The sequence below is a fragment of the Trichosurus vulpecula genome, chromosome 8, assembly GCF_011100635.1.
Source record: "Trichosurus vulpecula isolate mTriVul1 chromosome 8, mTriVul1.pri, whole genome shotgun sequence".
Classification (NCBI taxonomy): Eukaryota; Metazoa; Chordata; class Mammalia; order Diprotodontia; family Phalangeridae; genus Trichosurus; species Trichosurus vulpecula.
In genome coordinates this window covers 257,509,569-257,581,657 of record NC_050580.1, presented here as the reverse complement: position 1 = coordinate 257,581,657, position 72,089 = coordinate 257,509,569, and the positions used below count along the sequence as shown (strand labels likewise).

General features: G+C 39.8%; 2 protein-coding genes and 2 pseudogenes across 2 annotated transcripts; 3 read left to right on the top strand and 1 right to left on the bottom strand.

Moving 5' to 3' along the window:
- The first annotated feature begins 10,709 nt into the window (after window positions 1–10,709).
- On the top strand, window positions 10,710–11,161 carry LOC118829918 (annotated as a pseudogene).
- Window positions 11,162–20,945: 9,784 nt separating this feature from the next.
- Window positions 20,946–24,788, top strand: LOC118829430 (granzyme B-like). The gene is made up of 5 exons (XM_036736455.1): window positions 20,946–21,003; window positions 21,560–21,710; window positions 23,226–23,361; window positions 23,624–23,887; window positions 24,560–24,788. The coding sequence occupies exons 1-5, from the start codon at window positions 20,946–20,948 to the stop codon at window positions 24,707–24,709; spliced, it is 759 nt and encodes a 252-aa protein (XP_036592350.1). The 3' UTR covers window positions 24,710–24,788.
- Window positions 24,789–43,196: 18,408 nt separating this feature from the next.
- Window positions 43,197–47,014, top strand: LOC118829321 (granzyme B-like). Its single transcript, XM_036736335.1, has 4 exons — window positions 43,197–43,261; window positions 43,817–43,967; window positions 45,452–45,587; window positions 46,786–47,014. The coding sequence occupies exons 1-4, from the start codon at window positions 43,204–43,206 to the stop codon at window positions 46,933–46,935; spliced, it is 495 nt and encodes a 164-aa protein (XP_036592230.1). The 5' UTR covers window positions 43,197–43,203; the 3' UTR covers window positions 46,936–47,014.
- Window positions 47,015–64,203: 17,189 nt separating this feature from the next.
- LOC118827831 lies at window positions 64,204–64,668 on the bottom strand (annotated as a pseudogene).
- Window positions 64,669–72,089: the final 7,421 nt, after the last annotated feature.

The window sequence follows — 72,089 nt, the reverse complement described above, 5'->3', positions numbered from 1 at the left end:
ATTCCCTGAATCAATTAAGTTTGGAGGATGATTTTGAATTATTTCAGGAAAAATTACCCTAGTCTATATGGTAGGGACTTTAGTTTAAAAAGAATAATTTATGTGAAGTAGATGTTGCTCTTACCACAAGGAGGGTCATAAACTTTCAATACAGAAAGGTACTAATAGAGGAAAAGGAACTAATTTATGAATATACTAATATACACACATATATGCATGTCAGTCAATAAACATTTATTAAGTGCCTACTATGTGCCAAGCCTTGTGCTAAATGCTGGAACCATATACACACCATATATTTATTGTTGTTGTGGAGTCATTTCAGTCCTGTATAACTCGTTGTGACCCCATTTGGAGTTTTCTTGGCAAAGATACTAGAGTGGATTGCTGTTTTCTTCTTCAGCTCATTTTACAGATGAGAAACTTGAGGTAAACAGGATTAAGTGACTTGCCCACCTCATGAGAAGTCTTCCTGATTCCAAGCCCTCTATCCACTGTACCATTTAGCTGCCCTACATACTATATCTACTATACATATAATATAGACATATATATTGAATGCATTTATATTTCTAAAGTTACATATGCACAAAGATAGATTTTATTTTTTTCCTTATTAATGAAGAATAAGCTTCATGTGTTCGCCCAGAAACATCACTCCTTTTCCCAAGTCAAACTTGGCACTTGGTTTCCTCTCTGAGTAAATAAATGAAGCTAGAATTCTTGCAGTTATGTCTCAGGTAGGCTTGTTTAGACTAAGTGATAAAATGAAAGGTTAACTCAATTCTCTTACCCATGTTTTAACTGTGTCACAGGGACTATTTGAATATTATAGTTACATGGTGGCTGGTCTCATGATAGTGTACCATCAAAGCAAGCAGCCAGTATAGAGTGCCTTGAGTAGTTAAGAGCATGGTAAACACATGGTTGGACAGATAAAGGGTAAGAGTAAAGAGATCTAGTCCTTAATCTTAGGTATAAGATCATGTGCAAGGGACTCCACAGGATAGTGTCAGGTTCTCATGACATAGAGCAGAAATTTTTGGAGCCTATGGCTTTATCAACTATTTCTGACTGTGATACAAATTGCCCATGTAACCTTGGTTTCTTAACCTGTTTGAGACTCAGTTTCTTCTTTAATAAAGTGAACCATATGATTGATGAGGTCCCTTATGGTTTTAATATTCTGTGATCCTAAGTCAATGGCAGATACCAGCAGCTGATTTGAGCAAGGATCTTATCAGCTCATTCCTGCATTGCTTGGGTTAGCCATTCTGACTATAAAAGGACATTACTGACCACAGTGCCTTACTATGAGAATTCCCTTACGGGGTCAGGGCTAATGGAGACACTCCAGATCCTCCAGAACAGGGCACTTAGCCTTCAGTTGGCCATTGGTATCATATAAGGGCTGGGTAAAGGTTGGCATCACAGCAACTGTGACACCCCTAGTCAGAGGCAAAACACTGGAGTTTTCCATAGAAGCAAGAAAATCTCCCTCCATTCCTTTGTAGGATTAATGTCAAAAGGATTTGAGATTACCATTCTTTTCTTCTCCCATCATGCTCATCTCCCTCCCACTGCAATCCTCACCTGTAGGTTCCCCAGCTCTGACAGGTGAACTTTTGTATTCTCTAGATGGGGCTCATGGCTCCACATCATTTTCTTGCATCTCCTCACTGTTCTACTTTGTATGTGTCCTCCCCTTTCACTAAGCATTCCTTTATGTATTGTCTTCCCCTCTGACAGCATAAGCTCTTTGGGGGCGGGAATTATCTTGCTTATTTGTAATTGTATCCCCAGTACTCAGTATAGTATTTGATACATAATAAGAGTTTAATAAATGTTTGCTCTGTCTATCTATTATCTATCATCTATTTCTTTATCATCTGTCATCTATCCGTCCATCCATCCATCCATCTATCCATCCACCTATCCATCCATCCATCTATCCATCCACCCATCCATCCATCCATCTATCCATCTATCCATCTATCCACCTATCTATCCATCTATCTATCTATCTATCTATCTATCTATCTATCTATCTATCTATCCATCTATCTATCTATCATCTAGGCCTCATAGTCTCTAATAATCATGAATGGCTCTTAGATTCAGTTGTATGCTCTATGCAATACGTTTTCCACTAAAATTCTTAGTATCAACTTTCCTATTCATGTAAAGTTGTATTAGCTTGTATTAAATATAAGTAGTTGTATTAAGGTGAGTATTCCTACTCATTTAAGATGGTGTTAGCTTTTGTGGTTACCACATTAGTGTGCTGAATCATTTTGAGCTTATAGTTCAGGAAAACCACTGTGTTTTTTATGTGATATCCTCTCTAGCCACATATGCCTCATCCTGTACTTGTGAATTTATTTTTTTTTCAGTTCCACGCTGGGTTTCTTTATCATTTTTTCTTTGTTAATTGAAAAGGTAGCAGTTATCTTATTCTTGGCCTTCTCAGCTCCCTCTCACCAAACACTTGTTACACAAAAAAACAATCATTTAAAATAAGCAACCATATTTCTCCAAAGAGTAAAACAGAAATTTGGGGAGTTTTACAGATGACAGAAAACCCAAGGATAAAGGAGAAGGCTCTTTGACACAAGAACAAGATAAAACATCAGTTCACAGAAGGAAGGAACAATCTCACTGGAGAAATCTGACCTAAGCAGTCTCTAGGAGTCCAGGTGCTGAGGATAAAGGGGTTTGTTGGGGGAGCCAGCTTCTCTTGCATGTCCATGGCTCCAGGGACTCCTATTGGCCATTCTAAAGTTCATGTTTTCCTTCTTGACAGTGCCCCTCTCTCCAGCATTCTCTCCCCTTCACTAATACTACATGTAGCACCATAGGCTCCAAGGTCTCTCCATCAGTCAGAAGCCACATCTCCCTGCATGTACAGAGCATCACAGGTCTTTTCTTCAGGAAATCTCCTAGCCTTCCATGGGTGGGGGCATGACAGTCAGTGTTTTAGAGAGGATTCCCATGAGGTGTGGGTTGGATTAGATAGCATCTGAGGTCCCTTTCAGTGCTGAGATCTTATGAATGATAAAACTGTCCAACAAGACAGGAGTGAGGAGAATGCCCTAGGACGCTCAATTAAAGATCTCCCCCAGATTGAAATCAATCCATTAAATGGCAAGTACGCTTTGACTGTGAATGTTCAACTAACTAATTCCTGGTACACGGTACACATGAGTTTTTGTGGCTGGAACCTATAACAAGAGCTGGAAGAGACCTGGGTCATCACTAAGTCCAATTTGTATTGAATAAGAATCCTGTGTAGCATTAATGACTTGGATCAAGACATAAGCGGCAGAGTTGTTAAACCTGTTGGTGACCTCATCTCCATCCCTTGGAATCCTTACTTTCCTTCATGGCTCAGCTCCAATTCCCCTTTCTGCATTAAGCCTTTCCTGATACCCTTTTAATCTATTTCACACAGGCCTCTTTGTCTACCTGGTTGTCTCCCTCAGTTTGACTGTAAGCTCCTTGAGGGCAGGGACTTTTTCACTTCTATCTTTGTACCCCAGCATCTATCTCATAATAGGATATATTAATTGATTGCTCACCATTCCAACTTCCCAATCAATACAGTTCAGTAATTATCTTCTTAAAGTATGGACAGGACTTTGCCATTTCAGTTTAGCCCTGGCAGTTTCTGCCTTCTCTACCCCCATCCTCACTGCCCCCATGGGCTCTACTTTATAAAAGGAAATGCTAATACCCCCAGTGGTGTTCTGGTCCTCCCCAATCCCATTGCCTTGGGATCTCTAGGACTAAGCTAGTGGCACCCAAGAAATTCCCCTAGGGGACCTGCTTCCCACAAATCTTTCTGTTCTGTGTTTCCCCTGTCAGTCAGTCTCCAAGTCCCCCTCCTTTTAATTTCTTTCTTGGGGACTCCTTTCCCCACACTATGTGTCAGTATGTCCCTAGGGTTCCCTGGTACCTCCACAAAGCAGGGTTGATCGTATATGACCTCAAGATAACCTCCCTTCACTAGAGCCCACAGAAGCAGGTAGCCACAGGCCCTGCCACCCTCCACACGCAAACCCTGCCAATAGCTATTACCAGTTCTGGTCCCGCTTTCTATCTTAGTGTCTGTGATCCTGGAGGTGATCAGGAGGTCAGGGGCTGCTTACTAGCCCCAAGCAAGGAATATTGTGAGTCTTCCCTTCTATCCCTCATGATACGCACTACCTTCTATGCCCCTCTACCCTGATTGTGCAATATTCTGTCTTCCCCTCTACACTCCCCACCCCCTTGGGCCCCACTGCTCCTCATCATCATCATCACTTGCCTAGGTGAGCAAGCTGTCCCTGGCAGAAATATCTAAACAATGAGGAGGCTGACTGGGTGTAAGGCTGTGGTTGCCCACTTCCCCTTTACCCCCGCCTCCCTATGTACAAAATGAAATGAATCATTTTCATTGTCTAATAAATCAATATGATTTTTAAAAAATGAAATGGGAAATCATTGTGTAAGGGTTATTAAAAAGATAAGCAAAGCATAAAGTGGGTGCTCAATAAATACTTGCAAATGGATTGATTAAAGCACTGATCAAGAATACACAGGCCTAAGAAAGACACTATCTGCATCCAGAGAAAGAACTGATAAATAGAAGCATGTATAGAATAATTTCACACACACACACACACACATACATACACCCATTTGTGTATAATAGTAGCCATCTCTAGGGCAGGGGGTGGGGGGCAGGGAGGGAAGAAAAAAAGAAAAAAATGTACATGATAATTTGTTGTATATTTGAAAGGAATAGCAAATTGTACATAGTAGATTAGCAGTTTCATGTACAATCGTCTTTTTTATTGTACCATGTTATGGAAATGCTTGTTTCTTTCCATAAAATGTTTTTAAAAATTAATTTTAAAAATAAATAAATAAACTGGCAAAATAAAAAGAATACATAGTCCTCTTACCAAACAGGACACATTGGATGATTTTCTGAACCCAGTGACATTTTCTTCCTATGGATCTGAGAATCATTCTCAATCTGAGTGTAAATGGGCCTGCACTCAAAATAAATATTTAAAAATCGACTGACTTAGACAGTCAGTCACCATCATCCTCAAGCCAGAAAGGTTACTTTGTCTAAATAGAAACCAAAGAAAACAACTAAATACGTGAAACAAACAGGTATATGAGGGAGGCACAGCGTCTAGGGAGAAAAACGAATTGGTTTTTGCAGGTCGGAGAGATGAAAGAAATTCTCCAGCCTCCATAAAGGCTTGGGGGACCCAGTAACATTTTCTGAGAATCATACCCAAAAGACTAGAAATGAAACTATACTCAGACAAGCCATTTTATTATTTTAATGGAATTAAAGATTACTAACAGATTACTGGACATCTATTATCTGTTTGGTTGACTAAATTGGTTAGATGTTTGCTGGAGATGATGAATTTCCTGGCTATTTCTGGCTATGTGGTGACCCACTGTGGAAAGGACTGGGGGTTTGGTGTGAAGTTGTAAATCTTGAGTGTGGTGTCTTTGTCATCTTATTCTATGATAGCGGAAAGGGGTGGGAGTAAAGATGAGACAACTTCTGACTGGTGCTCTCTTGACTGGGATTCTCCAGGTGACATCATATGATTCCAGTGAGGGGTGGGGAAGCATAGATTCTTCTCTATGCTAGTATCATAGCAACCTCACCCATAACACTGGGGTCACATCTAGGTAAACTTGAACCACAGGCCTCTGAATGCCTTTGTTTCTTTGGTGTTTGTTCTTTATTGATCCTGGGTGAACATATATCTTTAGAGGGCCTTGTCCAGGATTGGAAGTGACCACTGCATTGCATTGTATTGTAAATCTAAAGGTAAAAGAAGTTACTTATTTGTGGAATTATTACAATCCAATCTCAGAAGATATTATTGAGTACCTTACTATGTATAAAAGAGAGAACTTAGAATGGTGGCTAGAGGGCTGGTCTTGGAATCAGAATTCGTTGTTGTCCTTTGTTCTCGAAGAGGACCAAAGTAACACCACTATGCTAGGATCAAGTTACAGTGTGTCTGACTGTGGCTGATCAGGCCAATATGAGCTTCGAGTGCTCTACCTCAGGTCGGGCACAAATAGTCCATGTGAGCATTTGGGGTGGATGCTCTAAATTTGCTAATCTCACATTTCTTTTGAGCCATTTCAATTCTGCTTTGCTCATAGAGCACAGCGCCTTCTCTGATGTGGGCACACCACACTGAGCAGTTCTCTGCCAGTGTCTCCCATGTCACACAATCAATTCCAAAGTTCTTAAGAGAGACCTTGAGAGTGTCCTTGTATTGCTTCTTCTGACCACCATGTGAACACCTGCCCTGTGTGAGTTCTCCATAAGACAGTCTTTTTGGCAAGCTTAGGTCTTGCATTCAAACAACGTGGCCAGCCCATCAGAGTTGCACTCTCTGAAGCAGAGTTTGAATGCTTGGCAGTTTAGTTTGAGAGACGACCTTGGTGTCTGGTGCCTTATCCTGCCAGGTGATCTTCAGAATCTTTCTAAGACAATTCAAATGGAAGCGATTCAGTCTCCTGGCATGACGCTGGTATACTATTAAGGTTTCACAGGCATGCAACAATGATGTCAGCACAATGGCTCTGCAGATCTTCAGTTTGGTAGTCAGTCTAATACCTCTTGTCTCCCATACTTTCTTTTGGAGCCTCCCAAACACTGACCTAGATCTGGCATTGTGTGTGTAAACCTCATTATCAATGTGTATATTACTGGAAAGTATACTACCAAGGTAAATGAACTTATCCACAGCATTCAAAACTTCTCCATTTACTGTAGCCAATGTTTGAAAGTATGGATAGATCTGGATTCAAATCCTGCCTCTGACACATACTGTATGTATGTGTCATTGGCAACCTTTTGGTTCAGTGTCACCTACATCTAAGACTTTAATTAAAAAAAATTAGCCCATTTTTATTGATAGTATAGGGAAAGGGACTAGACTTGTGATTTAATTGATATAAAGAATTCTTGAGTGAGGAAAGTCTTTTTACAAGTTGTACCTTCTCTGCAACTTAAAATCTTATCAAGTTTCCTGAGAACTGAGAAGCTAAGTGACTTATCCTGGGTCACACAACCAATGTGTATCAAACATAGATCTTGACCTTGGGTCTCACTGGATTAAAGGCCAGTTATGTTAGCTTTCCTCTCCATTTTTAGTGACACCTTTTGTATTTAAGTCACGTTTATTTCCAAATATATTCTCCTACTTTCCCTTAAGTAATCCATTCCTTGTACCAAAAATTAAAAAGGAGAGAAAGAGGGAAAAACAGAGCAGTAAAATTAACCAACATGTCACCCACGTGTGAAATGAGATGCTCATATGCTTTAGTAGAAAGGACTTCAATTCATTCGATTCAATTCATCAGGTATTGATTATAACCTAGATGTGCCTGGTACAAAGACAAAAAAGATAATCTTTGACTTCAAGTCTTTACATTCTACTGGGGTTGAGGACAAGGAATCTCCATAGCAACATATCAAATTCATAAAAGTGATCAAATCTCTGCTTTCCCCTTCATTCTCCTCCCTTCAAAAGGGTATAGTTTGACATGATAGAAATTTCCAGAAACAAATGCTAAATGTCAAACAAGGTCATCAAGTTTTAGGATGACTAAGTTGGAAACAGTGCTGACGGAATGCTTTCAAAAACTACTTCCCAACCCTCCATGTTCCTTGAGCACATGAGTCTGGAGGGTTTAATTAAAGAAGGCAGCAATGATGATAAACACCACAGTTTAGAAAATGTTAAACCAAGCTTATCGGTGTTCTCAGAGGGAAGGCACACATTAAGCAAAGTGAGGTAATTTGCACTAATGAAGTTTGATTCTAAACATCCAGATCAATTAAGCTTCAAGTGCCTAGTTGGGTTCCTGCTCTGCGGTTTTTGAAAGGAGCTATGGCTTGTAAACAGGGAGGGGCTAATTGAGAAGGTGTGGAAACCAGAGGGGAATAGAACCAATTGTCACTATTATGTAGAACTTAATTTTGCTTTGATGCCCACTTGTCTTTTCAAGACCTTTAGTACAGGCTTCCAGTACCCATAAACATGGTAATCCTCCTAACCCAGCTGTCCCACATCCCGGTAGTGTTGACCATGTTCTAAGGGTATCATGGGCACTGCCCAACACTCGCAACTGGGCCGGAACCAAATTAAAATGTAATTGGGAAATATTAAGCAAAATAAATAAAAAAATACAATAGAACACAGATAATGTTGATATATGGTTTTCTAAGCCAATATGTGCCTATAGCAATCCTTATGCACAATTTAGTGGGCCTCTTTTCTGTTTGCTTTTGCTGCTTCTTCTCTACACCATTTCCCTTCATCTTCTTGAATTCACCTTTTTATGTGCCTGTGTTAAATAAAGCTGTATCTTATTCTGGTCTCCCTGACACCCTCCACTCCCTTCATAGTCAGTATAGTAAGTAAATTTATAAGTAGCCAGCATAAAGGAGAAATAGCAGGGGAAAAAATATTGAAAATGGGACAAATTGTCCCAAAGACCAAAGGAACATAATTTACAAATTCTATCATACAGTAAACAAAATTCACATCCTGGTAATATGTGCTGAATCAGCAGAAGCCATCTGGGTGCTGTGCTGTTTAGGATCTTTGGGTCCTATGATATATAAATCTCAGGCAAGTTCTAGACATCTGCAATAAGAGCAATAGAAACCCAGAAGGTGCTGATAATTTTAAGATGATGTGGACATGTTAACTTTAAAGTTCTACTGACAACTCTGAAAAGATTTGGATATGTTAATGAACTAACCTCAACGTGGTGCAGATAAGAGTCCATTTTCCAAAAAAGAACAGCTTAGGTGGCTAAGTAGATAGAGTGCTGGGCCTAAAGTTAGGAAGACTCATCTTCCTGAGTTCAAATCTGGCCTCAGACACTCATTAGCTGTGTGACCCTGGGCAAGTTACTTGACTCTGTTTGTCTCAGTTTCCTCATCTATAAAATAAGATGGAGAAGGAAATGGTAAACAACTCTAGTATCTTTGCCAAGAAAACCCCAAATGGGGGTCACAAAGAGTCAGACACAATTGAAAAAATGACTGAACTGAACTTTCCCAAAAACTTTATAAAAATGGACCTCAAACCCCTACCCTCTCTTTCCCTCCCCCTCCTCCAGCACTCTTCCATTTCCATCAGGTCCCACACTGCCTAGTGCTCCCAACTTTAATCCACAGAGATGCGAGTGATACTCTCTGACTCTCCTCCTCCCCATTCTACCTGCCTCCCTTCACCATTTCATCCCTGTCTCTTTCGATGCTTGTCTCCATTCCCTCTATGCCTTATTAAAGTGTGATTGCAGCCCCATTTTCTACTGCCATTGTGGGCTTTCCCAGTGAGTACACAAAGAACATGTCTGTCCCAATCTCATGATTTCATAAATTAATTATCGATACAATATCATTCCCAGGTTTCCACTAAACAGCTGAGGGACTCCATTTTTTCACCTATAAAATAGGAAAGAAGTATAGACTAGATAATTTCTTTAGTTCTTTATAACTCTAAAGATTGATGGCTTACATTTGATAAACCAAGACTAATGTTGGGTACAAATAGATCGATGTCCTTTTTAAATTTTAATTTCCTTTTTTTTTTGTTGCAAGCTTAAGAAACACAAAAATTTCAATGAACAGAGAAGAACAGAAGATGAGGATTGCAGGTGAAATTGTGACCTTTGCTTACCCAATTTGACCCCCATAAGGCATGCTCTGTTAACATTCTAGTCAAAGGCTGTGAAACTCCTCCACCTTCCTTCAGAGTTGGAATGATATCCTCTGGCCGCTGCCTATTGGCCATGACAATTCAGGAGTTTGTTCTGTGTGATGATAACAAGACGTATAAAAAGTAGTTCCTGAGCCTGAAATGCTGATGATACAAGGTGTCACACAAGGTAGAAGAGGCACTTTCTAGCTGGCCAGTCTCTTGGAGGCAGCTATCAAGAAGGCAAGATAAGACTCCAGTTGATGGCAGGTGAAAGAAGGAAGGGTCTTTCCTTGTCCTAGCATAATGGCGGGGCCAAAGCCCTCCAGGCCCTGCTGTCCAGGTGGAGTGTATACTCTTCTAGGTGAGTTTGTGCCAAATGCTTCTGACTATCTTGCCTCTCCTTTTGTGTTTCTCTTCCTTTAGTATTAACCTTGTAAACATCAAAAGGTTCTGCAGGGAAGGCCTATGAGTTGTGGCAGCAAGGCCAATACCTACCAGAGAGACTGAAGTTGAAATGGTCATGATAAGATTTGGTCTTTTAACAAGGAAAGTGTCAGCATTGGAGAAGGACATCCCTGGGAATGAGTTCTCATTTGTTGTTTGATGACAGTGTCCTCAGTGAAAGGGAAATTCAAAGTAGCTAATTAACAATCTTGCAAAACTTTTTAAATGTCCTAAAAAGGCTTTAGTATTAGCCTCCCAATTGATTGTAATAGTAGTAATAAGTTAGTGAATTCTGTTCTAACGTTCTATTAATTTTTATTTCTTATCCTTTCATTTTTTGTACAGGAATAAATGACTCGTTCTATAACTAATTCATGTTTGTTCACATCCCCTTTTGCTGGAGAGAATCTTTAGATTTCAAGCAATCATATAAATAGGGGATTGAGGCAGCACTTGGGAGAGGTCAGTTCGTGAGCTGGAGCCAGAGCCAGAGCCAGTCTGCAGTGAGGAGCCATGAAGACCTCCCAGAAGCACTGGGACTTCGTGGCTGAGCGTGGCGGGCAGCAGAGAAGTGCTGCTCAAGAAGCTCGAGGACAAGGGCTTTGACAAGGCCTATGTGGTTCTGGGCCAGTTCCTGGTGCTGAAAAAGATGATGATCTCTTCCTGAGTGGCTCAAAGACACCTGAGGGGCTAATGCCAAGCAGTCTTGGGATTGCTTTGGCTGCCTTCAAGAATGGTGTGACTCCTTCTTGGGAACCCCGTGCTTGGGAGCTGGCTCCCCTTTACCCCTCCAATGGGTCTTTATAGTTAGCATGCCCAAGTGGGAAATCCTGCCCCTCCCTCCCTTCCCACCTCCCAACAAAAGGAAAGATTTTTGCTGCTGCCCCCACCTTCCCCTCTCCACCATCATCTTGACTTCCTGTCCACACCTCAGCTGCCTCCTGTCCAGTAAATTTCAGTGGTGATAGTTATTAGCTTTCCTAGGTGGGTGTCTGAAGTGGCTTCCCCACCCCATAAGCCCCTACTTTCAGTCTCTTTTATGCCATTTGAATAACTTTGGCAGGACATTCACTGCCATTGTAAAGAGTTTTTTAAAACCAATAAAGTCAGCAGCCTTGAAAAAAATCATATAAATAGCAATTTTCTCTCAGGAAACCAGGGTGGGGTGAAGAGCTAATGAATGTGAGAATTAGGGGAGCTTACTCATCATACTGAGAAATCAGGCAACCCAAGAGAAAACCCTGTGTAAACCTTGTTGGTAGGTGTAGGACAGGGATTAGCTCAGGTAGCCACTGCGTTGTAAGTATATATTAAATTTAACATTACAATAACAAAAGAACCTGCTTGTTTGTGTCCCCTTTTAAATTTTCCTCTATTTTCTTTTGTATATTTTTAAATCTTTTGTTGACACTTCTTTCTTCTTCTTTTTTGTATCACTATCACTACTTACCCATTTCCCACTCCTACATTCTGAAAACTGAAGATTTCCCTTAACATATAACTTTTAATAAGTGACACATGTGCATCTTAACAGGGACCTATTGGAGAGAATACCTTACTTGAAAGGAGTGGCCATAATGGAGAACATTTTGGACACTATGACTGACCAGTGGAGTGTATAATCTGGGCCATCATATTCAAAGCACTCTGCTCAGACCAAATTTTTGAGGCCTGGAGTCAGGAAGACCTTAGGCCTCATATACTTAATAGCTGTGTGACTCTGAGCTAGTCACTTAATCCTCTTTGCCTCAGTTTCCTCATATGTAAAATAATGATCTGGAGAAGGAAATGGCGGGCCACTGCAGTATCTTTGCCAAGAAAATTGCAAATTGGGTCGTAAATGATTGGATACAACTGAAACAACTTAACAACAACAGCTCCAAATTATTTAGGGTCCACCATATTTGTATGTTGCACTAGAGTGATGGAAGGTAGTTCTTACTATGTAAAGTTATAGGAGTATTTTCCTGTGGATTGACAACAACCTATTCTCTCCTACTCAACATACTGAGACATCCCTTTTGCTTTGGAATGGCCCATAATCCAATCACTTGATGTTTATTGCAAAGAATGAATAACTGCTGCTTGAATCCAATGCCCTTGTTCTCTTGGTACCTCCAGGGGAATTTTATAATTCAGAATTAATTAGACAACAAGAGAGAATGGGGGACCCATTTTGGCATAATGATTTATGCCCTGTTCAAGCTTATTCCATCTCTGCAGCAAAGGCTGAATAATTATACCGTTAATCCCAAGTTGGAGGAGAGCTGTTGTGATTGCCGCACATTTCTAATGCAAATAAAGAAAAATGTCACTTTTCCCCTCCAACTAATGCACTGAATGTAGATGCATAATAATAATAGTTTTATTTATTTATGGGGCACTGATCCCCAAGAGCTCAGTAAAGTACTATTCAAGCAAAACAACAGCTTAACAAAACCAAAGAAAATGGCAAACTTTCACAATTGATTCTGAATCCAAAACCTGAACAAGGGGAAAAAAAGTGAGAAGAATGGAATGAAAGAATATGGAGGGTGGCTTGAAGAAAATGGGGGGCAGGTGAGCTTTTTATACTAGACTGTTTCTAGGGGCATGTTTTTGTTTATCTGTAGGCCTCAAAAATCAGTCTACACAGGTAGCTATTGGCAGACCTATGGCCAGGACTTATCCTTGTGAAGAATCAAAAATTTGACTTGGACATCATCTCTACCAATGGAGTTAAGGATAGTAGAGGAATTAGAAAGCCCTTCCCTTAGTTGGGAAGGGACAAGGGGAATTAGAAAGCCCCTGGAGTTCTTGGTGAGAAAAGAGTGCTTAGTCTCTCCAAGGATATAGCTATCCCATATACCTAATACAGAGTACCCCTCGTCCAAAATGAGGGGAGAATGAGGGGACAGATTAACTTCTTTATTCCCCCTTCTGTCCTCTCCTCTCCTCTTTTCTCCTCTCTCTCTCTCTCCTTTCCTTTTTCCTCTCTTTGCCTCCTCTTCTCTTTTTCTATCTCTTTCTCCTCATCTCCTCTTGTCTGTGTCTGCCTCTGCCTCTGTCTCTCTCTGTGTCTCCATCTCCATCTTCGACTCTCTATATCTCTCTCCCTCCTTCCCTCTCTCTCTCTCTCTCTCCCTCTCTCTCCATCTCTCTCCCTCCCTCCCTCTCTCTCTCTCTCTCTCTCTCTCTCTTTCCTTCTCTCTTAAGGTCCACTCTTACAAACAGGTTGACATCCCCAGAGGGAAGTTGACTAGTCCTCCCCTCCAGGTTCTAGGGGTGAAATCTCAGATGCCCCAGAACCCTAAAGGGTTGGAGGTTTCTACTATTATTGGTCATAAGCTCCTACCTAGTATTCCCTAATATCAATTAACCAGTTAACACCAATTAGCTTTTACAAAAAGATAATAACTTTGAAGGAATACCAAAAAGAAAAGTGTAAGGACATCTCCCAAACTGGGAGGTGCACTCTTGGCCTCTGCACTGACTCAGTCCCTGGGAGAGTGGACTCAAACATAAAGTGGTTGGTAAAGAATGTTCCGTCCTGGAACCTAGGGTCAAGGTAGTACTTCCTGGCACTGGGAGTCCTTTTCTTTCTTCTCATGTTCCCTACAAGTTCACTTCATGGTGTGGCATAGCAGATGAATGAATTGTTCCTGTAGGATGCTGATCTCAACTGCTGGGGCCATTCACTTGCTAGGCTGAATCGAGTAGGTCACTCATGACTGGGCTACTCACAAGACCTAGCTGCTGCGTCTGTCTGTCTCTGTCTCTATCTCTGTCTCTGTTTCTGTCTCTGTGTCTCTGTCTAGGTCTCTGTCTCTGTCTCTGCCTCTCTCTGTTTCTGTCTCTCCCTCTCTGCCTCTCTCTGTCTCTGTCTCTGCCTCCCTTTCATACCCCATAGAGACAGAGGCACAGACAGACTGACACTAGTTTCCTGCTGACCTTTTGAAGTTTACAAGGTTATAATCTTGTCTATTCTGACCATGGTACTTATTCACCTAAGAACAGGAAAGAACAAATGAAAGATTAAAAAAATAAAGGTATCATGGGTTTGCAGACACTTGGCGGCTGAGTGGGCAATAGAGCCTGATGTCCTTCCTCCACTTGGCGACTCACAGCAGTTCTTCCTCCTTACTGAAAGGCTGCCAAGGAAGAACAAAAAAAGTGGTGGAAAGGAGGGGTAAATCAATCTTCATGCACAAACTCAGTTTGACAGTGTCATTAGTCCTTCCAGGTCTGAAGCCAATTAGAAAACTCCTTGTCATACTCACCATCAGTCTCTCAGTCACTTAGGGAAATGGCCCCCTCAATTCCCACATATTGAATTGAAACTAACAAGGAATGTTATACACACTTTGAGGACTGGGTCCTCATTGGCCAGTCAATCCTCATTACATAGAATATTATTGCTAAATGCTTAAAATAATGGTTTATTTTCATGGACATAGGAATGAACATGGATACCACAACCTGCCACTTGCTACACCTTTTAATGGAGACCGAGTAGGAGTGCTTAGTAGGAAGGTTGTTATTTCCTGAGGAGTGAGGTCGGTTCAAGTAGTATGAGTGCTTTTCTCACAGCACCTTGGGAGTATTATTATTCTTATTTCATAGTGTGACAAGAATGTTACTAGTAGCTACTGTGGCTGTGTAAGACCAACAACACCAGCACACAGGAGGGCTGCCAGCACAGATCCTTTGATCTGCTTTCCTAAGGAAAGCAACTTTAAAGGGGTCAACAATCTTATTTTAATTAAACATGCATATATCGTTCACTTAGTTCAGGGGGAAATTCCAGCACCCTGAACTTCAGAGAGAATACAACAGAAATTACAAACAATTACATTTTATAAACAGAGCAAACAACACAAACCAAGCTATCTGTAGCAATACATAGTTATCAGAGAAGCACCAACATCTGGGCTTTCAAGCCGGGGTGCTCCTTAACAATGGCTATCCAGAGTCTAGTCTCGTCAAATCACTCAACACTCTTCCAGTGAGTGAGAGCCCCAAACAAAACACTAACCTCTGAGTTTACATGCCTCTTCAGGGTCAAAGAACATTACAACCATGCAACTCAAAACCATGTGATTGTTTCTTCAGGCATCACAACCATGGGACCCAAATCTATGTGTACTAGGCTTTTTTGTTTCTTAAACAGGTCATCAAAGACTCCCAGATTTAATCAAAGAAACAAAGGCACTTGATTACTTCAGTGCTCCAAAAGGGAAAACAGTAAAAATGTCCCACCTTAATTACCAATACAACAGATCTAATCATACCACTCTCTCAATATATTATAGCAGCTCCTTACCACCATAAAGATGAATTATAAATTATTCTGCTTAACTTTCGGCCTCACTGTATAGAACTTTCCCTCATGGCCTCTTTGACATAGCTAGCCTGACCTTCTCTCTGCTCCTCACATAAGAAACTCCACCTTTCGGGGGCAGAGCCAAGATGGTGGCTGGAAAGCAGAGACTAGTGTGAGCTCCCCACCAAGTCCCTCCAAAAACCTATAAAAATGGCTCTGAACCAATTCTAGAACTGCAGAACCCACAAAATAGCAGAGGGAAGCAGGGCTCCAGCCAGGACAGCCTGGATGGTCATGGGGTAAGGTCTATCCCACACAGAGCTGGGGGCAGAGCGGAGCGGAGCAGAGCCCAGAGTGGGCAGCATGGACCAACCAGACCAGGAGCTGGGCGGAGTGGACCCTAGCGACCTGAATCAGTGAGCTGCAGCAGTTACCAGACTTCTCAACACACAAACACCAAAGACAAAAGAGAAGGTTAGTGGGAAAAGCTGAGGGGAGTGGAAGGAGTTCGCGGTTCAGCCACCTCCCTGGGGGCAGCGGAGGTGGGGCAGCTTCAGAACTACAGCTGCAGTTGCTTCCAGCCCCAGGCCCACCTGGTGGGAGGAATTAAGTGGCAGATCAGAGCAGGAGTGAAGAGCCTGCTGAAGATCTAAGTCCAGTCTGGGTTGGGGGTTCTTGGGGAAGGAGGAGTGCTGGTGTGGCAGAGCTGGCGCATCCCCCCAAGCTTGGAACATAGTACTGTCTGCTCTACAAGCAGTCATACCCCAATGAAAAACTCAAGGGTCAAGTAAGTTGGCTGGGAACATGGCCAGGCAGCAAAAACGCACCCAGATTCAGTCTCAGACTTTGGAATCTTTCTTTGGTGACAAAGGAGACCAAAACATACAACCAGAAGAAGTCAACAAACTCATAGAGCCTACAACAAAAGCCTCCAAGAAAAACATGAACTGGTCTCAGGCCACGGAAGAGCTCAAAAAGGATTTGGAAAAGAAAGTTGGAGAAGTAGAGGAAAAATTGGGAAGAGAAATGAGAAGGATGCGAGAAAACCATGAAAAACAAGTCAATGATTTGCTAAAGGAGACCCAAAAAAAATACTGAAAAATACACTGAAGAAAACAACACCTTAAAAAATAGACTAACTCAAATGGCAAAATAGCTCCAAAATGCCAATGAGGAGAAGAATGCCTTGAAAGGCAGCATTAGTCAAATGGAAAAGGAGGTCCAAAAGACCACTGAAGAAAATACTACTTTAAAAATTAGATTGGAGCAAGTGGAAGCTAGTGACTTTATGAGAAATTGAGATATTATAAAACAGAACCAAAGGAATGAAAAAGTGGAAGACGATGTGAAATATCTCATTGGAAAAACCACTGACCTGGAAAATAGATCCAGGAGAGATAATTTAAAAATTATTGGACTACCTGAAAGCCATTATCAAAAAAAGAGCCTAGATATCATCTTTCAAGAACTTATCAAGGATAACTGCCCTCATATTCTAGAGCCACAGGGCAAAATAGAAATTGAAAGAATCCACAGATCACCTCCTCAAATAGATCCCAAAAAGAAATCTCCTAGGAATGTTGTTGCCAAATTCCAGAGCTCCCAGATCAAGGAGAAAATACTGCAAGCAGCCAGAAAGAAACAATTTGAGTATTGTGGAAACACAATCAGAATAATACAAGATCTAGCAGCTTCTACATTAAGAGATCGAAGGACTTGGATTACGATATTCCAGAGGTCAATGGAGCTAGGATTAAAACCAAGAATCACCTACCCAGCAAAACTGAGTATTATGCTCCAAGGCAAAATATGGACTTTCAATAAAATAGCGGACATTCATGCTTTCTCAGTGAAAAGACCAGAGCTGAATAGAAAATTTGACTTTCAAACACAAGAATCAAGAGAAGCATGAAAAGGTAAACAAGAAAAAGAACAAGAAAAAGAAATTGCAAGAATTTACTAAAGTTGAACTGTCTTGTTTACATTCCTACATGGAAAGATGATGTGTTTGATTCATGAGACATCAATATTAGGGTAGCTGAAGGTAATATGCATTTATATATATGTGTGTATATATATGTATGTATATATACATACATATATATGTATAGAGAAAGAGAGAGAGAGAGAGAGAGAGAGAGAGGGAGAGAGAGAGAGAGAGAGAGAGAGAAAGTGCACAGGGTGAGTTGAAGATGAAGGGAAGATATCTAAAAGAAATAAAAACAAATTAAGGGATGAGAGAGGAATATATTGAGAGAGGGAGAAAGGGAGAGATAGAATGGGGTAAATTATCTTGCATAAAAGTGGCAAGAAAAAGCAGTTCTGTAGGAAGAGAAGAGAAGGCACGTGAGAGGGAATGAGCGAATCTTGCTCTCATCAGATTTGACCTGAGGAGGGAATACCATACATGCTCAGTTGGGTATCTTACCCCACAGGAAAAAAGGAGGAAGAAGATAAAAAAGGGGGGATGATAGAAGGGAGGGCAGATGGGGGTGGAGGTAATCAAAAACAAACACTTTTGAAAGGGGACAGGGTCAAGGGAGAAAATTGGATAAAGTGGGATAGGTTAGGAAGGAGCAAAATATAGTTAGTCTTTCACAACATGAGTATTGTGGAAGGGTTATACATAATGATATGTATGTGGCCTATTTTGAATTGCTTGACTTCTTAGGGAGGGTGGGTGGGAAGGGAAGAGAGGAGAGAATTTGGAACTCAAAGTTTTAAAAACAGATGTTCTAAAACAAAAAAAAAAGTTTTTGCATGCAACTAGGAAATAAGATACAGAGGAAATGGGGCATAGAAATTTATCTTGCCCTACAAGAAAGGAAGGGAAAAGGGGATGGGAGGGGAGTGGGGTGACATAAGGGAGGGCTGAATGGGGAACAGGGCAACTAGAATATATGCCATCTTGGAGTGGGGGAGAGGGTAGAAATGGGTAGAAAATTTGTAACTCAAACTCTTGTGAAAATCAATGCTGAAAACTAAATATATTAAATAAATCAAAAAAAAAGAAACTCCATCTTTGTGTGTTTTGTTTTTGCTTTGGCTACTCTCCATGCTTGGAGTGTGCTTCCTCCACATCTTTGCCTTTTAGCATCCCTTTTTTCCTTTAATACACAGCTCAGGTACCACCTTCCATGTGAAAATTCTCCTCATCTCTATAACTGAGAGTGCGCTCTTGCCTACACTGATTTCATTTGAATTTGTCCTCTTTCCATTTATCGGGTACCCATTTGTATGCATACTTACCTCTTGCTTCCGTGTTAGACTGTAAGTTTCTCACAAGTAGGGATTATTTAATTCTTTGTATTTGTAACCCCAATGCTTGGCATGGTGTCTGATACATAACAGATGCTTAGAAAGTTCTTGTCGACTGATTGAATGTTTGTTGACTAACTGATACAAATGAAGACAGTCTCCAGTGCATGAGATTACCAAAAGTCTGCATAGAGAGAAAGAAGGGAAGGGAGCTAGAGACAAACTGGAGGCATATGCTTAGAGATTGGAAAAAGCAAGTGGAACCAAATGGGAGCTGTCATAGAGGCAGCAGCATGGAGGAGAGAAGAGCGTTATAGAAGTCAAGGAAGATGAGAGAAAATCAGGAAAGAAGAGAATGTTAACAGTGTCAAGTGCTCCAGGAATGAAGTGAATGAAGACTGAGAATGGGCCACTGGGTTCGCCAATTAGGCAGTTGCTGATGAATTTGGAGAGAGCAGTTTCCATGGCATGGTGAAGATGAAAGGCAGATAACAAAGGCTGAAGTTGGCAGTGAGAAAGCAGACAAGGTGAATGTAGGTTGTTTTCTAAGTTTAGTAGTAAAAGAAAGATTAGAAATAGGAGGAGAAGTTGAGGGCATAAATGTTTGAGGGGAAATTTTATTTATTTTGATATCATTTCTTCCTATGGATAATTTGAGCATGTTTGTATGCAGAAATAAAGCCACCAGTAGAAAGGAAATGCAGCAGATGAAAGAGATCTAGGGGACTTAGTAGGCCTATATTCCAAAGAAATCAAAAAAGAGAAAAGGACCTATATGGTGGACAAAAGCTGGAAAATAAGGAAGGATCCTCTTATTGGGGGGAATGGCTAAACACACTGTGATTTGTCCTGGAATGTTATTGTACCACAAGAAGTAGTGAAATTAATAATTCCAGGGGAATCTGAGAAGACCTTCCTGAGCTGATACAGACTAAGTGAGACAATTTCACAATGATAGCATTGTAGAGAAAATCACTTTGAAAGAGTTCAGCACACTGATCAACACGATAAACCAAGAGTCCAAGAGAATGAAGAAGAAACCTGCTGCTTACCTTCTGACAGAGGGAAGGTCAATTAAAAAGGCAGACAGAGATGTGCACTTTCAGGCATGCCTAAAGTGAAATTTCATTTTATTGGACTATGCAGCTACATATCAAGGGCCTTTTTCTTAGAAATTTGCTCAGTGGGGAAAGGGTGGTAGGGGAAACACATTAATTTTTTTAAAATATTATTTAATTGAAAAAATAAATAAAACATCAATAAAAAGGAAGTACAGCCAGAAGCCTCACTGACACTGTTAAAAATATTCCATAACATTTTCAATCCTAAATAGATAATAGATTTGAACATAAAAGAACAGCTAGGTGACACAGGGTGAATAGAGTGCCAGGCCTGGAGTTAGGAGGACTCATTTTTTTGAGTTCAAATCTGTGTGACCCTTGGCAAGTCACTTAACCCTGTTTGCCACAGTTTCTTCATCTGTAAAACGAGCTGGAGAAAGAAATGACAAATCACTACAGTGTCTTTGCCAGGAACAACCCAAATGGCATCAGGAAGAGTCATCCACTACTATAAAGACTGAGCAGGAAACTGAAAGTAGAGCTTTCCTTGGTGGCAGGGATTGTTTAATTTTTAATCTTTGTATCCCCCAGTGTCTAGTACAGTGCCTATAGGGAACATAGGTTAATAAATATACATAATTTAAAAAGGTCGTATGTGTGTTGGATAGAGTAAGGCCTTGCAGAAAATATAAATGGTAGTAAGGTAAAGGGTACAGGTAAAAGGGTTAGCCTTGGTAAGAAAGAGGGCTGAGATTATGAAAGACATCAAAAGGCTGAAAAACCTACTATGTATAGTTTACTTCTGTGCTAAATGCTGTCAGTTCACTGAGTTGTGTGAAACACAGCCCTCTGCTTGAAGGGGTTTCCATCCTAGGACCCTGCCCTTCCTCCCTCTCCCAGGACCTCACATCCTGCAGGCAAAGATGATTAGCAGTGACTCACTGAGGTTGTGGTTGAAATTTTGGTTCTTTGAACATTTCTGTTTTCTGTAAACTTTGGCATATATGATCTAGCTGGAAAGGCTGTGAGGTCACTTCAGCACATCCTCTCTTTCCCCTTGTAGTTGCTATAAATTCTGGGGATTTGGGGGTAAAAGCAGTACTTGCTTTGTATTCCTTCTCTGGCAAGATGTATTTCCTATTCCCCCTCTTGCTGGCCTTCCTTCAAGCTGCTGTTACGAGAGCTGGTGAGTTCCATTTCCCATTCTAAAGAGTTTGAGTTTGGCCAAGAAAGCCTTTATCCTTCCTCTGCTAAGTACCTAATCCTCCCAGCCCTCCTATAGATCCTTGTCCTTAAAACTGTTCACTGAGGAGTTCTGGTCTTGGACCATTCCCAGGGGCATGCTGACCTCACCTCAGATAAAAAGTAAGGACTATTAGGAGAGGATTTTCCAAAGGTCTTTGATTCTTTGTCTGCCTAAAGAAATTGGTCTTGTCATTTTAATCTTTGGGTACTTGAAGTAGTGTTGGTCTCGAGAAAACATTGGCCTCACCTATTTGGGGGGATTGGGAAAGAAGGGGTCTGCGGAGGGAACATAATACCCAGAACAGCCAGAGGACCCAGAAGTCCAGCATCTTTGGCCCTTGGCATCTCCTAGTGAACTTGTCATTCTACCTCCTATCCCTTTTCTAAGCCTTCTCCAAGCCCTAGATCGTCTGCCTCTCTTGTTGCAGCTTTCTGGAGAGACCAGAAAAATGAGGACAGTGTCTCCTCTAAGACTCACAATGGAGTTTCTTCTATAGGGGAGATCATTGGAGGCTGGGAGGCAAAGCCCCATTCCCGGCCATACATGGCAAATCTGAAGTACTGGGATGAAAATGGAACAGAATATAGGTGTGGTGCTTTCCTTGTTCGAGAGGATTTTTTGCTGACAGCAGCTCACTGCTGGGGAAGGTGAGTCATCAGATTAGGATCCCTACCCTTTGCCTTTGACAGCCTTGCAGGCTCTGAATGGGGACAGCAGGTTGTCCAGGAGAGATCCTACAAGGTGTGCTTCCCTTACCCCACCCAAATCCCTATTCCCCTCACAAAAAAGGAACCTCATGAGCTCTGCAGAGTTAACCTGGCAACTTCACAATATTCTGTAGCTCTGACATGAGGCACTTATGGATACAGTCAGCTTTATATGGAACCTGGATGGATACAGTCAGCTCTGTATTGAGGCTAAAAAGGTCATCCATTATGTGTGGTGTCCTAAAGACTGGGAAGGATCCTACTGTTAATGAAATCTTTCCTACTGGGGGGGCAGAGGTGGGGCAAGGAAGGGAATAAGTATTTATAAAGCAACTACTGTGTGCTGGGAACTGTAAGTACTTTATAATATTAGCTCATTTGATCCTTACAACAGCCCTGTGTGAAGTAGATTATCCTGTTATTACCCCCATTTTTATAGCTGACAAAAATGAGGCAGACTTGTCCAGGGTCACACAGCTAGTAAATGTCGAAGGTCCAATGTGAACTAGAGTTTTCCTGACTCCAGGCCCAGCACTCTGTCCACTGTATGACTGAGCTGCCTGGCTGACTAGATTTCTATAGAGCATGAAATTCCCATTAAATCCACCTCTTTGGATTTGGACTCTACCTTTTGACTGAAAATGTGTGGCCCAGAGGGGTAACTCATCACCCCCTTGGTCTAGGCTCACAACCAGGTAGTTTATTGCTGAGGAAGGAGAAACCAAGAGCAAGGAGGACTCTGCCTGGTAAAAGCAGGTCCGGATCTGCCTCTAACTCTTTTGTGGAGGCTTCTGGGAGCAGCATCCAGTTTTGTGATGTAACAGTTAAAATTTGACAACTTCCAAACTTTTTCTAGGGCCATCCATGACCCTGAGAGCCACTGAACCTGCGAAGCTGCTCAGAGATACCACTAAGGGGAAGGACATGCAGTAATGCAACTTCAGTCCTTCCTCTCTTGGACCTCTTTCACTTTGGTGGTGGCATCTGCCAGGTCTCTCTTTCTCTGCCTGAGTCTGTGCTGGGGGCTCAAGGATCATGGGATCATAGATGATCTCTCTAGAACTGGAAGGAACCTCAGTGAGAATGAAGAGGAAACATGCCACCTACCTTAAAAATGCAGAGAGACATGTGCACTTTCAGGCATGGCTAAAGTGAAATTTCATTTCACTGGGCTATGCAGCTACATATCAAAGGCCTTTTTCTTTTTGAAATTTGCTCAGTGGGGAAAGGGTGGTAGTCCCCCTAGTCTAAGCTCCTCCTTTGTCAGATGAAGAACCTGGTGCCCAGAGAAGTTTATTGACTTGACCAAAGTCAGGAAGCAGTAGAATTGGAGTGAACATTGACATGCTTTGAGTACAAATATGGCCTTCTTTTCACATCACTGGGCTGCTGCCTCTCTGAGAACTTTCTAGGAATTTCACATCTGTGACTCTCCTTCCTTTCTCTTCTTTGTAGTAAAATGAGCATCCTTCTGGGAGCACACAACATCCAGAAGCCAGAAAAGACCCAGCAGTGCATTCCTGTGCTCAAAGCTATTCCCCACCAACTATACAACCGCTGGACCTTCAAAAATGACATTATGTTGGTGAAGGTACTGTGCCCTCCATGATTTATAGCCTTTTGGTCACCTGGAGTAAAAGCTTCTTAGATTTTTAATTAGAGAAAGCCTTCTTTCTACCCCTTCTAACTTCATTTGTTTCTTTATTCAGCCCTCAAGAAGGGCGTGGTTCTAGTGGTTTCCTAGGACTGGATGACCGGGAGGTGAGAAGAAAGAGGAGACCACTGACTGGCTCTGTGTGCTCTCTTGGGGAGAGGGGTGAGGAGAGCTAGAATCTCTTTCTTTTCTGTGACAGCTGGCGAAGAAGGCCAAGTTGAATAGAGCTGTGAATCTCTTGGCCTTACCCCAGAAGAAGGACAAGGTGAGGCCTGGAAAGAGATGTCTTGTGGCAGGTTGGGGGAGTACAACAACACCTGAAAAGAACTATCCAGACACACTGCAGGAGGTGGAGCTAAAAGTGAGAAAGGAGCGTGAGTGCATGGACAAATATGGCTCAAAGTATTATGGTTCTACCCAGATGTGCGCTGGAGATCCTGGAGACAAAAAGGCTTCTTTTCGGGTACTTTAATGTCACTACTATTTTGTAAACTGTGTTGAATCCACTTGGGAGAGCTCAGAATCTAAAGTACAAAAGTATTTCCCTGGGAAATGGGATGATCCGCCATATTCCAGTTTCCAAAAACAATTGGGAAGCTACATGGTGTAGCTGATGGAGTGCAGCACCTGGAGTAAGAAGATTCAAGCTCAGACACTTCATAGCAATAAGACATTGAGAGAGTCACTTAATCTCTCCTAGCCTCAGTTTCTTCATCTGTAATATGGGGATAATGATAGCACCTGTCTCCTAGGATCATTGTGGGGACAAAATGAGAGATTTACAAAGGGTTTGGGGAACCTCCAGTTGCTGTTCTTGTCATATACATCATTATTATTGTAGTTACCCTTCTTCCCTTGAACACACAGTTGTAGAAATGTACATATTGGGAAGAATGGGAGGTTGCCTTAGTGCAACTTCATGTGAAGTAACTTTTGGGAAGAGTGAGATAGATTAGTGGCTTCCTTATAAATTGAAAGGGGCAACAGGAGGACTGGGAGATGCATGCTTTGATCTCAGGTCCCTCCAAATCTAGTGGAGGTCCCTCAGTACCTTGGTTCTTCTTTGGATATGGGAAGAACTAATGGGTGAGGAAGGAGGGTCTCAGAATAACTGTCCATCTTCTTTGTCTTTTAGGGGGACTCTGGAGGTCCTCTCGTGTGTGATAGAGTGGCCCAGGGCATCGTCTCCTTTGGTCGGAGTAATGGCAAAAACCCTCCTGTTTATACTCGGATCTCCAGCTTTTTACCATGGATCAAGAAAACAATGAACTCTCATGAGTACTAGGCATCAGGTGACACCCTGCTCTCAAAACTGGATTCTTTCTCTCTGGGGACACCGTGCCCTAAAGTGGCCCCTGGATACAGGACCTAAAGTAAAGAGGAGAACTTTGTCCTAATAAACCTAGCTGCTAATTGGCAGTTGGAGTCATTCCTTTTTTTTTATCATCTCTGCCTCTATAACCCCTTACTCCCTGTTCACATAGGTATGAAACAATATGGCTTGAAAAAATCTTAGAAATCAGATGATCTAAGTCTTTTGTATTAAAGTAGCTGAAATAGAGCCCTTTGTGGTAACGCATCTTGTCATTAATGTGAGGAAAAAGTTCAGCACTAGGGGTAGAGACTTGGAGAAACTTCATCTTTCCAGTGACAAAAGAAATCCTGCCAAGTTTTTGACTAGGTCCTGTCAACAGTCAAGTTCATTGGGCACATGACTGTCAGTCATCTACCCCCTCACCCCCCACTGCTATTACCAGGACACTTTACGTGGGAGCTTGATTCAATTATGATATGCCACTCATATGGCTGTCATTCACTTATCAGGAAGGGGAAGGAAGGGTAGGGAAGGAAAGAGAAGGGAAGGGAAGGGTAGGGAAGGGGAGGAGTGGGAAGGGGAGGGGAGGGGAGTGGATGGAAATAACACAAATCAGCAGACAGGCTTCTAGCTGTATGTCCAAGACATTACATACATAGTTACCAGAAAGAGAGGTCCAAAACTCTGGGCTTTTCAAAGCCGGGGGGCTCCAACGGCTACCCAGAATCTCATCTGGTCAAATCACATGACACTCTTCCAGTGAGTGCGCTCCAAGCAAAACGTTAACCTCAGAGTATATATACACTTTTTCAGGGTCAGAAGGGGTCACAACCATGCCACTCAAAGTCATGTGATTTAGACTTTCTTGCGACTTAAGCAGGTCATCAAAGACTCCTGATTTAATCAAAGACTCTTGATTGAAACAAAGGCAGGACTCAAAGGCCTTTGATTACCTTAGTGCTGAGAAGCACTCCAAAACAAAAGACAACAAAAAAGTGCCACCCTGCTTGCCATTACATATTGTTGTAAAGTTCTGTTGACACCAATTGCCTCATTGACCTACGTAATGGATAAGAAAGATCTTGGGGCCAAAAGTAATGGTAAATTTGAATATCTTCCCCATCCGTTAATAGGCCTATTGACCCTGCTTATGTTACAGGAAGCCTAAGTCACATGTGGTGGGAGGAGCTTGCTGAATGAGTGGAACAGGAAGCGTAGAGCAGGAAATGCTCAGAGTAGTTAGAAAAGCATGAGGAAGGGATATAGGCAAGGAGTCAGATAGGATTTGTGAGTGTGTTTGTGGGAAGGCCCCAACAGGTGGAAGGCTCTGTGATGGGGTGTCTCCCTGCTGTGATAACACGTATTAACTTCTTTGGTGCTTGGATGGATTGGACTTAATGATTTTGGGATTGGGCTTTCTGATGTCTGAATAAATGTTTTACTTCTGCCTTCTATATGGAGAATCCATTATATTTTGTTATTCAGAACCACGCTGGCATACTCATAACAATAACAACCATTGTGAATATTGCCTTGGTGATAGACTTCTGGAACTAACTCTGAAAAACAGAGTAATTGGAAGGAATAAAAGTCTTCCTTGCAGAAGAGTTGGGGAGATGAGGCTAAAGATGGCTGTTCTCTTTCCCTTGTAGCCACACACAACTATAGCCCCTTGCTATAGGTGGTCCCCCTCTCCACTTAAGACATCATATCCTTACATGCTTTGTCCACAGGAATATAATTTCAGTTGCCAATATTTTGTAAGATATTTTGGGACTTGGGGACTAGATTTATTTTTGTATTACTGATTTTATTTAATATTTTAGTTTTCAACATTGATTTTCACAAGATTTTGAGTTACAAATTTTCTCCCCATTTCTACCCTCCCCTCTATTTCCAAGATGGTATATATTCTGATTGCATGTTATTTCCTCCTCAAGTTGAATCTGATGAGAGCAAGATTCACTCATTCCCACTCACCTGACCCCTCCTCCCTTCCAATAGAACTGCTTTTTCTTGCCATTTTCATGCAAGATAATTTACCCTGTTCTATCTCTCCCTTTCTCCCTCTCCCAATATATTCCTCTCTCACCCCTTAAATTTATTTCATTTTTTAGATATCATCCCTTCATATTCAACTCATCCTGTGCCCTCTGTCTATATTCCCTTCAACTCCCCTAAAACTGAGAAAGGTTGCATGAATTACACACATCATCTTTCCATGTAGGAATGTAAACATAAAGTTCAACTTTAGTAAGTCCCTTATGAATTCTCTTTCTTGTTTACCTTTTCATGCTTCTCTTGATTCTTGTATTGGAAAGTCAAATTTTCTGTTCAGCTCTGGTCTTTTCATTGAGAAAGCTTGAGAGTCCTGTATTTTATTGAAAATCCATATTTTGCGTTGGAGCATTATACTCAGTTTTGCTGGGTAGGTGATTCTTGGTTTTAATACTAGCTCCTTTGATCTCCAGAATATTATATTCCAAGCCCTTTGATCCCTTAATGTAGAAGCTGCTAGATCTTGTGTTATTCTGATTGTGTTTCCACAATATTCAAATGGTTTCTTTCTGGCTGCTTGTAGTATTTTCTCCTTGACCTGGAAACCCTGGAATTTGGCAACAATATTCCTAGGTGTTTCTTTTTGGGATCTTTTTCAAGAGGTGATCAGTGGATTCTTTCAATTTCTATTTTACCCTCTGGCTCTAGAATATCAAGGCAGTTTTCCTTGTTAATATCTTGATGATATCTAGGCTCTTTTTTCGATCATGGCTTTCTGGTAGACCAATAATTTTTAAATTATCTCTCCTGGATCTATTCTACAGGTCAGTGGTCATTCCAATGAGATATTTCACATTGTCTTCCATTTTTTTCATTTCTTTGGTACTGTTTTATAACATCTTGGTTTATTATAAAGTCACTAGCTTGTACTTGCTCCAATCTAATTGTTAAGGTAGTATTTTCTTCAGTGGTCTTTTGGACCTCCTTTTCCTTTTGGCTAATTCTGCCTTTCAAGGCATTCTTCTCTTCATTGGCTTTTTGGAGCTCTTTTGACATTTGGGTTAGTCTATTCTTTAAGGTGTTATTTTCTTCAGTGTTTTTTGGGATCTCCTTTAGCAAGTCATTGACTTGTTTTTCATGGTTTTCTCGCATCACTCTCATTTCTCTTCCCAATTTTTCCCCTACTTCTCTTACCTGCTTTTCCAAATCCTTTTTGAGCTCTTCCATGGCCTGAGACCAATTTGCGTTTTTCTTGGAGGCTTTTGATGTAGACTCTTTGACTTTGTTGACTTCTTCTGTCTGTATGTTTTGGTTTTCCTGGTCACCAAAAAAGGAATCTAGAGTTTGAGTTTGAGTCTGAGTTTGAGTCTGAGTTTGTTTTTGCTGCCTGTTCATGTTCCCAGCCAACTACTTGACCCTTGAGCTTTTTATCATGGTATGAATGCTTGTAGAGTAGAGAGTACTTTGCCCCAAGCTTTAGGGTCCAAGCGCTGCTGTTTTCAGAGCTACTTCTACTCCACTGTCACTGCAGGCTCTGTCACAGCAGCACTCCTCCTCCCCCAAGAACTGTCAACCAGGACTGCAATACGGATTCAAGCAGGGCACAGCAAGGCAATCTGCCTTTGTGCCCACAAGGCAGTCCTTGTACTCCCAGTCTGATCTGCTGCTAGATTACTCCCACCATGTAAGCCAGGGACTCAGGAAGCCGCTGATGCTGGTGCTCTGGAGGCAGCCTCAGGAGCTTCCTGGTGCTGCTACCACTGCCAGAGCTGCGCCACTTCCTCCACCCCCAGAGCTGGCGGCCAGACTGCTCTGAACTCAATCCCGCAGTTTCCCCCTAACCTGCTCTTCGGCGTTTGTGGGTTGAGAAGTCTGGTAACTGCCACAGCTCACTGATTCATGGCCCCAGGGCCTGTTACAGCTGGCTGACTCAGGGTCTGGTCTGTCCCAGTGCGGCCCACAATGGGCTGCCCTCTGCTCTCAGCACTGTGAGATAGACTCTTCCTAGAGACCATCCAAGCTCTCCTGGGCTGGAGACCTGTTTCCCTCTGCTATTACGTGGGTTCTGCAGATGCAGAATTTGTTCAGAGTCATTTTTTACAGGTGTTTGGAGGGATTTGGGAGGGAACCTTAAGCAAGTCCCTGCTTTCCAGCATCCATCTTGGCTCCACCCCCTAGATTTTTTCCTAAAAGCTAAAAGCTACTTTTTGTCCTGTGCAATTTTTATTTAGGATTCCTTAAAATATAGTTCTGATAAAATAGGCTGTAAAAAATATTTTTTTAACAAAGTCCAGTGATTCTCTGGATCAACCTGTTGTGTTTCAAATGAAGCTACCTGAGTATGTCTTTAAAGTCAAATCACTCTGGTTTTCACTGAATGGTTGATAATAGCCCCCAGCCTGGTTCATTTTTTAGATTTTGATGGCTTAGAATGGAATATAAGTAGCAATTGTTTTTGGTTCTGGGCAGAAACTTTGAGGGTCTTCTCCTCTCAGACTATTTTTGTGAAGGCAAATTAGTCCATATTCTGTCGCAATTCTTACCTAGCCCTTAGCCATTGAAAGGGTGCTGCCTTAGACAAACTGAGGCCTGAGGAAGACCTTAACTTAGAAAGGGCAAGGTCTCCTATTACAGTTAAGGACATCTCCAGTCATCTTAACTTTTGTCTTGCTACCAGACTTCGATGACTCTGGGGGAAGAGAATGAAGCTCATGACGTTTACTGCTCTGTCTCACTTAAATCTAATTCACAGGGAAGTCAAAACATCAACCTCATGATGTTATTGGTCCTTTTCAAGAATGAAGGACAAATGAATAGAATGAGGTATATAATATTCTGTAATTGTAATAGAATCAAACTAGAATTTGGGATAAAGTGTGCATTATGATTTATACAAAAAGAGAAAAAAAGCAAAATAGATCAATTTCTATTCATGAAAATGCACTTAAAATAGGATAGAAACAATTATACCAACAAGGAAAAGGAAAAAGAAAGAAGCTGATATTATCGAAGATTACGCCCTTCCCTCTTAAATAAAAAGGAAGGTAATCATGAAAGCAATAAAAATTGTCTTATTCACTACTTAATAGTGCTGGGAATAGATTTAGGTTAACATTTTTAAAAATACATAATGTAGAGATCAATGAGAAAAAGTAACACAACAAATTAAATTTATAATTTGTAATAATCAATGTGAATAATATGAAATCTCAGTAAAAAATGAGTTGCAGAACATATTAAGAAGCAAAATCCATCACATACTGCTTTTGGGAAAAAATTTTGAATATAAATGCACATTTTATTTTTTGCAATTACATGTGAAAATAATTTTTACCATTAGTTTTTTTTAATTTTTAATTCCAAATTATCTTCCTCACATCCTCCCCTCATGCCTCCTTGAGAAGGCAAGCAATTTGATATAGATTATACATTTGCAGTCATGCAAAAGATATGTTTAAATGTTGTTTATGTTGTTTTAAAATGTTATAAAAAATTTAAAATTGAAATTTAAAAAAATCTTTAAATTTTAAAAAAATTTAAAAATTAAAAATGTTTAAAAAAACCCACAGACCCTCTCCCCAAAATTGAAGAAAAAAATAAAGTTAAAAAAAGTATACTTCAATCTATATCCAGACTTCATCAATTCTTTCTCAGGAGGTGGATAGCATTTTTCATCATACATCCCTCAGAATTGTCTTAGATCCTTGTATTGCTTAGGGTAGTTAAGCCATTCATAGTTGATCATTGTAGAATATTGCTGTTACTATGTGTATAATGTTCTCTTGGTTCTGCTGTCTTCACTTTGCATCAGTACGTATAAGTCTTCCCAGTTTCAGATAAAAACTTTCTTGCTCATTTCTTGTAGAACAAAAGTATTCAATCACAATCACATACCATAACTTGCTCAGCCATTCCCAGATTGTTTTGCATTCCCTTAATTTCCAATTCCTTGCCACCACAAAAGAGCTACTATAAATATTTTTGTATATAGATGTCCTTTTTCTTTAAAAAAAATCTCTATGGGATGCAGACCTAGTAGTGGTATTGCTAGGTCAAAGAGCCTGAAGAGTTTCATAGTACTTTGGGCATAGTTTCAAATTGCTCTCGAGAATGATTATATTTGTTCACTACTCCACAGAAAGTGCCTAATTTTCCCACATCCCCTCAAACATTTGTCATTTTCCTTTTCTGTCATATTAGCCAATCTGACAGGTTTGAGGTGGTACCTCAGATTTGTTTTGATTTGCATTTCTCTAATCAATGGTGATTTAGAGCATTTTTTCATGTGACTATAGAGAGTTTTGATTTTTTCTTCTGAAAACTACCTATTCATATCCTTTGACTATTTGTCAACTGGGGAGTGACTCATATTTTTGTAAATTTGACTCAGTTCTCTATATACTTGAGAAATGAGGCATTTATCAGAGAAACTTGCTGTAAAAAATAATTTTCCCCAGGTTCTGCTTTCCTTGTAATCTTGGCTGAATTGATTTTGTTTGTGTAAAATATTTTAAATTTAATATAACCAAAATTATCCATTTTATATCCTACAGTGCTGTCTCCTATTTTGTCATCATTTCTTCCCTTATCCATAGAATTGACAGATAAAATATTCCATGCTTCTCTAATTTTCTTATGTTATCACCATTTATGCCTAAATCATGTATACATTTGGATCTTATTTTGGTCTGTGGTGTGAGATGCTGGTCTATACCAAGTTTCTGTCAAACTGCTTTCCAATTTTCCCAGTAATTTTTGTCAAATAGTGAGTTCTTGTCCCAAAAGTTTGTACTTTGCATTTATCAAACACTAGATTACTATGGTCACTTACTACTGTGCATTGTGTATATAAAATTTTATTGCAAGACTATTTAACTTAACCAAATGTTGAGGTTTATTTATAATATACCATACAACCATACATACATACCATTCCAGTTAAAAATAAGCTACAGTGACAATATCCAAGGAACTCAGTTAAAAATGTTGAATGAAACAAATAAGGACACTCCATAATTGGTGTTAAGGAAGAATGAAAAAAAAAAATTTTCCATCCAATACCCACAAAACAGGTTGACAGGCAAACTCACAAAAACCATATATTTTAATGCGTATTTTCAAAGAATGACTTTAATTCTACAGGAAATAATAGTCCCTCAGGACTATCATATATTATCAAGAATCCTTATATCATATATTATGTAAGATAAAACTAAAGGACCAAAAAGAGAAATTATGCCAATGTCTATTAGCCATTCCTCTCATGCTGTTACTTTATCTGTGACTACCCTGATAGGCCTAAATGAGAACGATGCTTTCTTCTTTCTTATTATCATATGCTTAAATGGCTTCCACACTTTAACATTGTACATTACCAACATAAATGCCACAAAAATGATTCCCCCCAGAACTACAGCTGTTGTAGCAGCAATAAGAATTCTTCCTGGAAATGGAAGTGGCACATCATCTACATAAATCTGAAACAGAAAGAAAAGATCTTTAAGATCACTAACCCTAATTACTACCTGACATAATAATAACAGAGGATAATGATAGCTTTATGTTCTTGGGTTTTTTAATAGATCTTTACATGCAATCTCATTTGAGCTTCAAGCAACCCTGTGGAGAGACTTTAGGTATATTTGTCTATAATATTACCCCTAGGTTCCTACAATCCTCTCTGCTACACAAGGACTGTAAGGGACAAGGCTATATAGAAGGGACAAGATTTGTGCTTTCTGGCCTCTTCTTGAGTCTATACATAGGCTGTACCTGGTGGCTGAGAGATCTGGAAGCAGGACCAGGCAGCAGGTGATGACCAGGTACCATTCTAGGTGTTGGAGTGCCCAGTCTATAAGGAAGGCAATGATTCTCTCCACATTTCCCTATTCATGAGGGAAAGGAATGAAATCTTATTCTCTCCATCTTTTCCCTTTGAGGAGTCTTGTGCATACTGCAGATAAACGGGAGTAGGGAGGAATTTTCTATCCAAAGGGAAGCTCAGGAAGAGAAGGGAGCTAGAGAGGGAGGGAGAGAGATTGCAAGACTATTTTGCCAATAGTAGTTTTGCCAGTTTTATCTTTTTTTCTGATGTACCATACAGCAGCAATGATTATATCTTAGTGTTTGGATCAATACTGATACAGAGAGAAAAGTAAAAAAATGTACTATATAAGGTGGGGTAGAAGTAGTACCAAAATGCAGTAATTTCCATTTTTTGTATTGAATCCTGGACTAGGATTTGGAGCATCAGTAGTACCTCTGAGCCAAATTTCTTTGCACAGCTCTCTCTCAAGCCCAATTCACTCACAAGTCAAGATATCACCCTCATGATACCATTGGTCCTCTTCAACAACAAACAACCTACCACCAACCACAACAAAATCAGTCAAACATAAAACTGGACCCATTAGTAGAAGAGCAGGTCAGTCATTTGCGACCTTAGTCTGCCTTCTTGTGTGTCTTTTCCCTCAAACCCTCCCCACTTCTGAACTTCCCTATCACTGCAAAGGGAACTATCATCATTCCAGATTCTCAGGGCTCTTCTGGTAAGTCTCAGTTCACATATTACTGAAGCCTACCTTGAAGGGTCTTAAGCATAAACTTGATGGTATATGAAATGAGCACAATTATTCAGTAATTTGAACATCCTTTGGTATTGTTTTTCTTAAGTTTGGGATGTATTTAATGTAGTGCCTTATAAATAGGAGAAATAGTGTATATATGTGATGGATTTTGTTTTTTTGTTTGTTTTGTGGATTGCTGTAGCCAAAGACTCAATGATAGTGGAAAATGTAAAGATGTGGACTATAGCAGAAGTGTTAATCACATGACCTATGGGTGCCATGTGGCCCACAAAATTCCTGAGTGTAGCCCAAACCAGAAAACTTATCTGTTAAAAACTTATAGACATTAAAACTTATATGACTTTGTGACTCAAAGTCAATATGCAGCCTGTAAAGATCCTCATGTATGGATTAGTGGCACCTGTTTCTATTTAAGTTTGTTGCTAGTGGAGAGTTATATTTTAAATATTTTACAAGATCTAGACTGAAAGATTTAAGGGATTTATTGAAATCTGAGGAAAGATTTATACTGGTAAATCCTTTATTTCTACTTTCTTCTATATTTTTATTAAGGACATACAAAGGTATATATGCCATGCTTATAAAATGAATATATAAGTAATAGCATCAGAGTTCAAAAAAATGGGTGGGAAACTTGTAGCCTCAAGGCCACATATTGCCCTCTAGGTCCTCAAGTGTGGCCCTTTGACTGGATCCAAACTTCACAGAACAAATCCCATTAATAAAAGGATTTGTTCTATAAAATTTGGATTCAGTCGAAAGGCCATACCCAAAGACCTAGAAGGCCACATGTGGTCTTGAGGTTGTAGATTCCCCAACCCTGGACTAGACTAATGAACCAAGTGTATTAAGATGATGTTTAAGAGAAATGCATAAAATCTCATCTAAACATATTTCTAACCCCGCACATGGAAAATAAATTCTGCAAATGCTAGACCTTGAATAAATGTTTGTTGTATTTTTGTCAATTATTCTACTCTTGGTTCTAAAATGTCATTTTTCCTTTGGAAAAATCTGGGATTTTAGTAAATTGCAAGCATAAGTCAAAAGTGTCCTATAGCAGCCCCCCAAAATGAATGTGACCCTAGACTGCCCTAATATATCATCCACAACTAGGAACATGACAGTACCACTGTACTATGCCTTAGTTATAGCACATGTGGAATATTGTATCTTGCTCTGTTCTTCATTAAAATTTAATAATCCTTTAAAGATTGTTATTTTATACCAGAACAATCCTTTAGGGACAAGAGACACTAGTGAAGGGAAAAGTTGGGAGCCGAAGAAGTTTATGTTATAAAAAGAATTAGATTTGGAATTCAGAGACCAAGATTTCTGTATTGGCTCTGATACTTGCTAGCTGTGTGACCCTAGTGAAGTGACTTTACTTCTCTGAGTCTCACTTTTCTTGTCTTTAAATCTGTGATATAATATTTTCATGGCCTTCCTCACAGGGTAGTTGAAAGTTACCTTATAAATCTTAAAATTTTATATAAGTATGAGTAATCACATGTATGTATATAATATAATAATCATTAATAGTAATCCACATGCCTGCTTACCGGTTTCGTGCTCGTCTGTGAGCATAGCGGTGGCAAAAGGATCATCATTTTCCTAGTGTCCAGAATCACCACTATTGTTACTTTACCTCTTTCCCAAAGGGAGTAAAGGGCCTCATGTCAATATTCCTATGAAATGTAATATAATAAGCAATCACCCCTGTCCCAACAAGACCCAGAACATGTACTGTACCTGAAACTCATCATAAAAGTTACAAAAAGTCACTCCAGGGATAACTACCACTCTGAAATGGAAGAGTTCAGAACCCTAAAGGAACACAAACAGAATGATCAGCAAGATGTTGTATCACCAGCATTTAAACATATTTGTAATGAAAGAGGCAAATATTAACAATATTTCAAGCATTCAATTATTATACTCACTATTCTAAAAACTAAGTGAGAACCCAACTTTAGCAGCTATTAAAGCAGAGCTTATATTGCCTGACGATAATAACAGATAATGGTGATGATGATGATGACAACCCCTCAAAGTCTAACCCATCATTTATGTACTGAAGGGTAATTCATTCTGCTTTTTCTCAAAAATGATCTCATCTTCAAATCATACTATGGTGCATTGCTGGACAGTCCTAAAAATGACAAAGAAGGAGACTGACAGCTATTATAGGAGTCTGTGAAGGCTTGGAAGAATCCTGATGCATTAGTCAATTGGGTTCAGGCTACATGCTGTGGACTGAATCATATCCTCAGCCAATGTGATGAAACTATTCACAAGAACCTAGGTCTATCAGGGGTGACAAGAATTTGCTGGTTGCCTTACATGAAACCATTGTGATGATCAGCATAACACTGAGAGTCATAGAGAAAGAAAAACCTCTTTCATGTCACAACATCAGAACAATTCAGACATACTGATACCTTACCTGGTAGAAATTTTTCATTGTGAGTGGCACTGCCACCTAAGGTGGGCAAAACACAACTACATGTGAAATGGAGCAAAGACATAAATAGTTTCTCTATTCATCAATAGTGTAACATGGCAAAACTAGGAACAGATCTGAGAAGCTACAGCTTTCTGTCTCTGTCTCTAGGGGGTATGAGAGGGAGGCAGAGACTGACACAAGACCAGCAAAGTTTCCTGCTGACCTTTTGAAGTTTACAGGGTTATAATCTTGTCTATTCTGACCACAGTACTTATTCACCTAAGAACAGGAAAGAACAAATGAAAGATTGAAAAAATAAAGGTATCATGGGTTTGCAGACACTTGGTGGTTGAGTGGACGATACAGCCTGATGTCCCTCCTCCACTTGATGACTCACAGCAGTTCTTCCTCCTTACTCAAAGGCTGCCAAGAAAGAACAAAAAAAGTGGTGGAGAGGAGGGGTAAATCAATCCTCATGTGCAAACTCAATTTGACTGTGTCATTTGTCCTTCCAGGTCTGAGGCCAATTAGAAAACTCCTTGTCATACTCACCATCAGTCTCTGTCACTTAGGGAAATGGCCCCCTCAATTCCCACATGTTGAATTGAAACTAACAAGGAATGTTATACACACTTTGAGGACTGGGTCCTCATTGGCCAGTCAATCCTCATTACATAGGATATTATTGCTAAATGCTTAAAATAATGGTTTATTTTCATGGACATAGGGATGAACATGGATACCACAACCTGCCACTTGCTACACCTTTTAGTGGAGACCGAGCGGCAGTGCTTAGTAGGAAGGTTGTTATTTCCTGAGGAGCGAGGTCGGTTCAAGCGGTATGAGTGCTTTTCTCACAACAACCTGGGAGTATTATTATCCTTATTTCATAGTGTGACGAGAATGTTACTAGCAGCTACTGTGGCTGTGTAAGACCCACAACCCCAGCACACAGGAGGGCTGCCAGCACAGGTCCTTTGATCTGCTTTCCTAAGGAAAGCAAATTTAAAGGGGTCAGCAATCTTACTTTAATTAAACATATATATATCCAGATTCTCCTCTAGTCAAATCACATGACACTCTTCCAGTGAGTGAGAGCCCCAAAGAAAACACTACCCTCTGAGTTTATATACCCTCTTCCGGGCCAAATGGTGTCAGAACCGCGCAACTCAAACCTATGTGATATTTCTTCAGGCATCACAACGATTGGACTCAAACCTATGTGAACTAGGCTTTTTTGTTTCTTAAGCAGGTCATCAGAGACTCCTGGATTTAATGAAAGAAACAAAGCCCAGACTCATCAAAGGCACTTGATTACCTAAGCGCTCCAAAAGGGAAAAGAGTAAAAAAGTCCCTCCCTAATTACCAATACACATAGATAAGGAAACTGAGGCTCAGATTTGAGCTGACATCTCTATTCATAAGATTATGAAATAGATGACCTGGGAACTGGACTCAGGTCTTCTCATTCCAAGTTCAATGCACATTCCATCGTATAACACTAGATTGGCCACACTGACAGGAACACAGAGGAGAAAAGCAAGGATGAAGAGAGGAATAAGTAAGCATGTAGGCACACATACAAACTACATCAAATGGGCGTGTAAAACTCACATTTGAGATAGGTTGGTTTTAGATTGAGCTCAGAGTAATTCAGAAAACTATGAGGCTTTATTTGTGACTATAACCTCATAGATCTCTCTGACCTCTCTGTGACCTCGAGAGGGTGAGGAAAATATAAGAGGTATTAGGTCATCAAAGTTTAGAGCTTGAAGTGCTGAGACCAGACCTTGGAGAAAAGAGCAAATAACAGAACTTGATCTGTGAATTTGGCTTTAGGAATGCTCCATCTCAGGGTTTGAGGGAATGTGTAAGTTCTGTCTTTATACTTCTACCATCAACGGTATTCCACCCACCTCTCCTCCATTCGTGTGAAAAGAGCTAGAAGGGATGAGAATCCCTTAGGTAGTATTGTGAAATGAGGGCCAAGCTATCCACACCTGGAACTGATGCTTCCCAATGTGCAGGAAATATAAGAACCAGGATGATTATATGGAAAGCCAACCATGGGAAGAGGGAAAATAATCAGAGCTTAAAAATGGAATACATATCCTCATTAATGGGATACCATGAATCCAGTGCGAAGAAATTAGTGATCCAGTTTTCATACAGCCTGGATGTAATGGATGAACCATTAAGGATCAGAACCTATGGTGCTGAGACCAAATCCTGGAGTCAAGAGCAATTAGCAAGTCCCGAGGCCAAAACCAAGGAACCTGGTGCTGTCCTAGTTAGCATTACTAGTCAGAACCCCATAAAATGATGAACTGGAGTTATCAGATGAGTCACTTAACTTCTCTGTGGCTTTGTTTCACCTGTAAAATGAAGAGTTTGAACATGAGGATTCTTTCCAATTCTAAATACATGATCCCATGAAGAGTCTATGAATTTATGATTATACTATGATCTTATGAATTTGTGCAGAATCCAGATGACTCTGACCAACACCACCTGACTTTTCTTCCACAATGTAGGTATTTCGGGGAGAAGTGCAATTTGTCAGTCCAAGTGAAACAGAAAATCATGATTTTGTAGTTTTGTTAGATGACTGGAGTTGTTCCTCTTGGTTTACTTCTTTGAGAGTCATACACAGGAAGCTAGAACATTCTGGTCTTTCATTTTCTTCTGGAACCAAACCAACCCCCAAAGCTTATTGTCTCTAAGCATTGTCATGCCTTTCCCACACTGACCACAAACTCAGCCTCCTTTATGTTTATGCTCTCAGGCTTTTTCTCCTTTACAGTTATAGACGAAGAGTACTGCATGAGAAATGCTTCTTTAGTCTTCTAGATTTTGCAGTGGGAGGTAGGAGATGTGCAAGAAGGGGAGAAAATGGAAAAAGAGTGGCCCAAATTTTCCTAGCTTTTGTCGCGATTTATGTTTCCCTCTGTTATAAAGACGAATTTTCGGCCTCAGGTAATAGCCTTCATAGTTAAAAGGGTTTCATTTTAAGTAAAGATAAATTGATAAAAGGATAGGAAGAAGGGCAGGGGCAAATGTTGTTTGCTGCATACAAACATCAACAGGGGAAAAACCTGGGAGTTTCCCAAAAGAGCCTGCTGCTGGATCATCTTGGGCTTATCATTGATCTGGCCATCCCTGAGAGAGGACAGTTTTAAAGCAGTTAACAGTAGCTCCTAGTTCCGTCATTATTACTCATTAGTCAGAAGGTCCCCCAATAGGTCTTGACATGGGATTTCAGTTTTTCCCCCCAATTAGTCTATACTGCGTCAATCAACTTCTCCTCAGACCTTGGCTCTGTTTTCTGGAGTAGGACAATCCTTTTCTGGTTGAATACTAGGGATACTCCTTCTGGATGAAACTACCACACTGATTTGAAAGCTATCAAATAGTCAGTAACTTGTTGAGCATCATAAGCCCTATGTAAAGACAACTACAAAGTAATTGTAACAGAAATAAAGGAGAAATTAAGTAACTGGGCAGATATTTAGCATGCACAGCTAGTTCATACTAACATAGTAAAGACAGGAGAGACTGCTGAAATCAACGCATAGATTTTATGTAATGACAATCAAAATACACATTCATAGAATTTGTAAAGTCAAAATGGAATGGAGCAACAAATGGATAAGAATATCAGTAGGAATTTTTGAGAAAAAAGGGAGGAAGGGGGACTTGAATCAATATCAAATTACACCTGTGAAGTGAAAATTACCAACGCTATCTGGTACTGGTTAAAAAAATAGAAAAAGATCAAGAAAAGAGAAAAGATAATCCAAAGTTAAACCAAAAACTACACAGACTAGTGTCTGATAAATGTGAATACCAAAAATAGGGAAAGTAATAATTATTAAATAAAAATTGTTAGGAAAATTGGATAGTAGCATGACGAATCTCACATATAACTATCAATTCCAAAGATTCAATTAGCCAAATATTTTTTAAAAAACTTTAAAAATTAGGAAAATATGCCATGATATCCTTTTCACATCTTTGAAGGGAAAGATGAACCTTGTAACAGATTATAACAGGCTTCTGATTTGTGTTCCTGGCTGGTCTATTCCCATTCCAGTCTTTCCTCTGCCCAGTGGGCAAAGTGAATTCCCTTAAGCACAGATGTAACAACAATCTTGCTCAGCAGCTGCTGTGGCTGTGCAAGACCAATATTACCAGCACACAGAAGGGCTGCCAGCACAGGTTCTTTGATCTGCTTTTCTAAGGAAAGCAACTTTAAGGGGTTAAAAATCTCACTTTAATTAGACATACATATATCATTCACTTAGTTCAGGGAGAAAAGCCAGTACCCTGAACTTCAAAGAGAATACAAACAGAAATTACAAACACACAGCATATAAACAGAGCAAATAACACAAACTAGACTATCTGTAGTAATACATAGTTATCAGAGAAGCACCAACATCTGGATTTTCAATCCAAGGGGCTCCTTAACAATGGCTACCTAGAGTCTTGTCTCGTCAAATCACACAACACACTTTCAGTGAGTGAGAGCCCCAAACAAAACATTAACTTCTGAGTTTATATACCCTCTTCAGGGTCAAAGAGCATTATAACCATGGAACTCAAAACCATGTGATGCTTCTTCAGGCATCACAACCATGTGACACAAACTTATGTGAATTAGGCTGTCTTGTTTCTTAAGCAGATTATCAAAGACTCCCAGATCTAATCAAAGAAACAAAAGAACTTGCTTACTTCAATGCTCCAAAAGAGGAAACAGTAAAAAAGATCAACAGATCTAACCACATCTCTCAACAGATTACGGCAGCTCCCTACCACCTTTAAGATAAATTATAAATTGTTCGGCTTAACTTTTGGTTTCACTGTAGAGAACTTTCCCACATGGCGTCTTTGATATAGCTAGCCTGACCTTCTCTCTGCTCCTCACACAAGGAGTTCCATCTTTGTGTGCTTTGTTTTTGCTTTGGCTACTCCCCATGCTTGGAATGTACTTCCTCCACATCTTTGCCTTTTAGCATCCCTTTTTTCCTTTAATACACAGCTCAGGTACCACCTTCCATGTGAAAATTCTCCTCATCTCTATAACTAAGAGTGCGCTCTTGCCTACACTGATTTCATTTGAATTTCTCCTCTTTCCATTTATCGGGTACCTATTTGCATGCATAATGATGTCTTGCTTCCATGTTAGACTACTGTAAGCTTCTCACAAGTAGGGATTATTTAATTCTTTGTATTTGTAACCCTAATGCCTGGCATGGTGTCTGATACATAATAGATGCTTAGAAAATTCTTGTTGATTGATTGAATGTTTGTTGACTAACTGATACAAATGAAGACAGTCTCCAGTGCATGAGATTATCAAAAGTCTGCACAGAGAGAAAGAAGGGCAGTGAGCCAGAGACAAACTGGAGGCATATGCTTAGAGTTTGGAAAAAGCAAGTGGAACCAAATGGGAGCTGTCATAGAGGTGGAAGCATGGAGGAGAGAAGAGCGTTATAGAAGTCAAGGAAGACAAGAGAAAATTAGAGAAGAAAAGAATGTTAACAGTGTCAAGTGCTCCAGAAATGAAGACAATGAAGAGTGAGAATGAGCCAGTGGGTTCGCCCTTTAGGCAGTCACTGGTGAATTTGGAGAGAGCAATTTCCATGGCATGGTGAAGATGGAAGCCAGATAACAAAGGCTGAAGTTGGCAGTGAGAAAGCAGACAAGGTGAATGTAGGTTGTTTTCTAAGTTTAGTAGTAAAAGAAAGATTAGAAATAGGAGGAGAGGTTGAGGGCATAAATGTTTGAGGGGAAATTTTATTTATTTTGATATCATTTCTTCCTATGGATAATTTGAGCATGTTTGTATGCAGAAATAAAGCCACCAGTAGAAAGGAAATGCAGCAGATGAAAGAGATCTAGGGGACTTAGTAGGCCTATATTCCAAAGAAATCAAAAAAGAGAAAAGGACCTATATGGTGGACAAAAGCTGGAAAATAAGGAAGGATCCTCTTATTGGGGGGAATGGCTAAACACACTGTGATATGTCCTGGAATGTTATTGTACCACAAGAAGTAATGAAATGAATAATTCAAGGGAATCTGAGAAGAGCTTCCTGAACTGATACAGAGTAAGTTACACAATTCCAGAATGATACCATTTTAGAGAAAATAACTTTGAAAGACTTCAGCATACTAATCAACATGATAAACCAAGAGTCCAAGAGAATGAAGAGGAAACCTGCCTCTTACCTTCTGACAGAGAGAAGGTCAATTAAAAAGGCAGACAGAGATGTGCACTTTCAGGCATGCCTAAAGTGAAATTTCATTTTATTGGACTATGCAGCTACATATCAAGGGCCTTTTTCTTAGAAATTTGCTCAGTGGGGAAAGGGTGGTAAGGGAAACACATTAAATTTTTTAAAATATTAGTTAATTGAGAAAATAAATAAAACATCAATCAAAGATAAGTACAGCCAAAGGCCTCACTGACACTGTTAGAAATATTCCATAACATTCTTCAATCCTATGATTTGAATGTAAAAGAATGGCTAGGTGACAGAAGGTGAGTAGAGCACCAGGCCTGGAGTTAGGAAGACTCATTTTTTTGAGTTCAAATCTGGCCTCAGAAACTTTCTAGCTGTGTGACCCTTGGCAAGTCACTTAACCCTGTTTGCCGCAGTTTCTTCATCTGTTAAATGGCTGGAGAAAGAAATGACAAATCACTACAGTGTCTTTGCCAAGAACAACCCAAATGGCATCAGGAAGAGTCATCCACTACTATAAAGACTGAGCAGGAAACTGAAAGTAGAGCTTTCCTTGGTGGCAGGGATTGTTTAATTTTTAATCTTTGTATCCCCCAGTGTCTAGCACAGTGCCTATAGGGAACATAGGTTAATGAATATATATAATTTTAAAAAGGTCGTATGTGTGTTGGATAGAGTAAGGCCTTGCAGAAAATGAAGATGGCAGTAAGGTAAAGGGTACAGGTAAAAGGGTTAGCCTTGGTAAGAAAGAGGGCTGAGATTATGAAAGACATCAAAAGGCTGACAAACCCACTATGTATCATTTATGTCTGTGCTAAATGCTGTCAGTTAACTAAATTGAGTGAAACACAGCCCTCTGCTTGAAGGGGTTTCAGTCCTAGGACTCTGCCCTGCCTCCTTCTCCCAGGACCCTACATACTACAGGTAAAGATGATTAGCAGTGACTCACTGAGGCTGTGGTTGAAATCTTTGTTCTTTGATCATTTCTGTTTTCTCTAAGCCACAGAACTGCGTCATTTAAATGGTTTTGTGACTGTGCACCAGTGCCCAGCTTTGGTATATATGGTCTAACTAGAAAGGCTGTGAGGTTACTTGAGCACATCCTCTCTTTCCTCTTGTAGTTGCTATAAATTCTGGGGATTTGGGGGTAAAAGCATCACTTGCTTTGTATTCCTTCTCTGGCAAGATGCATTTCCTGTTCCCCCTCTTTCTGGCCTTCCTTCAATCTGCTGGTGTGAGAGCTGGTGAGTTCTATTTCCCATTCTAAAGACTTTGAGTTTGGCCAAAAAAGCCTTTACCCTTCCTCTGCTAAGAACCTAATCTTCCTTGCCCTCCTATTGATCCTTGGCCTTAAAACTGTTCACTGAGGAGTACTGGTCTTGGACCATCCCCAGGGGCATACTGACCTCACCTCAGATAAAAGGTAAGGACTATTAGGAGAGGATTTTCCAAAGGCCTTTGATTCTTTGTCTGCCCGTAAAAATTAGTTCTGTTGTTTTAATCTTTGGGTACCTGAAGTAGTGTTGGTCTCGACAAAGGATTGGCCTCTCTTTTTTGGGGAGATGGGGAAAGATGGGGCCTGGGGAGGGAACATAATACTCAGAACAGCCAGAGGACCCAGCAGTCCAGGATCTCAGGCCCTTGGCTTCTCCTGAAGAACTTAGCATTCTGCCTCCTATCCCTTTTCCAAGTCTTCTATAAGTCATAGATCGCCTACCTCCCTTGTTCCAGCTTTCTGGAGAGGCCAGGAAAATGAGGACAGTGTCTCCTCTAAGACTCACAAGGAGTTTCTTCTATAGGGGAGATCATTGGAGGCCGGGAGGCAAAGCCCCATTCCCGGCCATACATGGCAAATCTGAAGTACTGGGATGAAAAGGGAAGAGAATGCCGCTGTGGTGCTTTCCTTGTTCGAGAGGATTTTTTGCTGACAGCAGCTCACTGCTGGGGAAGGTGAGTCGTCAGATTAGGATCCCTACCCTTTGCCTTTGACAGCCTTGCAGGCTCTGAATGGGGACAGCAGGTTGTCCAGGAGAGATCCTACAAGGTGTGCTCCCCTAACCCCACCCAAATCCCTATTCCCTTCACAAAAAAAGGAACCTCATGAACTCTCCAGATATTAACCTGGCAACTTCTCAACATCCTGTAGCTCTGACATGAGGCACTTATGGATTCAGTCAGCTCTTTATGGAGGCTAAATAGGTCATCCATTATGTGTGGTGTCCTAAAGACTGGGAAGGATCCTACTGTTAATGAAACCTTTCCTACTAGGGCAGGGCAGAGGTGGGGCAAGGAAGGGACTAAGTATTTATAAAGCACCTACTATGTGCTGGGAACTGTAAGTACTTTATAATATTAGCTCATTTGATCCTTACAACAGCCCTGTGTGAAGTAGATTATCCTGCTATTACCCCAATTTTTATAACAAAAAAATGAGGCAGACTTGTCCAGGGTCACACAGCTAGTAAATATTGAAGGTCCAATGTGAACTAGAGTTTTCCTGACTCCAGGCCCAGCACTCTATCCACTGTATGACTGAGCTGCCTGGCTGACTAGATTTCTATAGAGTATGAAATTCCCATTAAATCCACCTCTTTGCATTTGGACTCTACCTTTTGACTGAAAATGTGTGGCCCAGAGGGGTAACTCATCAATCGCTTGGTCTAGGCTCACAACCAGGTAGTTTATTGCTGAGGAAGGAGAAACCAAGAGCAAGGAGGACTCTGCCTGGTAAAAGCAGGTCTGAATCTGCCTCTAGCTCTTTTGTGGAGGCTTCTGGGAGCAGCATCCAGTTTTGTGATGTAACAGTTAAAATTTGACAACTTCCAAACTTTTCTTAGGGCCATCCATGACCCTGAGAGCCACTGAGCTTGCAAAGCTGCTCAGAGATACCACTAAGTGGAAGGACATGCAGTAATGCAACTTCAGTCCTTTCCTCTCTTGGACCTCTTTCACTTTGGTGGTGGCATCTGCCAGGTCTCTCTTTCTCTGCCTGAGTCTGTGCTGGGGGCTCAAGGATCATGGGATCATAGATGATCTCTCTAGAACTGGAAGGAACCTCAGTGAGAATGAAGAGGAAACGTGCCACCTACCTTAAAAATGCAGAGAGACATGTGCACTTTCAGGCATGGCTAAAGTGAAATTTCATTTCACTGGGCTATGCAGCTACATATCAAAGGCCTTTTTCTTTTTGAAATTTGCTCAGTGGGAAAAGGGTGGTAGTCCCCCTAGTCCAAGCTCCTCCTTTGACAGATGAACCTGGTGCCTAGAGAAGTTTATTGACTTGACCAAAGTCAGGAAGCAGTAGAATTGGAGTGACCATTGACATGCTTTGAGTGCAAATATGGCCTTCTTTTCACATCACTGGGCTGCTGCCTCTTTGAGAACTTTACAGGAATTTCACATCTGTGACTCTCCTTCCTTTCTCTTCTTTGTAGTAAAATGAGCATCCTTCTGGGAGCACACAACATCCAGAAGCCAGAAAAGACCCAGCAGCGCATTCCTGTGCTCAAAACTATTCCCCACCAACTATACAACAACCAGACCATCAAAAATGACATTATGTTGGTGAAGGTACTGTGCCCTCCATGATTTATAGCCTTTTGGTCACCTGGAGTAAAAGCTTCTTAGATTTTCAATTAGAGAGAGCCTTCTTTCTACCCCTTCCAACTTCATTTATTTCTTTATTCAGCTCTCAAGAAGGGTGTGGTTCTAATGGGTTCCTAGGACTGGATGACAGGGAGGTGAGAAGAAAGAGGAAACCACTGACTGGCTCTGTGTGCTCTCTTGGGGAGGGGGGTGAGGAGAGCTAGAATCTCTTTCTTTTCTGTGACAGCTGGCGAAGAAGGCCAAGTTGAATAGAGCTGTGAATCTCTTGGCCTTACCCCAGAAGAAGGACAAGGTGAGGCCTGGAAAGAGATGTCTTGTGGCAGGTTGGGGGAGTACAACAACACCTGAAAAGAACTATCCAGACACACTGCAGGAGGTGGAGCTAAAAGTGAGAAAGGAGCGTGAGTGCATGGACAAATATGGCTCAAAGTATTATGGTTCTACCCAGATGTGCGCTGGAGATCCTGGAGACAAAAAGGCTTCTTTTCGGGTACTTTAATGTCACTACTATTTTGTAAACTGTGTTGAATCCACTTGGGAGAGCTCAGAATCTAAAGTACAAAAGTATTTCCCTGGGAAATGGGATGATCCGCCATATTCCAGTTTCCAAAAACAATTGGGAAGCTACATGGTGTAGCTGATGGAGTGCAGCACCTGGAGTAAGAAGATTCAAGCTCAGACACTTCATAGCAATAAGACATTGAGAGAGTCACTTAATCTCTCCTAGCCTCAGTTTCTTCATCTGTAATATGGGGATAATGATAGCACCTGTCTCCTAGGATCATTGTGGGGACAAAATGAGAGATTTACAAAGGGTTTGGGGAACCTTCAGTTGCTGTTCTTGTCATATACATCATTATTATTGTAGTTACCCTTCTTCCCTTGAACACACAGTTGTAGAAATGTACATATTGGGAAGAATGGGAGGTTGCCTTAGTGCAACTTCATGTGAAGTAACTTTTGGGAAGAGTGAGATAGATTAGTGGCTTCCTTATAAATTGAAAGGGGCAACAGGAGGACTGGGAGATGCATGCTTTGATCTCAGGTCCCTCCAAATCTAGTGGAGGTCCCTCAGTACCTTGGTTCTCCTTTGGATATAGGAAGAACTAATGGGTGAGGAAGGAGGGTCTCAGAATAACTGTCCATCTTCTTTGTCTTTTAGGGGGACTCTGGAGGTCCTCTCGTGTGTGATAGAGTGGCCCAGGGCATCGTCTCCTTTGGTTGGAGAAATGGCAAAAACCCTCGTGTTTATACTCGGATCTCCAGCTTTTTACCATGGATCAAGAAAACAATGAACTCTCATGAGTACTAGGCATCAGGTGACACCCTGCTCTCAAAACTGGATTCTTTCTCTCTGGGGACACCGTGCCCTAAAGTGGCCCCTGGATACAGGACCTAAAGTAAAGAGGAGAACTTTGTCCTAATAAACCTAGCTGCTAATTGGCAGTTGGAGTCATTCCTTTTTTTTATCATCTCTGCCTCTATAACCCCTTACTCCCTGTTCACATAGGTATGAAACAATATGGCTTGAAAAATCTTAGAAATCAGATGATCTAAGTCTTTTGTATTAAAGTAGCTGAAATAGAGCCCTTTGTGGTAACGCATCTTGTCATTAATGTGAGGAAAAAGTTTAGCAATAGGGGTAGAGACTTGGAGAAACTTCATCTTTCCAGTGACAGAAGAAATCCTGCCAAGTTTTTGACTAGGTCCTGTCAACAGTCAAGTTCCTGGGCACATGACTGTCAGTCATCTACCCCCTCATCCCTCACTGCTATTACCAGGGCACTTTATGTGGGAGCATGATTCAATTATGATATGCCACTCATATGGCTGTCATTCACTTATGAGGAAGGGGAAGGAAAGGAAGGGAAGGGAAAGGAAGGGAAGGGAAGGGAAAGGAAGGGAAGCGAAGGGAAGGGAAGGGAAGGGAAGCGAAGGGAAGGGAAGGGAAGGGAAGCGAAGGGAAGGGAAGTGAAGGGAAGGGAAGGGAAGTGAAGGGAAAGGAAGGGAAGCGAAGGGAAGGGGAGAGAAGGGGAGGGGTGGGAAGGGAAAGATAAGGAGCTGCATTTTTTTCTCAGTATGCCATGTGGAATCCATTCCATTTCTGGTTGTTCCAACCTTCTAAGTAGACCTAAGAGGGACTGATTTGTTGGAACGCAGTCTCTAGGAGTAAAGTTTTTGTCTAACAACATCACGTTTCTCTCATAAATATGGGATCCAATTCGTATTATAATTGTTTGCATATATCATGTCTACCCTACACTAGAATCCAAGCTCTATGAGAAAAGGGACCCTGTTTTATTAATCTTCCCCTAATGTGGATTATCATCAACAATGTAGAGTCTTCAAAAGTTCCTTAGAACACTGAGAGGTTAAGTAATTTACCCACAGTCCCATTGTCAGTATGTCTATATGAAGGCACCAAGCATTTAAAGTGCTTACTGTGTGCCAAGACTTTTTTTGTCAGAGGCAGGATTCAAATCCAGGCCTTTCTCATGCCACTATGCCATTGCTTTGTTAGTACCTAACATAAAGTCAGTGTCTAATATGTTTTGTAATTGTCTTCATTCCGTCACTAATTTATTCTATGACCCTGAACAAGTTGGTGTCTGAGGTTTTAGTTTCCATAAGGAAAGAAGAAAACAAACATTTATTAAGCTTCCACTATGTACCAGGCACTGTACTAAGCTCTTTACTATATCTATATCATCTATATCCATATCCATATCTATATCTATATCTATATCTATATCCATATCCATATCCTTATCTATATCTATAGATAGATATGTAGATAGATATAGATAGATAGAAAGATAGATGTAGATAGATTAATAAATATATATGTATATACATATATATCTTTATACACATATAATATATATATTATATATATTAGAGAGAGAGAGAGAGATGTATATATAATTGTATATATAATTTGATCCTCACAACAACCCTGGGAGGTAGGTGCTATTAATAATGGAATTAATAATACCATTTCGCAGTTGAAGAAAATGAGACAGACAGAGGTTAAGGGAAGGGAAGGGAAGGGGAGGGAAGGGAAGGGAAGGGAAGGGGAGGGAAGGGGAGGGATGGGCAGGGGAGGGGAGGGAAGGGGAGGGGAGGGGAGGGAAGGGAAGGGAAGGGGAGGGGATGGGAGGCAAGGGGAGGGGACGGGAGGGAAGGGAAGGGGAGGGGAGGGGAGGGGAGGGGAGGGAAGGGAAGGGAAGGGAAGGGAAAGGGAGGGAAGGGAAGGGAAGGGGAGGGGATGGGAGGGGAGGGGAGGGGAGGGGAGGGAAGGAAATAGGCATTTCTTAAGCACTTACTATGTGCCAGGCAGGCATTATGCTGAGCACCTTAGATCATTATTTAATTGGATCCTTACAACTCTATGAAGCAAGTGCTATCATTGCTTTCATTACCTCCACTTAGTAGATGAGGAAACTGAGGCAGGCAGAGATTAAGTGATTTGCCTGGAATCACCCAACTGGTATGTGTCTGAAACTAGATTTGAACTTCAGACTTCTTTACTCCAGGCCTAGAACCCTATCTACTGCACCATCAAAGTGCTTCTGTCACGTACTTCTAATCATTTTCCCCCTCCTAATTTTTTATTCACGCTTTTAAAAATATATAAGTCATTTCCTAATATAGCACTTGGCCCCTAAATCCTTTCTAGTCACAAAGGAAAGAGATTTATGTAAAAACGGGTGACGGTAACAAAGTCCGACGTTGTAAACTGTTTTGTATACATCACCTACCCTTCTACCATATGGAGAAATGTCCTGTTCTACAAGAGCCAAATGGTTCACTGCAATTAATCTGAGTTCAACCACTTTTGGCTATGATTTTCATTTATATTATTATAGTCCTTGTACGTATCAGACCCTTGTTTCTGCTTGGTTCTCTTTACATCACCTTAGAAATTTTCCCGTGTTTCTCTAAATTCCTCACATTTGTTGTTTCTCATAGGATGGCATTCCATACCACTCATACACCGATTTGCACAACTATTCTCCAATGGAAGAGGACACTTTTATTTCTTTCTCAACATAATATTATTTCACTCATGGCAATTATTAGAGCGTAAAGGACCAGTAGGTTGTACAAAGGACTAAATAGTAGACATAAGTTCAAAATGTCCTTAGATATTTACTTGCTGTGTGAAATTTCACCTCTATCTGCCTCAGTTTACTTAAATGTAAAATGAAGATAATAACAGTATCTTCCCCCCAGGATTGTTGTGAGGACCAAAGTAGATAATATTTGTAAAGTGCTGTGACCCTTCATCCAGCCCCGACGCCTGGCCATTAAGGATGATCAAAAGAGGAGAGTAAACTCAAACGCTTCAATCTTCCAGCCCCTCCCTATCACCATGGTAATTTTCCTTTATATCTCTTGGGAAACTTTAGTCCTTGCAAGTGAGAGCCCTGAGCTCCTGCCTGTTCTCCTGTACCACAATAGTAGTTCATCAGCAAGGGCAAAGGACCTGGGGAATATGGATTCACTTTCTATGGAAAGGAGAAAGGGGCATCATTCTCACCTTCGCCAGTGTAAGCCAGACTGGATCTCTTATTTAGACAAGGAGCTTTGCATCCTTTTAAAGATCAGATGGAGTCAAAGCAGTGATAGAAGTTCTGAGATAGCATGACATAGCGTCCAAAACACAGGGTTTGGACTCAGGGGACCTTGGTTCAAATTACAACTCTGCTACTCACCACTGATGTCAATTTGGACCATCCCTTTAACTTTTCTGGGCCTCTTTTGGAAAAGAAAAGGTGGATAGATCCTAAACACTATAATCTTAAGGTTTTCATGATCATCTAACTCATTTTTATATCAGATACATTTTAAATGCAGAATAAAGGCAAGTATATATATATATGTTTATATATATATATATATATATATATATATATATATATATATATATATGGGTATGTATGTATATCAAGTATCAGAGAGTTAGTAATGGTTTATGCTTGTATGTGGGCCGTTAGGTGGCACAGAAGGCCAGGCCTGGAGTGGAGAAGATTCATCTTCCTGAGTTAAGATCTGGCCTCAAATACTTACTAGTTCTGTGACCCTGGGCAAGTCACTTAACTCTATTTGCCTCAGTTTTCTCATCTGTCAAGTGACCTGGAGAAGGAAATAGTGAACCACTCCCATATCTTTGCTAAGAAAACTCCAAACGGCATCGCAAAGAGTCAGAAACTACTGCAAAACAACTGAGCAGATACAATGTATATATATATCTATATAGATATATATATATCTATCTATATAGATAGATATATATAGGTATGTATATGTATATATGAGCATATTCCATCACTCTCACCCCATCTCTCTGTCTCTGCCTTGGCCTCTGTATGTACTTGCATATATAGCTTTGTGTCATCCAAGGTGGTGGTGTTTGAGAAAATTAGTGATTGAAGCAACAGCCCAAAGCAGTCCTTTCCTAAATGGTTTTCCACATCATGAAAATTTCCCCTTTCATGGTAATGCATCTACCTCGGCGACATAATAAAAGATAGGTACTTCAGGTTTCAACTTGAACCCACTGTTTTAACTTAAATATATCAAATTAGGTATTGGAATGTGAAGGAAGAGCAACTGTTATCATTGTAAGGATTTGTATTAGAGTTCTGCTCTGCTAAAGCTTGGAAATTCATCATCATCAGGAAAAAATGGCATTCCACTGAACATGACACTTAAAGTGAGTAAATATTTCCAAGTTCCTTTTCATATTTGACTATGAACAAAATTCCAAGCATTGCAAATATTTAAAATTGCATCTTTAATATTATAATATGATTGCAAATCCTGTATAGTTTCTGTTCAGTGGCTTATTTCCTGTGGCATTTATAATATTCCACACTTCTCAACCTCTCTTTAGAGGCTTTGCCTTTGAGAATCTTGTTTCCTCTGGATATAATTTCCTCTTGGCATTTGTAAAACTTGTCTCTCTTGGTTCTCCTCTTATCTATTGGATCACTGCATGTCAATCTCTTTGGACAGATCATCACAGGTCTCTCATACCCTTACTGTGGGTGAAATCTGAGACTCTCTCCTGGATTTCCTCTTCATCTACTCACCCCCTTGTTTCCAACTTTCATCATAGAAAATTAACAAACTCAGACACAACAAAAAATACGGAATTGAAAGAAAATTTAGCAACGGGAGAGAAACAAAAGGCAGCAATGTTCAAAGAACACATGAATTCTATTTGTATAGAATTCTCTTTGTGTTGAATGTGAAAGTGAGTTATAACAAAGCTCCAAGTGACTGAATCCAGAGAATGTCACCAGAGAAAACTCCTATGTTTGGAAAGTCGTGGAATTTCAATGTTCCTTCCTTCCTTCCTTTCCTTCTTTGTTTCTTCTTTCCTTCCTTCTTTCTCTCCCCTTCCTTTCTGTTTTTCTCATCTAGCCTCTAAAACTTTTACAATTTCTTTTTTATAATTACCTTCTAAGGTTACATTTAGTCATTTTCTTTTACTATTCTCTTAAACTCTCCTATACATCTCTGATTTCCCTCCACAAAGGAGTAGTTCACCAGAAAGCCAGTTTTGTAATCACTTGTCTACTCTACCAGACACATTAAAATTCTTTACTAAACTCCAGTCAGTTGTTGATTTAAATCTTACAACTCTCATTTGAAAACCAAGTTGAAAATTGAGAATGAATTTTTCTTTATATATGTATCTCAAAAAAAGACACTTAAACCCCTCCTAGGATCACCACATGTTCACTCTAAGTCCAGAATTTCCTGCTTCAAAGAATCATGCCCTTTGAATGCCAAGAATACTCTTAAAAATTTAACTGCCATTTCACAATCAGCCTCTTGAGAGCAGCAAGTTACTATCTAAAAAAATCACCTCTGCATCCTCAAGAATACTCTTAAGAACTCAGTTGCTATCTCCCAAGCAGCCATTTGAGGGCAGCAAATTGCTTTTCTAGAAACAAGTCAAGCTAAGTGGAAAAATCATCAACCCAAGCTTTAAAAACTTAAACAGAATCATAGAGGGTCAGAGTTGGGAAGGTCTTCACAGTCAATCAAGTCCAACTAAGAATCAATGAAGAATTCTTGTACTACACCCTTGACAAGTGGCAATCCAACTTTTCCTTCAACCAACCAGTCAACCAACCAATCAATCAACCAACCAAACAACGAATAAGTAGTTTTGGCACATAATAACAAATGAGATTATATTTGTCGAGAACTTGGCAAATCTTATACATATTAACTCCTTCCCATCATTTTCTTAGTGAAGTAAACTAGGAAGAAGCAATGTGGCTTAGTAAAAAAGAGCATTAGATATATACTGAGTTAGAGGTTTGAGTGTTGGATATGTCCATTAACAGCTTTGTGACTTTGTACATTACTCAGCTTCTCTATATCTGTTTCATTATCTGTTAAAAAAAGGAGATGGGAGAGGGAGAGTTAGATCAGGGATAGTCTAAGGTATCTTCTAGTTCTACAATACTGTGATCCTATGACTCCTTGAAGAAGGGAGTAGTGACTATGAGGAGGACATATACCATCCGTGTCTCCTGATGTTTCCACTATTTATAGTTTCACTTCTTGTCACAAGTAATATAATATGCCTGTTTCCTGATTTGCTTTTTTTTGGCAAATACATATAGTTCCAATAGAGGAATAGTTTATTACTATTCCACTTCAAAATGGATTAACTACTCATACTACTGAAGGAACTCTTCTGTATCTTCTCTGAGGCAAGAGTTGAAATAAAGAAAGTATAGTAGAGATTTACTAAAGTCAGTTGAAGTGAGCTGGAATATTGTTTTTCCTCCTGAGTATGACATGATGGCAAAAATCAGCTCCCTTTGGGGGGTGGAGCCAAGATGGTGGTTGGAAAGCAGGGACTAGTGTGAGCTCCCTGCCAGGTCCTTCTAAAAACCTATAAAAATGGCTCTGAACAAATTCTAGAACTGCAGAACCCACAAAATAGCAGAGGGAAGCAGGGCTCCAGCCCAGGACAACCTGGATGGTCACTGGGTGAGGTCTATTGTGCAGGGAGCTGGGAGTGGAGAGGAGCAGAGGGGAGCAGAGCCCAGTGTGGGTGGCGGCAGGACCAACCAGACCAGTAGCTGGGTGGAACAGGACCTAGCACCCTGAATCAGTGAGCTGTGGCAGTTACCAGACTTCTAAACCCATAAACACCAAAAACAACCAAGAAGATTAGTAGGAAAAGCTGCTGGGACAGAGTGAAAGGAGTTCACAGTTTGGCCACAGCCCCAGGGGCAGCTTGGGTGGTGCAGCTACAGAACTATAGCTGCAGTTGCTTCTGACCCCAGGCCCACCTGGTGGGAGGAATTAAGTGGTGGATCAGAGTGGGAGTGCAGAGCCTGCTTAAGATCTGAGTTCATTCTGGGTTGGTGGTTCTTGGGGAAGGAGGTGTGCTGGTGTGGCAGAGCTAGCTGTATAGAAATAGCTCTGAAAACAACAGCACAGCCCCTCAAGCTTTGAACAAAGTACTCTTTACTCTACAAGCAGTCATACCCCGACGAAAAACTCAGGGGTCAGGTAAGTTGGCTGGGAACATGGCCAGGCAGCGAAAATGGACTCAGATTCAGTCTCAGACTTTGGATTTTTTTTTGGTGACAAAGAAGACCAAAGCATATAGCCAGAAGAAGTCAACAAAGTCAAAGAGCCTACATCAAAAGCCTCCAAGAAAAACATGAACTGGTCTCAGGCCATGGAAGAGCTCAAAAAGGATTTGGAAAAGCAAGTTAGAGGAGTAGAGGAAAAATTGGGAAGAGAAATGAGAATGATGTGAGAAAACCATGAAAAACAAGTCAATGACTTGCTAAAGGAGACCCAAAAAAAAATACTGAAAAAAATGCTGAAGGAAACAATACCTTAAAAAATAGACTAACTCAAATGGCAAAAGAGCTCCAAAAAGCCAATGAGGAGAAGAATGCCTTGAAAGGCAGAATTAGCCAAATGGAAAAGGAGGTCCAAAAGACCACTGAAGAAAATATTACCTTAAAAATTAGATTGGAGTAAGTGGAAGCTAGAGACTTTGTGAGAAATCAAAACAGAACCAAAGGAATGAAAAAGTGGAAGGCAATGTGAAATATCTCATTGGAAAATCCACTGACCTGGAAAATAGATCCAGGAGAAATAATTTAAAAATTATTGGATTACCTGAAAACCATGATCAAAAAAAGAGCCTAGATATCATCTTTCAAGAAATTATCATGGAGAACTTCCCTGATGTTCTAGAGCCAGAGGGTAAAATAGAAATTGAAAGAATCTACCAATTGCCTCCTCAAAAAGATCCCAAAAAGAAATCTCCTAGGAATATTGTCGCCAAATTCCAGAACTCCCAGATCAAGGAGAAACTATTGCAAGCAGCCAGAAAGAAACAATTTGAGTATTGTGGAAACATAATCAGAATAATACAAGATCTGGCAGCTTCTTCATTAAGGGATCAAAGGGCTTGGAATACGATATTCGGGAGGTCAGTGGAGCTAGGATTAAAACCAAGAATCACCTACCCAGCAAAACTGAGTATCATGCTCCAAAGCAAAATATGGATTTTCAATAAAATAGAAGACTTTCAAGCTTTCTCAGTGAAAAGATCAGAGCTAAATACAAAATTTGACTTTCAAACACAAGAATCAAGAGAAGCATGAAAAGGTAAACAAGAAAGAGAAATCATAAGGGACTTACTAAAGTTGAACTGTTTTGTTTACATTCCTACATAGAAAGATGATGTGTATGATTCATGAGACCTCAATATCATAGTAGCTGAAAGGAATATGCATATATATATATATATATATATATATATATATATGTGTGTGTGTGTGTGTGTGTATGTATATATATGTGTGTGTATGTATGTATATATGTATGTGTATATATATGTATGTACATATGTATGTGTATATATATGTATGTATATATATAGAGGGGGGGGCACAGGGTGAGTTGAATATGAAGAGATGATATCAAAAAAAATCAAATTTAAAGATGACAGAGGAATATATTGAGAGAGGGAGAAAGGGAGAGATAGAATGGGGTAAATTATCTCACATAAAAGTGGCAAGAAAAAGCACTTCTATAGGAAGAGAAGAGGGGACAGGTGAGGGGGAATGAGTGAATCTTGCTCTCATCAAATTTGACCTGAGGAGGGAATACCATACACACTCAATTGGGTATCTCGCCCCACAGGAAAGAAGGAGGAAGAAGATATAAAAGGGGGGATGATAGAAGAGAGGGCGGATAGGGGGAGGAGGTAGTCAAAAACGAACACTTTTGAAAAGGGACAGGGTCAAGGGAGAAAATTCAATAAAGGGGGATAGGTTAGGAAGGAGCAAAATATAGTTAGTCTTTCACAACACGAGTATTGGGGAAGTGTTTTACATAATGATACACATGTGGCCTATGTTGAATCGCTTGCCTTCTTAGGGAGGGTGGGTGGGGAGGGAAGAGGGGAGAGAATTTGGAACTCAGAGTTTTAAAAACAGATGTTTAAAAACAACAACATAGAAAAAATTTTTTGCATGCAACTAGGAAATAAGATACAGAGGAAATGGGGCATAGAAATTTATCTTGCCCTACAAGAGAAGAAGGGAAAGGGGGATGGGAGGGTAGTGGGGTGACAGAAGGGAGGGCCGACTGGGGAACAGGGCAACCAGAATATATGCCATCTTGGAGTGGGGGGGAGGGTAGAAATGGGGAGAAAATTCGCAATTCAAACTCTTGGAAAATCAATGCTGAAAACTAAAAATATTAAATAAATAAAATAAAATAAAAAAATCAGCTCCCTTTGAACACAGAATAGACTCCTGGGGTCCTAGAATGTTGGAGTTGGACAGGAATCGAGAGACCATCCAGTCTAGCCTTCTTAACCTTTATAGCCTCATGAACCTCTTTGATAAAGTGGTAAAGTCTATGGATGCCCACTCAGAATAATGTTTTTAAATGCATAAAGTAAAACACATAAGATTACAAAGGAAAATAATTATACTAAAGTAAAGTCATGAAATATGACTTTATGAAAATATATTTTATTTATATGACTTTATATGAAAATATATTTTTCTTAAAAAGTTCACTGACTCTAGTCCAATTCCTTTTCTTCCATTTTACAGAGGGGGAGAATGACTTGCTCAAGGTCATGCAACTACCTTGTTCAATTATTGTATTTATGCGAATCGAGTCATTAATGCTATTCCCCAGATGGTGAAGATAGTTCTGCCTGAGATTGGCAACATAGGTTCCAAACTTTGCTGTTCTCCAAGGGAAAATAAATTGATTTCTGGGTAGTCCAGAGCATTCAGCATAGGCAAATGAGAAAACTGCCTCAGTTTTAAAAGTTTGCAAATCAAGAGAGGAACTATAATGATAAAAAGGGAATAATGAATAAACTCAGGTGGATCACATGGTTTTGTATGGTTTTGTGTGTCATGAACTGATTTTTATCCCAACAGACTATTAAATTTATTTAACCAAGTTTCCTCACTAGATGGCACCATTACATTTTCTCAACTACAGTAATGTACCTGAATATGGCTGTAGAAAATAATATTAGTTAATAACGATACTAACAGCTAACATTGTGTGTGTGTGTGTTGTTGTTGTTGTTGTGTTTGTCCTTCGTTTTCGAAGAGGACCATGACTTCAAGAAAATAACATGACTTGGAATTGACCTTGATTTGAGTGAGGGAGGGCTGTGCAAGGTCATCAGGCTCACTTTCTCCTGCAGAGCCGTTTGGGTCCAATGGCCAGACATTCATCAGGATGACTGGAGATGTCCCAGGAAGCAATGGGAGACCTGGCCCTTTTAGGCTAAGGCCTTTTCAGGTTCTCACTTTGAGTGAGGTAACACCCATTCAGGGAATAGCCTTTCTTTTCTATTCCTTCCCTTCCTTCCTTCCTTCCTCTCTCTCTCTCTCTCTCTTTCTCCCTCTTTCCTTTTCTTTTCTCAAAGACCAAACCTTAAACCCGTTTCACTCTGGAGCCCATAGATTGGACCACAATAGGTCCCTGCCCAAGCACCACTTCATGGCTATATTTTGGGCCCTCCTGGCTCAGAGTGAATGTCAATAGTAACTGTTTCTCTGTTGACCAGCAACCCTGAGGGTCTTCGCCTGCCAGTTTGATTTTTTTTACTTTTAAATACAGGGGCCACCCCTTGACTCAGGTGTATGTATATAGCATTTAATTTGTGTCAGGTGTTGTATTGAGCAGTATGCAATTGTTATCTTATTTGATCCTCATGATAATCCTGTAAAGGAGGTATTATTATCCCCATTGTACATATGAGGCAACTCAGGCAAATAGAAGTTAAGTAACTGGCTCAGAGTCACGTAGGTAGTAAGTGTCCAAGGTCAGATCTGAAATCTGCTCTTCCCAACTTCAGCCCTAGCACTCTCTCCTCTGTGCCACTTAGCTGCTGAAGGCTTTTTTTTAATAGCAGCATTTTTTCATTTAGAGTTCTGGACAAGTATTTATCATAGGTTGAGACAAAACAAAAGAATACAACCATCATCAATGATACCATTTACAAACACACTCAGCTTAACAGAGAAGCTCTCTATTTTCATGTTTTCTGTTTTCATTGCAACTCATAATGTTCAAGTCCTACTGAGAGTCTATGTTCAACAGATATGGTTGGCTACCTAAGACAGACCAAAAATATTGGGTAAATGTCACATGAAAAGTCAGCAGAGATGCCCAAAATGTCAGTATGACTAGGATGGAGCTATTAGCATCACTTGAATTTAATAGTACGTGTTTGACAACTGACTCTCTAGGAGGAAAATGTGCACATGACACCCTTTTAAATTTAGTCCGTATGATTAACATTTTCTCTATTACTTTCTTAAGTTCAGACAATTAATTAAACCATAAATAAATCCCTGATTTGTGACACTTGCTGATTTCTGAGGTATAAATGCTCACACTGATAATTTAACTATGGGCTCTCATGAAATGGTTTGAGACAGTTCTAGTACAACTCTTCTTTTACCTGGGAAAGGCCACAGCCAGTCTCCTGTTTGTTGATATCATTCTTGAGTACCTCCAATATAGTATACCATGACTATAGCATTTCCAAGTAGGTGAAAAATGATTGGCATAAAGCTCCTGATGAATTTTCAAAAGAAAATTTTGACAAAGCCAAGATGGTGGAGCAACTTAGCTGAACTTTCCCAACATTCTCCTCTAAAAACTTAAAAATAATGCCTCAAATAAAAATTGGAAGCACAGAGCCAACAAAAATTTGGGCTGAGACATTTTTCCAGCCCAAGACAACTTAGGAAGTTAGCAGGGGAGGCCTGTGATTCAGAAGAAGAGTTGGCCTAGCATAGAGAGTACTGCAGCAGAACATCAGCAGCAGTCCTTGGAGGCAGCTGCACAGTGGCTTAGAAGGCCATTAGCACAAAGTAAAGGAGTGGGACAAGTGGTCAGAAAAAGATTGCAAGGGACTCTTTTCTGGCATGGGACAGAGGACCCTGTTGCATTCCATATGCATTTCCAGGTCACAGTCCCAGGACAAAGAGGATCACTAATGGTTGCAGCCACAGTAGAATGGGGGCCCTGGTCATAGTTCCAGGAAGGAGAAGAGTGCTTATGGTAAATATTTAGGTCTTCAAACAGGTGTACCTGCTACCACAGGCTCTGTAATGACTCTACCTCCTCTTCTTCACAGGGGAGCAGGACGATGGAGTTACACAACAACCAGTGAATTAGAAGGATTTCTGAGGCTCAGAGCTGCTTGATGTACTGGTGATCCTTTGGGAGTGAACTCTGGACAAATTCGGAGATGCTTGGAGCTGCCAGAAACCACAGAACCAGCTTTGATCAGCTCAAGGGAAACATTGAGCAGAAGCTGCAGACTTGAGACCTTCTTCAGGACTTACTCAACATCCTGCTGCCTGGCTTATTGTGTCTACATATGTCTTCTCTTTCAACCCCCACACCATCCTCATGTAGAGAGCTCTAAAAACTTTGTTATCTCACCCTTTTTCCACACTCCTTTGAGCAGCTGAGAACTCTTTCTCCCTCTCTGCTCCCTTGCAGGGTCTTCTCTCCCCTGCAAGTGTTTTTTTCTCAGACAATAAACGCTTTGTCAACTGTAATCAGACTCTTTCATTTCAGCAGACTCTGTTTCATTTCTCTTTATGGGCCTGGGGGTCTTTTGTTAACAGCACCACACTCTTTTAACATTGTGGTAAATATTTAACAGTCTTCCAGCAGTTGTACCTCTTAAAAGGGGCATCTGGGTTAAAAAGGAAGTTGCATTCGCCCATGTCTTCCTCCAAGGCACTATTTAGAAGCACCAGCTGTTCAGCTTCTGCTAGCTTCTGGAGCCAGGGCTAGGATCACATCACAGACCTGCTTACTATGTAGCAATTCATCAACAAATTGTAAAGAGATGCCAGATACTTGTAACAGTCAATGGCAGTGCCCATCAGCCTCATATACAGGGCCCCCAACATGCAGACACACTTGCAATCTTAATTTTTAATAAATGCCACTATAATATCCTTTTGTTCTATCTTCAACATCTTCAAGGTCAGGCACAGGAAAGGTATTAGTTTACTGTTGTTAGCAAAAATTTTGACACCCCTTTCCCCTCAACCCCCAACTTCAGTTCTATGGCTGTATCAATGGCAAGCTAGGCTGTGAGCCCAAAGCACTCCTCCTTCAAGTACTAGGTTGCCTGGATTTGCATCCAGATGATCTTCTCCACCAGGTTTTGCAGAATGATGCCCCGAATACTGCGAGCATCCTACACCATCCAGAATAACATCTTGAGAAGCCCTTGCAAAGAAGTATACAAAACTTATTTTTGATGTCTCTATTCTCACGTTACTTTGACCTTCTGTTACCTTAATAGCGCTACCTCCTCTAAACCCTTGGCACAGTACCCTTATACGATCTCTTTCTCTCCCCTTCTACCAAATCTGCTCTTAGAAAAGGGTGCAATAAACTCACATTTCATAGAGAAGAGTGTAAATGACTTAATGCATCTCAAAGAATTCGTGTTCACTGTGGTTATTTGCATTTAAATAAAGGACAAAGGTTTAAACAGCCAAGAAATGTTATCTCCCTTTGTGGAATTGCAAACATCTGACAAAAGGTAGAAGTTTGTCATGGGGCCAGGGAGATTCTCAAAACCTATGAAACCGTATGAGATAATCCATAGACTCTTCTATCATGTGTGTATGGCTAAGACTTTGTGTTAAGATGTTCCCACAAAGAAAGCAACCACAGCTGATTGCATAGACTTCAGTAGTATAATTTAATCTGCATAGGAGGCAAAAAAAGACAAAGAAAATAGCTGTTTGATGTTACTTTGATGTATTAATATTTCGATGGATCTGTGACCTCATCAAGGTAGTTATTCTCTCTAATTATGGAGCTCAAACCCACCCATGCCTGTCTATCCTGTGCTACCACCACCAGTTCATACATTCCTATATATCTGCATCTGGGTGTCCACCCAAAATGTCAGTGGTGGCCCTCTACTTCTTTTGACATTGCATGGATATCAATGGAATATATAAGCTGTGTATCAGTTATCCCTCACCAAATGACTGGTCCATCTTGTTTTCCAGTCATACATTTCTCTGATGGATTGTTTAGTTTACTTCTCCTACACAATTCCTAGTTTGTAATGTGTTGCAATTCATTCATGCTAAATCATACCTTTGTCCTTTTTGGAGAGCTTCAACTTTATTTCTTTGGAATCTGTAAATTCTGATCGGCAGAATTAAAAAAAATACCAAAGAATATTTGTGGAAAATGATCAAATAAAGTTATTTCAGAGAGACTCTTAGGGCCATTAAAATGCTTTTTAGATTTCTTTTTATTTTAGACAAATACTAAAACTTAAATATATAATAAGAAAAGAAAAAGAAACATTTTAAATTTAAATATTAAATGAGAAAGAAAAAAAGCCATGTCATGTGCACAGTAGAACATAGGAGAGGATTCAGAATATGTAGCAATAACTTATCATTTTAAGAAAGCCTATATATTAAATGGTGTGCATTATGTCAAAAGACATCCATCTTTTCTTTGCTTCCTTTTAGGTTTTCTTTTGTTCTCTGCTGTACCTTTTTTACTTTGTTCTCCTCTGCCCCTTTGTCTCCCAACCCATCACCCAAAGGCTACAATTGAATGTGGACATATTTATATGTAGGTGTTGATTTATACATACACATATACATATACACACATACGTACATACATACATATATAAACATATGCTTTCTCTAAGAGATTCTACTCCTAATCTTGTTTTTATATTTGTGCATATTTCTCTTTTTTTCCTGTTTCTTCTAACTCCTCTACTTCTGCCTGCTACCTTGCCTTCCTATTACTTAACCTACTCCCACTCCAGCAATCCCTCCCTTATCCTCCCATTCTCCTAAATCACCCTTCTACATCCCCCTTTTAACCTATTCCCTCACTCTCCTCTCTAAGATTCCTCCTTTATCTGCTCCATCTTCCCTATCCCCTTAGAGTTTTATTATTTTTTTAAATTTAGAAGACTTTTATACTCTTCTAGATGTATATATATTTTCCCCTCTTAAACGTATTCCTGATGAAAGTAGATTTCTGGAACAAACAGCCCCCCTCCCCAATCTAATTCCTCTGCGTTGGTGCTTCCTCTTATACCTCATTTAGGTAAAATAATTACTCTTTCAGCTGTTCTTGAAAGGTTTTAGTTTTTGAAGTCATATCACACTCAGGTCTACCCCAATCTTTCTTATAAGCTGCCTAATTACTAGTAACAATCTTAGACATAGATTTTCCGTTTTCCATACATAAAAACTAAACATTCTACCCTTGTTTAATCCCTTGTAATTGTCATTGGTATGTACCTTATATTTCTCTTGGCTCTTATGTGTCCAATCTTCTATTGAGTTCAGGATTTTTTTTAAACAGAGTTCTGGAAGTCTGACAGTTGATCAGATGTCCATTTATTTTTCATTCAGAAATATGCTTAGCTTTACTGGGTATGATATTTTTGACTGGAGGCCCAGTTCTTTTGTTCTTCATGATCTTTTAGTGTGGCCAACACTAGGTCTTGTGTGATTCCAATTGGGGTACCATCATACGTAAATTGCTTTTTTCTTGTTCCTCATAGTATTTTGTCCTTGATCTGGGGGTTTGGGAATTTAGTTATTATATTCCTGCAAGTTTTCTTTGTAAGATCTCTTTCATGTGGTGATCAGTGGAGTTTTTCTATTTCTACTTTCCCTCTTGTTCTAATGCTTCAGGACAATTTCCTTTAATTATTTCTTGCATCATTGTATCAAGATTCTTTTTTATCAGACCTTTCAGGTAGTCCAATTATTCCTGTGTTTTCTCTTTTTTATCTGTTCTCTAGATCTATTGTTTTTCTAATGAGATTTTTCATATTCCCTTCTGCTTTTTCATTCTTTATATTTTGTTTTTTTATTTCTTCATCTGTTTCAAGTTTGCTGGCTTCTCCTTGCCCAATTCTGATTTTCAAAGAGTCATTTTCTTCCTTAAGATTCTGGATCTCCTTAGACTTGGCTCTTCTCAGCAATGCAATGTTCTAAGACAACTCCAAAAGACTCATGATGGAAAAAGCGATTCACATCCAGAGAAAGAATTATGGAGTCTGAATGCAGATTGAAGCAAAATATTTGCTCTCTTTTTTTTCTTTTTTCTTTTCTCTTTTTTCTCATGGTTCATTCCATTGGTTATAATTCTTCTTTACAACTTGACTATTATGAAAATATGTTTAGTGTAAAGGTATATGCAGAACCTATATTGGATTGCTTGCCATCTTGGGTGGGGAGGGGGGGAGAGGGAGGGGTAGAGAATTTGAAACTCAAAAACTTGAGGGAGGAACTGAATGTTGCAAACTAAAACTGACATTAATTAATTAATTAAAAGTATTCTGGATCTCCTTTTCTAATTGGTTGACTTTCTTGCCATAATCTTCTTGTTTTTCTTGTAGTATTCTTCTTTTTCTTTTTCCTCAATCTCTTATTTGATTTTAAAATCTTTTTTAGCTTTATAAAACAAGCAAATGTTTATATATTTAGTTTAATATTTGACGCAGAAGATACATTTAAATAAATATATTAAATATTTTAAAGCACTTTTAATTGTAATTTTAGACCTTAGACATGATGCCAAGTACATGTGCATGTATAATTATTTCCTTAGATTGTTTTCCACTTACTTTCTAAAACAAGTTACATCATAACAGAACAGGACCAAAGTCACTTTGATGAAATGTTTTCCATTAACATTTCATAACTGAATCAAGTACTTACTTAGCTTGACAGAATTATATATATATATAGATAGATAGATAGATATATAGATATATAGATATGTATACACACACACACGATTTTAAAGCATTCTGTGATTCTCTGAGTTTCTTATTACGTCGCTTTCACCACTTTTTTTAATCAACTTGTCACTTGTCATCCAAGAAGATATTCAGGAAAGTTTATAAAATGGTATTAAATAGATTGGGAGTGAGCTATAAAAACAAAACACAACGTAAGTGCCAAGAAGGGCTTCTGAGGGAAATCAAGCCTTTTCATTGCCATAAGTCTTCAGTGTGGTTGAACTTAAAGACCAAACTTAAAGGCCAAAAAAGATAAATGCATTCTGGAAAAAATAGCAATTCCAGGGTACGCTATTGGTTTTTATTTAATGACTTAGCCTCATAGATGTAATCAGAGATCCAAAGGCCGACCTGAATCCAGCAAACAGCCATATTTGAGCTCCTATTTGACTGAAGCATCCTTTGCTATAACTAACACCATGGACTTGTCAGTTGGACACCGTATTAATCATGAGGAAGGCAAGAGCTGCTATTACTCCACAGGCATGATAGGAGTGGTTGAAGTCTTCCATAGAGGGATAAATAACAGTTGCATTTATGATGATCCACCACCCTGTAAAAAACAGAACTCCAGCTACAAAGGATGCAATAGTATTATGCATTTTCCCCCCAATCAATGCAACCTGAGCATCAAAGGCCTTCCAGAAATCTAGACATTTTTCAGGTCTCCTCTAGTGGCAGCAGTCTACCATCATGATTCCACAATTAAAAGTAAATTGATGAATAGCTCTCCAGGAATGGTGAGGGAGAGGAATCCTGGGAGAATTTCTGGCGGCCGTCAGTTGGGCCATTGGTCAGCCATTCCCCAGTGCTCTGTTGCAGAATACCTGCAACTCTTCTGCCTTGAAAAGCCTCCACAACCCAGCCTGAGGCCACCAAAAAAAACTACGGGCCCATCCTGAAGCCAAGATGTAACTTAATGTCTTTCTTAAGTTCTCCAATTCATTCTTTTTGGGCAGGTGACCACTTAACATTACTCTTTGGAGTAGAAGAGGGTTTCTTTGCTTCAGTATCCTCTCTGAAGATGAACCCTGGTCTTCTCTATTCCCATAGTAACTCTCTGTGGTTGGATTCTTTCTCCTTTGCCTGTGCATTTTTTCAGAGGTAATACTTTAGTTTTTATAATCACCGCTAGTCCTAGGGTCTGGGGGATCCTCTTCAGTTCTCCCCTCTGACCTTGAAGTCAAACCAATACCTTCAGCCTCCTGTAAGTGCCCACAGCCAGCAGCAACCCTGCCCCATTGCTCCTGCACTCATCAGGCATGTGCTGGTTCCTTCTTGGCTCCGTCCCCCCCTCCCCACCCCTACCCCGCACACAAGCCTGCTGGGTCTGGCCTTCCTTGTTGGCAGAGCTTCCCTAGATCTTCCCCAGGTCAGACGTCAATTCCACTCACTCTCCAGGGGGGTAAAAGTTCATGTGGTGGGCTTAGGCAGCCTCCCAACCCAACTGAACTCAGGGCTTTCCTCTTGTTAAAGAGGTCCATAGCCTGGATGTGTTTACTCTTCATAGGGAGGAAATCTAGTCCTGCGGTCTTTCTTCAGGTGTTCTCCAATTGTCCCAAGAGGACCCCTGTTCTGCCCCTACTGTCATTTGTTTTCAAGCCTCTATGTTTACTCAGAAGTGTTAGTTTATCTCTTTTGTGGAGGAAAATCTTAAGAGGTTGAAATTTTCTGACCTATTCCACCATCTTCCCAGAATCCTCTCAAAAATAGTAATTTCTCACAGGCAATCCAGCCCATTGTCCTTTTCCTGTTCAATTTGAAGTCAAATGCATCATTCATTTTCAATATCTATTCAACCTGTATGTGCCCTGGGCCAGCTCCATGGGTTGGCCATCCTACTGCCATTAGTCTCGATCTTCATCTAGTTGGATATTCTTGCATGAAAAATAAGTCTAAACTCCTTTTTTGAGTGATATAGATCTTATTTAGCAAGCCCCATGATGATCTGGGACTTGATTTAATAAACAAGATATCAGAAACAAACAGGAGCATTTGGAGGAAATCACTATGTAAAAGGAATTCCTTTTTCATTTGGACTTTGCAATGGACAGCTTGCATGACAGTGAAAAAAGTTGGTGAAAACATATCTCATAGAATCATGATTTAGAATTTAAAGAGACCTTAGAGGCTATGTAGTTTAAACCCTACATCTCACTGATGAGGAGGCACAGGCTCAGAAATGTTTAGTGACATTCCATGGGTCACAGTTAGAAAGTGTCCGGGACAGGATTTGAACCCATGTTATCTCGGCTCCAAGTCCACAAGTCTATCCATTTCATCACACTTTTTCACCTTCTTCTTATATGCCTCAATCAACATAAATGATTAAAGAATCATCAAACAAACTTTTCTCTGTTGTTATACCTTTTGAGGAAGCTTATGTGGGTAGAATCTGGGCTTGGATTTAGGTCTTCAGAAAATTATTTCAGGTACTTGGTTAGTCAAAATGCACTAAAAGCCACAGATCACATGCTTCTACCTATGGTTATATTTATCAGCCAGTCACAGGAAACAGTCATTTAAAACAAGGTATTTAATCAAACAGCACAATGTGAAAAGAACTCCCCTTTCCTCAGCCCACCCAATGTTACATTCTTCTACAAGTTAAGACATTATTTAGCGGTACATGCATGCAAAGAACATGTGTGATCAGAAAACATGTATGGACAGGCAAAATGCATGAAAGAGGACATGGGGAAAAGTGGGGTCAGCATAACGGACACCTCTGATGCTAGAGGGCTGCAAATGTCTTTTAAGGATGTTATCTTCCTCTCCCCTGTGGTTTCTGGATAGTCTCACATTTGTACTTGTATTTTCATTGCATAGCACAGTGCCTCAGATGTGAAAGGCACTTACTAAATACATATTCCTTTATTTATACTTTCATTCTAGCTCTCTGATGCCATCTCCCAAAGTGTGCTGACTACTATGCCTCTGTGCTACCATGGCTACCTAAGAACTGACAAAGAAAAGCTAGTCAGAGTACTCTAGGCTGAGATTAACTCTGTTCTTTTGACTGTCCATGTCTGGTATTGATTCAAAATTGATGGTCTCAGGAAATTATCTTGCTTAGGATGAGAGAATTCCTTGTAACTTCTAATTAATACTTGATAGGATCTTCTTACCCTCAACCTGATTTCAAGGACTCTGCCAAAAAAAAAAACCTCACCAAACTCCTCTCTCATTACAAAAATTATTTTTGGTATGCAAATAAAATTGAACAATAATAAAAAGTTAACAAAGTAAAAGCAAAGTAAAATTCATTGCCATGGTCCATTTACCTTTCTTATGAGTATCTGCCAGTACTTGAGAGTCAAAGGCTGCCTAGGTCAGAGGTAAGTGTGATCTGGGTACCTATGGATGTCCCCAACATCTTTTTATGAAGTTCACAATGACAGATCTATTTTCATAATAGTACTAAGATGTTTTAATTTCTCATATGATAAACATTGATAGCTATAAACCACATAAACAAAAGCTTTTGGGGAGGGGTTCTCAATAATTTTAAGAGTATAAAGTGATCCTGAGACTGAAAAGTTTAAGAAATCCTGGACTAGGTGAAAATTACAACTCATTCTCTTATCCCTATCCCTCCCAGCCCAATTTCCATATCCCTGAACCTTCTCTGCTTTCCCTTCCATTAGGAATACCATACTCTAGAATACCATCTTGTTGCTAGCTAACTGTCCTTCATATTGTATTTCTTTCCATAATCTTGAAATCATGGAAATCCACATTGCCATAGGATTCTCATCCCTCACCATCCTCTTCACTACTGGATGCATTTTCTCTCTCACTCTGGTTTTCCAGCTCATCAGCATTCTTATTTCCTATGACTTGACTCCACCCAACTCATGCCTCCTTCTCCTTTCTCAAACTCCAACACTACTGGAGGAAATCATACAACCCTCCTGAATCATCTCACAACAAATTTGTTGTCTATTCTCACTTGGGGCCTCAGTGCTGCATGTTTATTCCTTTACTAAGAAACTGATACTTAAAAGACAGTTTCACGTATTTCTGTAGCTGAAAAATATAACAGCCTTCTGGGGATTCACCTTTGCATATATATTTGAATATGGTTCCGTGCTTCTCCTTGAATGATGGATGAGTTGGTGGATTCATACTCCAAAGTTTTCTAGGTTGCTAGGGCTGATAATGAATCCTTTATTGCCAAAATCCTTTAAGATCCTATACTTTTATACCATAAACAGGCATTAGAAACGCTGAGTGGAGAAACAAATTAGTGATAGAAAAATTACTCTCTGACCTTGCCATTTATTTATTTATATATCCTTGAATTTTTTTTTTAGTGAAGTATTTCTGTTGCTGTACAGAATCTACATAATTATTTGCCAAACCCTCACTTGGAATATCCAGTTTTCCAATTTCCTAAGGGTTTTTACCTTGCTCTTGGAATGGTTTTTTATCCTAGGAGTGACTTTCTGTATGTTTATGGCACTCAGATGGTTTCAGTTAAGTAGTATGCATCCTGGGCCATTGCTAGTTGTCTTGACTTTTTCTTGCTACTGGACGTCGATGACTCTGGAGGAGAGAGTAAGGCTAACAATTTTGTACAGCTTTGCCTCACTTTAATGTAATTCACCTGCAAAGCAAAACATAATTCTTGTGATGACATTGGATCTCTTTGAGAATTAAAGACAATATGGGGGGCTAAGGAGAATTTGAGTAGCTTGTTTTAAAGTCTCGAACTCTGGTACAACATTGAATGCTGTTGCTCTACTTTAGGGCTCCCTAGGGTACTATGGTTTAAGCAAGTCAATTATTGGGGCCACTGAAGGGTTCCATTCTTCTCCAGAAAGAAGTGAAAGATCAGAACCAATCAACATCTTTGTGAGATCCCCTACTATCCACAGTGCACTGGAACTTCTAAGAAACCCTGGAATCAACCCATCACGGGCATGTGACCATGGGACAGAACAGGTTTGTTCACTTAGAGCAATTTTCCCTAGTTTCTTAGTTAAAGATCAGCACTATTTCATAGTTTAGACATTCCATCACTCTGTTTGAAAGGTTTTGAGGATACTGATAATACCAACATTCCTTGCATTTTCTGCTATATAAGAAAATTAGTGAATAGTAATGATACCACTTGGAGTGTAATTGTATTAACCTAAACCAGTTCTAGCTATAGTTACAGTTACAACAAAACATGAACAAGAATGATAATAAAATTTAAAAAATATATCTCATTAATTCATGCCTCATGAATTAAGAATTTGTGATAAATTAGACAGAATAAAATTTTTATTAATGTTTTATATGTAGAAAAAATTCCCAAGCAAATTGAGTCTGAAAACATGATTACCAAGTATTATATTTAAAATAGGTATGAGAACAAACTTTTTGAAAACATTAAAATTAACATTTGTGTTTGGCAAACAATTTATACATTCATTCTGAATCATTCTTATTCTTCAGAGAAAATTTTCTAAGAATATGAGGAAGAATTTTATTAAGTTATTTTAGGTTTCTCTATATTTTTGAAGTAGTAGGTCTATATTTCTTTAGAAATCATAATTTAGTATTTTCATTAATTAGGTCCCCCAAATCAGCCCTCTAACTCACACAACTGATTCTGCACTAACATAAATTTTTATTCTTTCTACTCTGTGTTGTACTTCTCCTAATCCTATTTATCTTAAATACCCAAGAGCTAGCTTCCAAAATCTCATGATATTAGCATATTTTTTCTTTAAAAGTTTTGCTGATAAATTTCATTTTAACATGTCATACAAACTCTAACTGTATTAATCAATTTAGTATAGTAATAGGTATTCAATACCTCTATGTGCTAGGTGATAGGAATATAAAGACTAAAGTAAAACAATTTCAGTCCTTAAGGAGCTTATATTGGTGGCCTATATATGTACATATAAGTAGATATGAATTATATAAAATATAAATGCAAGATATTTTGGAGGTGGAAGGAAGGCCCAGAGAACAAATATTTGGAACTTTCAGTAATCTATAGAAGAAAAACTAACTGGATGAAAAATATATGTATATCTTCCAGGCAATAACATGCAGTTGAATGGTCAGTCTTTGGGTTAAAAATGGAGGCCCACAAAACCTTATGAGTTCACAAGGGATGTGTAATCTTTATTAGAGATCCTTTGGAAAACAGTCAGAAATAGCAAATGTGTTTATGCCTCACTTGCTTTTACGTGCACCATTTTAGCACGTAAAAGCTCTAAAGAATTTAAAAATTATTTATATAAGATCATAAGTAACTGCTTAAAAAAATCACCTTGCATGTTTATAAGCTATATCAGATTTTTTTACTGTCTCAGGGAGGAAGTGAGGGAAAGAATTTGGAATTCAAAACTTTTTAAAAAAAATTTAAAAATTATTTTAAAATATAATTGAGGAAAAATAAAATATAAAACATTTTAAAAATCATGTGTAATTGTCTCATTCTGCTAGAATCACTTCTCTTTGTACTTGTTTTCTTTCTAATCTTTGATAACTGTTAAATGGTAGGGTGAAATTTACTATAAGAATTAAAGACAACAGAATGCTAATTCATTGACTATCAAAATCAGTCTCCAAATTTTCTTTTGGCCTGGTTGGTATATAGGGCTGAATCTATCAAGATAAATTTTAATGGTGATAAATGTTAGGCCTATGCTTGCATTTAAAAAAAAATGAACTGCCTAAAATACAGTGGAAAGAAACATGTGATAAGAAATCACAAATGTACCACCTCAGTCCCCAACAGGCCTAAACCATGTTGTGGGGAAGCCCTGTTAGATATTAATCCTATCACATACCACACCATGGTAGTAAGGTCGTAAAGATTTTCTAACGGACCTTATACCCTTTAAAATACTTTTAGGGCATTTACTATACAGTCCTCCTGGCACAGTCAGCACTAAGGAGGAAATGAAAAACAACAATAAAAGATGTACAACAACAAAATGTGCGTTTCAGTCCCCCCAACCAAAGGAGAGAGAAAGAAAAGAAAGTGATAATATTGAGAGGGAGAGGAAAAAATGTGGAGAACAAAAGCCAGGAATCCTACCTAGGCTTTTCTTCCTCCTTTCAGAAGCATCATCTCAGGTTTTAAAAGTTTGGTCCACATGAAGTATGATGTCAAGTCCTTGCAGTTGACAATGATTCCTGTGAGGATTGGCTTATTATTGGGCCCTAACTACATTTTTGAACTTTTATTGACCCACCAATGTATTGGGAAGTTCTTATGTGTGCCATAACCAATTTAGTTAGCTTCATTTAGGAAAACAATTTAAGGCTCACTTCCATGAGTTTAGCAAACTCTCTAACGCACGTGTGCAAGGTTAGTAAACTTTAATAATCACAATACCCTTGTGATTGGTATGGGAGTTGAAGTTCTAGCCACCCACTGATTGACTGTCCCTATGGTCCTCCTCCTGCTCTGTTCCTGTGAGTTTATCTAATAATAACAATCAGATACAAGGGCAGACACCTGGAGCTCTGACTGTTCCCAGGATCCCCATCCCTCAGAGTATCCTCTGTTATGACACTAATGGCTATTATAATACAATTTATATGCCCCTCTTATAATTGGAGAGCCACCACTATGCCAGGTAAAGTGTCATTCTTTGGGATCCAAGTTTTCATAGGTGGGTCCCATTGAGCTAGCAGAAGAGTTAGGGTATTGAGCTTGGACTGAAGGCCTTAAATATGAATAGTATTGCAATTTACCCACACTTGGAAAACTTTTAGAGCACTAACAGCTGAGGGTGGTAGGTGGTCTCAATCTTGAATTTACTGTATTCTCTATATATTCTGTATTATTCTGTATTACTCATAAAATTAAAACTTCTGAGGTGCTTATTTTGGGTTTCCTCTTCTAAGAGTTTTGTTTATTGCCTTGTAGATTTTGCCTATTGGCTCTCTTTTTTTCTGTTGTAACTCACTCTTAGAAATATCAGTTTCTCCAGGTGAAAAGATATTGTCCCATGGTAGGAATTTTCCACAGTTCATTATTGACCTTTGCCTTCCTCTTGGTCATTTTTTCCCCAATTTGCCTCAAGACCTGTTCCTTAAGTCTGTACCCTCCCACTCTTTTG

Bases quoted from the DNA above. Each gene is read 5' to 3' on its own strand.
- LOC118829430 (XM_036736455.1), top strand. From the start codon at position 20,946: ATGTATTTCCTATTCCCCCTCTTGCTGGCCTTCCTTCAAGCTGCTGTT. The intron at 21,004-21,559 runs GTGAGTTCCATT...TTTCTTCTATAG, and splicing joins AGCTGCTGTTACGAGAGCTG to GGGAGATCATTGGAGGCTGG. The intron at 21,711-23,225 runs GTGAGTCATCAG...TCTTCTTTGTAG, and splicing joins GCAGCTCACTGCTGGGGAAG to TAAAATGAGCATCCTTCTGG.
- LOC118829321 (XM_036736335.1), top strand. From the start codon at position 43,204: ATGCATTTCCTGTTCCCCCTCTTTCTGGCCTTCCTTCAATCTGCTGGT. The intron at 43,968-45,451 runs GTGAGTCGTCAG...TCTTCTTTGTAG, and splicing joins GCAGCTCACTGCTGGGGAAG to TAAAATGAGCATCCTTCTGG. The intron at 45,588-46,785 runs GTACTGTGCCCT...TTTGTCTTTTAG, and splicing joins ATGACATTATGTTGGTGAAG to GGGGACTCTGGAGGTCCTCT.